At 47.8% G+C, this 63,103-nt stretch overlaps 2 protein-coding genes, 1 long non-coding RNA gene and 1 pseudogene across 6 annotated transcripts; 2 read left to right on the forward strand and 2 right to left on the reverse strand.

The window, feature by feature from the left end:
- Positions 1–32,122: 32,122 nt before the first annotated feature.
- On the forward strand, positions 32,123–36,560 carry SPN (sialophorin). Of its 4 annotated transcripts, none has more exons than XM_086692408.1 (3): positions 32,123–32,310; positions 32,687–33,178; positions 33,212–36,560. In XM_086692408.1, exons 1-3 carry the CDS (start codon positions 32,138–32,140, stop codon positions 34,248–34,250), a joined length of 1,704 nt encoding a protein of 567 aa, XP_086548534.1. In that variant the 5' UTR covers positions 32,123–32,137; the 3' UTR covers positions 34,251–36,560. The 4 variants fall into 4 exon arrangements, with proteins under 4 accessions (XP_086548534.1, XP_086548535.1, XP_086548532.1 ...); XM_086692409.1 differs by having other exon boundaries at positions 33,266–36,560; XM_086692406.1 differs by having other exon boundaries at positions 32,687–36,560.
- A 2,434-nt stretch (positions 36,561–38,994) lies between these two features.
- On the forward strand, positions 38,995–54,686 carry QPRT (quinolinate phosphoribosyltransferase). Its single transcript, XM_086692410.1, has 4 exons — positions 38,995–39,151; positions 53,233–53,768; positions 54,078–54,209; positions 54,291–54,686. Exons 1-4 carry the CDS (start codon positions 39,019–39,021, stop codon positions 54,507–54,509), a joined length of 1,020 nt encoding a protein of 339 aa, XP_086548536.1. The 5' UTR covers positions 38,995–39,018; the 3' UTR covers positions 54,510–54,686.
- On the reverse strand, positions 41,754–42,121 carry LOC112856314 (small ribosomal subunit protein eS27 pseudogene; annotated as a pseudogene).
- On the reverse strand, positions 42,995–51,715 carry LOC147573010 (uncharacterized). The gene is made up of 3 exons (XR_015245542.1): positions 51,284–51,715; positions 48,106–48,264; positions 42,995–45,301 (listed from the first exon to the last, which is right to left on the reverse strand). It is a non-coding gene; the product is annotated as an uncharacterized LOC147573010 (long non-coding RNA).
- Positions 54,687–63,103: the final 8,417 nt, after the last annotated feature.

Raw genomic sequence — 63,103 nt, forward strand, 5'->3', positions numbered from 1 at the left:
GGCCGGGGAATTAGATCCCCCCGAGCCTTATAATGGAACAAAATACCCCAGTTCCACTACCGGGGTTTGGCTCCTCAAAACCTCAATCATTGGGAAGAACTGTCTTGCCCGATGGGGGAAAAAGTTCACCATCCCTGTTGGAAGCTTAACATGCCTAGGCCAAAGGTTTTATAATTCAACCACTTGGGAAACCCAACAGTGGGAGTCCCCCGGTCACATTGAGCCAGACCCTCACCCTTTGTTTAACTTGTCTCATCTCCGAGAGGCTTGGGACAACATTGATGCAGCCATCGAATGGCAGGCCCCAGGTGGGCTATATGGGGTATGTGGGAAAAGAGCCTCTATGGTACTTCCTTCAGGCTGGTCAGGGTCATGTGTGCTGGGGACTATCTGTCCATCTTTCTTCCTACTTCCATTGCAGGAGGAGAACATCTGAGAGTTCAAATGTATGGAGATAGGCTTGAAGAAAGCGAAGTACCTTGCAAATTGGCAAATGGAAAGATGATGAGTGGCCTCCTGAGCATATAATCCAATATTATGGCCCTGCCACCGGGGCAGAGGATGGGTCCGGGGGCTACCACACTCCCATTTACATGCTAAACCGCATAATTAGACTGCAAGCAGTTGTAGAAATTATAACCAATGACGGGGCGCCTGGGGGGCTCAGTCAGATAAATGTCCAACTTCGGCTCCGGTCATGATCTCGCGGTTCATGGGTTCGAGGCCCGCGTCTGGCTCTGTGCTGACAGCTTAGAGCCTGGAGCCTGCTTTGCATTCTGTGTCTCCCTCTCTCTGCCTCCTCCTCCCCTCATACTCTGTGTCTCTCTCAACAACTGGTGCCCACAGACAGATGATGAGGAAAAAGTCATGAAGGAGATCACAGATCGAATGAGAAAGGTTGCTCATGTCCCCCGTCCAGACCTGGAAAGGTGAAAACCCCAGGGAAAGGTGAAAATGAACTCTCGGAGGATGCAAAACCTTCATGGGAATGATCCTCCTAATTTTGGGAGGGTGCTGGATCTTACCCTGCTTCGTCCCCTTGGTTGTATGGTCCGTCTCCAGTCTCATTGAGGCCATGGTTGAAAGAAAGATGGCCACTCATGTAATGATGTTCTGGAAATACAAACCTCTAAACCAAGATGATGCTCTTTGACCCGAAATGGAGGGGTCCGAGCATCAAAGCGGGGAATGTGGTAGGGTCCCCTCCTCAAGGGAGAGAAAGCTTCAGGGTAACCTGGCTATGCACCTATGTGACGCCATCACTCATGACCTTGTAAACTGAGACTACTTGATGAGACTGCATGTTTGTGTGTGTCATACCATAGATGGGAGACAAAGAAATAGAAAATGTATAAAAAACTATGCCACGTGGCATTTGGTGCTCAGTTCTTTCGTGTACGAACCCAACTGAGCGGTGCCGGCAGGAATAAAATTGCTTCCTGGAAATTAAAAAGCCTCAGTGTCACAGCTCTCTGTGCGAGAATCCTGCTACAAACCAACTGAGCCACCCAGGCACTCCTCAAGAGTCAGACACTGAACCCACGAAGCCACCCACGCACCCCTAACGATTTTTAAGTGTATAATCCAGCAGCATTAAGTACGTGGACAGTGTTGTATATCTGCTATTATCCATTTCCAGATGTTCTTTATGATACATTGTCTCAACAGAAACTCTGTACCTATTAAACAACAACGTACCATTCCTCCCTTCCCCCAGCTCCTGATAGCCTCTGCTTTTTCTGTCTCTATGAATTTGTATATTCTAGGTGCCTCATATAAATGGAGTCATACAATATTTTTCCTTTTGTGCCTAGCTTCTTTCACTTAGCATAATGTTTTGAAGGTTCATCCATGCATATTGTAGTAGGTATCAGAACTTCATTCCCCACCCCCTTTTTTTGGAGGGGGGTGGGAAGAGAGAGAGAGAGAGAGAGAGAATCTTAAGCAGACCCCACTCCCAGTGTGGAGCCCATGAGGGGCTTGATCTCATGAACCATGAGATCATGACCTGAGCCAAAATCAAGAGTTGGGTGCTTAGCCAACTGAACCACCCAGTGCCCCAGAACTTCATTCCTTTAAAAAACATAATTTCTGGGGCACCTAGGTGACTCGATCAGTTAAGCATCCGAATTTAGCTAAGGTCACGACCTCACGGGTCATGGGTTCGAGCCCCACGTCGGGCTCTGCACTGATTTGCAGAGCCTGCTTGCGATTCTCTCTCCCTCTGTGGCCATCCCTGACTCGCACTTTCTCTCACTCTCAAATAAAATAAATAAACTTAAAACATGAAAATAAATTTAAAAACATAATTTCGGTGCACGTGGGCGGCTCACTTGGTTAAGGACAGACTCTTGATTTCAGCCCAGGTCATGAGCTCATGGTTCATGTGTTCGAGCCCCATGTCGGGCTCTGCGCTGACAGCATGGAGCCTGCTTGGGATTCTCTCTCTCTGCTCCTCCTCTGCTCACTGCCTTCTTCTTTCTCTCTGTCAAAATAAATGAACATTAAAAAAATAATAAAATAAATAATTTCTATCCTCTTACCAAGATGATCTATTTTGTCACAATTTCCTTTGAGTTTTTTTTAAATTTTAGTTCTTTGACCATATTTATCATATTTATAATAGCTGCTTTCAAAGTCTTTGCTAAATGCTAAATGGCTTTATCTTCAAAGATGCTGAATGCATCTGGGGACACTCAGAGGCGGGGGGTGGGGGGGGTGGGGGGGGTGTCTACTTGTTTTCCCAGAGTTTAGACTGCATTCTGATGCCCCCTACAGGTCGGTGTTGTCATTGGTTTTTGTTTGTTTTTCTTTGTTTAATAATTTGCTTCTGCTTGATCTGTGAAATCTGCCTCACCCATGGTGGATATCCACTGATGTCTCTGCCCCATTTAAAATAATTCTTGCTTTGGGGTGCCTGGGTGGTTCAGTCAGTTAAGCGTCCGACTTAGGCTCAGGTCACAATCTCGTGGTCGGTGAGTTCCAGCCCCACTTCAGGCTCTCTGAGGACAGCTTGGAGCCTGGAGCCTGCTTCGGATTCTGTGTCTCCCTCTCTCCCTGCCCCTCCCCCACTCACGCTCTCTCTCTCTCTCTCTCTCTCTCTCTCTCTCTCTCAAAAATAAATAAACATTGAAAATTGTTAAAATAATTCTTGCTTTTATTTTTAAGCCTGGATTCCCAGAAATACCCCTGTCTGTGTAGCTTAATGGTCAGCTAATTATTGGACAGCGGTTGTAGTCAGTCACACTGAGCCAGTGAGAATTCTGTCCTCTGCCAGTGGATCTATGGGTGGGTAGGAGAGTACAAAGTTCAGGCTGTTTTCAAGTTGACCATAGCTTTGCTTTCCCCTGGGCCCTTCTGGGCCTTCTCTGTGCATACAGCCCCAGGGTTTTAGCCAAGAATGTACGGGTAACGGGTAATGTGGGCTCTCCCTCCTGCAAATGCACACAGCTTTAGCTGGGAAGAGGCTCCCTTCAACCACAACCACAACATCAGGCTAATAGATGTTAGCTTGTCACCGAGCTGGCCGCTTCCTCTGGCGATATCCCTGGACATGAACATCATCCATGTGTCCCAATCAAATAAACCCCCTTCAGCAGTGGAACTGCCAGTCCTCAAGGCCCACCCCCGGCAGAACTTCTGCACCTCCCGAGCTGCCAATGGAGAAAGAGAGAGAGAGAGAGAGCAGCCCCAGTCGAGAACACCACCGACTCCCGGTGTTCTAACTCAAAGTTGAGCGGGGTTCTCAGATTGTGGTATGCCTTTGGCGGATCTCAGGGAAGCGACTGTTTTGTTTACCTTGTGTGGCTTTATAGGTGAGTTGGGGGAGAGGACTTGCTGACCTCCTCACTCAACCATAGGTGGAAATCTCCTCTTTTAAATACTTTGAACTTTGTCCTGGGAAAGAGTTCTATTACTTGGCCAAGAAGTTTGGAGGGTTTGAATGCCTTGGAAACACTTGGAGCTTTCCAAGGCTTGCCTTTACGTGTTAAGTGGGACCAGAATAGCCTTCGGCCTGGGGTTAACGTGGCCCCACTGCTGAGGCTATGCCCTTCTGAGTTCTCTACTAGATGTCTGTGCGTTTGGTGATCTTTTCACGATGGCTGGTGGGACCATGAGCCACTTCCACCGTGCGCGAGCCCCGGGGATTGTTTGCTCAGTACTCAGATGAAGCCTTGTGGCAACCGAGCTCTGCTGGTATCTAGAATTCTCTCCTCTCATCTCTCCGGCCTGTGGATCCTCCCTATAGAACTCTGTCTCCTCACTTCAGGGAGACTGCTGGAGTCTATTTGGGTCCCCTCTTCTTGCGCTGCCAGCTGTCCAGTGACCGAAAGTTCTTTCTTCTTGTTTAAGGTAGGCAGGTGTACCTGGCACTTTTTACTTCATTCTGGTCAGAAGCCCCGGTCAGGCTTTTTGATTACACGATGCTGTGCCCCAACCCCATCCCATCTTGTGCCCCAATATCAGTGGCAGTAGAGACAGTGAGCAGACTCCGGTTTTCCACAAATGTACCCGAAATCCTCCAGGGAGGTCAGCAGAGGGCACTATTCTCTGTCTTCAAGAGCAGTGTGGGCGAGAGGCAGGCTAGGGAGAGCAGGGTGGCAGAAAGAGCCTGGCTGTCAATGTCCCAGGGCTTCCTGTGAACCTATTGCCACCAGCTAATCTGGGATCCATGAGGAGGCTGGACACGTGACATCTACCTGGAGCCCACTAGAGATGTCCAAACTTCCAAATTTATTAAACACTAATGATGTGCACTTAGACTCGAGGCTAAGTTTTATTTACTTATTTTTAAAGGTTTATTTATTTATTTTGAGAGAGAGCTTGAGTGGGGAAGGACAGAGATCAAGGGAGAGAATGAGAAGCCCAAGCAGGCTCCATAGAGCCTGACATGGGACTTGAACTCACGAACCGTGAAATCATGACCTGAGCTAAAATCAGGAGTTGGACGCTTAACCAACTGAGCCACCCAGGTGACCCTAGGCTAAGTTTTATATACACGATGCCTACATGATATACATGCTATTTACATGATATCACCTGGAAAGTGAGGCCATCCGGAGTTTCCTAAAGGAGAAGCCAGAGTGACTGGCATGGGGAATACTGGAGGGATGTCTTGGACCGGCGGCTCTTTACAGAACTATTTCATATCGGGGTGCCTGGGTGGCTCAGTCGGTTAAGCGGCCGACTTTGGCTTGGATCACGATCTCGCGGTGCGTGAGTTCGAGCCCCGCATCGGGCTCTGTGCTGACAGCTCGGAGCCCGGAGCCTGTTTCAGATTCTGTGTCTCCCTCTCTCTCTGACCTTCCTCTGTTCATGCTCTATCTCTCTCTGTCTCAAAAATAAATAAACGTTAAAAAAATTAAAAAATAAAAAGAACTATTTCATATCTTAACAACACCAGTGTGTGCCAAACGAACTTGACTCCTGTGGGGATGTCAGGAAGATTGTGGACTATGCAAGTTCTAGCACGGGCAGTATGCGGGAAGGCACCAGCATGATCCTGCATGGGGTGTCATTACTGACAAGACTGCGTGTGGGGGCACCTGGGTGGGTCAGTCGGTTAAGTGTCTGACTTCGGCTCGGGTCATGATCTCAGGTTTGTGAGTTTGAGCCCCGCATTGGGCTCTGTGCTGACAGCTCGGAGCCTGGAGCCCCCTTCGGATTCTGTGTGGGTCTCTCTCTCTCTCTCTCTGCCCCTCCTCCACTTGTGCTCGGTCTCTGTCTCTCAAAAATAAATGTAAAAGAAAAAAAAAAAAAAAAAGACTGCGTGTGGACCCCGGGCCTATAATAGAACAGGACGCCTGGCCGGTTTGCTCTCACCTTTCCCAGCAAGGGTCTCCAGGCCTGTGTTTGCTTTTCTCACCACTTCCCAAGCCCCCACACTCTGGCCACATTGAGCTCCTTCCAGCAATTTCCACATCCGAGGCTCTTTGTTGCCTCCAGGCCTTTACTAAAGCTTTTCCCACTTTCTTGACATCTCTTCCCTCTTCTCTCTGCCTGGACAACTTCTACTATTTAATCTTTAGGCAACACATAGGCAACTCTTCCTCTAGGAAGCCTTTCTTTCTCCCTTCCTTTTTTTTTCTTTTTCATTTTATTTTATTATTATTATTATTATTTTTTTTTTTTTTTTAAGTAATCTCTACACTCAAGGTGGGGCTCAAGCTCACAACTCCGAGATCAGGAGTCTCACGCTCCACCGACTTGAGACAGCCAGGTACCCCCAGGAAGACTTTCTTGACCTCCAGATTTGAGTAGAGGCTCCTGTCATGTGGCCCATGGGTCCTTGTGTTCCTCCCTCATAACCCTTATCGATGGCTGCAGTAGGTTCCTTGAGAACTGGGGGCCCGTGTGTCCCCAGCACTGACTGCCATGCCTGGAACACATAGTAGGTGCTCAATAAGTATTCTTTGAGGGCGCCTGGGTGGCTCAGTTGGTTAAGCGTCTGACTTCAGCTCAGGTTATGATCTCACAGTTTGTGGGTTCAAGCCCTGCATCGGGCTGTCTGCTGTCAGCGCAGAGCCCTCTTCGGACTCTCTGTCCCTCTCCTCTGCTCACGTTCTCTCTCTCAAAAATAAGTAAACATTTAAAAAAAAAGTATTCTTTGAAAAGGGCTTGGAAGGGTGGTTTGAGGTGGAGACCACACTTACATAGAGCCCCACAGTCTCAACAGCCCCAAGGAGGGAATTGAAGACTGGGGTCCAAGGGATCATGCCAAACTGAGATTTGGGATACAAGGGGTCTTGACAAGCCTCTTCCTGGCCCAAATGCCATGAGCTCTGAGCCCAGCCTGTTTCCAAACTGTTTTTCTTTATACCCCTTTATCCCATACTCCAGCCTAGCCAGCCCTGGCCCCTTTCTGCCTCTGCTGTGTTCAAGCTTCTTTCCCACTCTGGAACACCCACTCCGGCTCTCCCATGGAGCCCTCCCACATCCTGTTCTTCTACCCTGTCCCGTGAGGACTTATTTGACCTTTTCTTAGGCTCATGGAGCATGGTTTTGCCCCTCAGTGGAAACAAGGCAGCCTACTGACTCACACTAGGTTATTTATGTGAAAACCACTGTCCTGGGTAACATACGTCTCTAAACACGGTGTGTGTGTGCGCGTGTGTGTGTATGTGATATGAACTAAGCTCTTCTTTTTTTTATTCAAGTATAATGAACATACAGTGTTATATTAGTCTCAGGTGCACAACACAGTGCTTCCACAATTCTGTACATGACTTGGTGCTCATGGCAGTAAGTGCACTCTTAATCCCCTCCACCTGTTTCACCCATCCCCCACCCACCTCCCCTCTAGTAAACCATCTGTTTGTTCCCTGTAGTTAAGAGTCTGTTTTTCTGTTTGTCTCTTTTTCCTTGGTTCATTTGTTTTGTTTCTTAAATTCCACATATGAGTGAAAGAAATCATGGTATTTGTCTTTCTCGGACTTATTTCTCTTAGCATAATACCCTCCAGATCCATCCATGTTGCCACCAGTGGCAAGATTTCATTCTTTTTTATGGCTGAGTATAAAAAAAATGAAACCTTGCCATTGGCAGCAAGGTAAATATACATATCTTCTTTATCCACTCATCTATCTATAGACATTTGGGCTACTTACATATCTTGACTATTATCAATCATACTGCGGTAAACATAGGGGCACATATGTCTTTTTGAATTAGTGTTTTCATTTTCTTTGGGTAAATACCCAAGAGTGGAATTACTGGATCATATGGTAATTCTATTTTTAATTTCTTGAGTAACCTCCATACTATTTTCTGAACTAACTCCTTAAAGGAGCTGTTTTAGACAGCAAACTCCTCTTTTTTTTTTAAGCCTTGTTTTATTTTAAAATTATGGTTTTTGAGGCACCTGGGTGGCTCAGTTGGTTGAGCATCTGACTCTTGATTTCGGCTCAGGTCACGATCCCAGGGTTGTGGGATTGAGCCCCGTGTCAGGCTCCGCACTGAGTATGGAGCCTGCTTGAGTTTCCTCTCTCCTCCCTCTGCCCCTCACCCTGCTCAAGTGCTCGCTCGCTCTCTAAAAATAAAATAAAATAAAATAAAATAAAATAAAATAAAATAAAATAAAATAAAATAAAATAGAGTTAAATTAAATTAAATTAAAAAATGGTTTGTTTTTCTATCAAAATAGTAATACATATAATTTTAAGAATTCAAATAGCCTTCCAAGGCTTGAAAAGCAATTCCTTGCACTCTCCCCCGCAAATCTCCCTCCTGTACAACTACTCTAGACTCTCTTGAGCTATTTCTACTGGTATTTACCTCCATCTTTCTTTCTTTCTTTCTTTCTTTCTTTCTTTCTTTCTTTCTTTCTTTCTTTTTTTTAAGATTTTATTTTTTCAGTAATCTCTACACCCCATGTGGAGCTTGAACTCATAACCTTGAGATCAAGAGTTGCCCGCTCCACAGACTGAATTAGCCAGGGGCCCCATACCTCCATGTTTTCTAATAAGATACTGGCTTTTATTTCATTGCTTTTAGACCTTGTGTCTTTTTCTTATAATTACTTTATGGAGCTAAAGTCACATACCATATAATTCACACATTTAAGGTGTATCCTCGATGATTATTTCCCACATTCACGGAGTTGTTCAGCCATTGCCATGATAATTTTAGAGCATTTCCATCCCTGCAAAAAAGAAACCCTGTACCCCATTTCTCTCCTACTTCTCCAGCCCCTGGCAACCACCAGTCTACTCTTGTTTTTATGGATTTGCCTTTTCAGGACATTTCAAATGAATGAATTATACAATATGTGGTCGTTTGTGCCTGGCTTCTTTCACTTGCCATGATGTTTTCGTGGTTTATACATGCTGTAGCAGGTATCAGCATTTCATTCCTTTCATAGTTTTATTTATTTATTTATTTATTTATTTATTTATTTATTTATTATAAGTGGGCTTCACACCCATTGCGGAGCCCAATGCAGGGTTTGAACTCACAACCCTGAGATCAAGACCTGAGCAGAGATCAGGAGTGGAACACTTAACTGACTGAGCTACCCAGGTACCCCTTATCCCTTCTAAAGCTGAATAATGTCCCATTGCATGGCAACGCTACATTTTGTTTATTCATTCATAAGTTGATGGCCACGTAGATTGTTTCCACTTTTTTGCAGTGATGAATAATGCTGCTTTGTGAACAAGTTTTCATATGTGTATAGGTTTTTATGTTTTCAGTTCTCATGGGCACATGGCTAGGAGTGGAATTTTGGGGTCATATATGGTTATGACCACATGGTTAAGCATGTTTTACCATTTTGAGGCGCTGCACCATTATAGGTTCCTCTCTGCAGTGTATGAGGGTTAAATATTATGCCTTGAATATCTATTAGAATGGTTGAGGGTCAATGACAGTTAAAAGTGGATTCGCAAATATGTAAACCGGATAAAAATGCTTTAGTTTTGACAGATGTGGGGCATGTACCAGTCAGTCCCAGCAGGGGACAGAATCCAATTCCAATGATTTTAGAGCAGTGCCATCCAATGGAACCTTCTGTAATGACTGCAATGTCTCTATCTGCGCTCAGCAAAATGGTGGCCACTAACCACATTCACTATTGAACCTTGGAATGTAGGAGGCACATTCTAAATTGTATTTAATTTTAAGTCATTCGAATTCAGAATTTTTTTACATTTATTTATTTTTGAGAGAGACAGAGCACAAGTCGGGGGCAGGCAGAGAGAGAAGGAGACATAGAATCCAAAGCAGGCTCCAGGCTCTGAGCCGTCAGCACAGAGCCCGATGCAGGGCTCGAACTCACAGACTGTGAGATCATGACCTGAGCCAAAGTTGGACGCTTAACCGGCTGAGCCACCCAGGCGCCCCTTAAGTCATTTGAATTCAAATACCTACATGTGTCTAGTGGCTATCATATTGGACAACACAGTTCTAGAGGCTTTAATATTAGGACTCTATGTAGAGGTGGGGATAGTTAGAAGAACCTACAAGGAATGTGGAAACACTCGGGGCTTAGCCACAATGGAGAGCTGCTACTATGATCAGGGCTCTCTGGGAAGGGGAGGAAATCATGAAAGTTGGAGATACAGAGGAGGAGGTAAAATTCTGATCACCAATTGCAGCGTGTGCGTGCGTGCGTGTGTGTGTGTGTGCGTGTGTGTGTGTGGTTTGGGAAGCTCTGTGCCAGAAATGGGGACAGAGACCAAATATATATTCCTTATAATAAGTCCCAATATCACAGGGGTCCACCTGACAGATGCTAGACATGGGTTGGTGATGAAGCCAGTGTTAGAGATGTGACTCAGGTTAGGAAGGAAGCTGGGAAGAAACATCCTGCCTTCTCTCTGCCTCTCCCTCTGATCTCCAGCCCATCCTACCTTTAGCCAAACCCAAGTGGAACCAGAGAGCAAAAGGACCTCCGAGGCATGGAGTAGAGCAGAGGCTGGATCTGGGGGTGGAAGGCACATGACAACCAGCCTAGGGTAACAAGCCCCAAAGCTTCCACCCCTTATAAGCTGCGTGTCCTTAGGCAAATTGCTTGAGCTCTCTGAGCTCCTATGATCCTCTCTGTGATTGGAGCAGTACCCATCTCACATGTCAATGCTGGGCCTTCGTCTCTTAATCAACACTCACTTTTAAGGTGAACTCGTCCAGACTCATGGCTTTAAACGCCATGCAAATGCTGATGTTCATCAAATTTACATCTTCAGGGTAGGCCTTTTCTATGAGGTTTGGAACTTTCTACCCCCCCTTGGGTGTCTAATGGGCTTCTCAAACTTAACCTGTTCCCAGATAAACTCTTTATCTTCTCCTCCAAACCTGCTCCACCCTAGGCTTCCCATATCAGAAGATGCAATTCCATGCCTACAGTTTGTCGGGCCAAAAAACCCTGGTGTTGTCCTTGATCTTCTCTCGTGCACCCGCATATCCATTATGTTAAAAATGACCCTGTTGCTTGTACCTCAAAAGACATTCGGCAACTGACCACTTATCTCCACACCCCCCCCCATCATCCTGGTTTGGATCTGGTGGTCTCTCTCCTGGCCAGTGCAGGAGCCTCCTCACTGGCCCCCTGCTCCCATGGTGCCCCCCTCCACACCCTGTGGCAGCCAGAGGGGGCCTTTTCAAAGATGGAGCCCATCAACAGGTCTCCTTTGACTCAGAGCAAAAGTCCTTAAGATCACCTCACGGGGCGGGCGGGGTGGGGGGTGGCTTGTTGGCTCAGTCTGTTAAGTGGCTGGCTCTTGGTTTCATCTCATGTTTCATGAGTTTGAGCCTGGCATTGGTGCGCAGCCTACCTGGGATTCTCTCTGCTTCTCCCCTGCTCATGCCCGCGTGCTCTCTCTCTCTCTTCTCAAAACAAGTAAACAAACTTAAAAGAAAAAGAGATCACCTCACAGGATATGGCCCTGTTTCCTCTCTGACCTCCCCCTCCTACCCTTGATCTGTGGTATGCCCTGCTCAAGCCACACTGGCCTCCCCTGGGTCCTCAGAGGACACCAAGCATGACCCAGTTTTGAAAAAGGCCTCCGACTTGGTATTGTCCTTTCCTGGAATTCCCTTCCCCAGGGATCACATGGTTGGGGCCCCCACTGCCCACAGGTCTCTGCCCCAATGTCACCCTGACACCTCTCTATCTGAGAAAGAGGCTTTCCTATAGAATAGCACCCCTTTACTGCTTTATGTTCCTCCATAATACCTAACAGTATGGATTTTTCTAGAGTCTGACTCACCTCAGGAGAAGGTCACCTCCAGGAAGACACATGAGTGGCACTTCATTTGGTTCATTACTATATCCTATGCCCGACACATGGTTAGTATTCAACAAATATTTGTGAAATAAATGAACAAATATTGTGACGTAGATCCTTTATTTCCATTTTAAAGGGCAGGAAGACTGAGGCCTGGGAAGGTGCCTGGTTCACAGTTTTGACTGGTGGAGTCGCCTGCGAGCTAGTTTGTCTGACTTTAAGACCCGGGCCCTTACTACTGATGCGTTGTCCATCGGCCATTACAACCATGACATCAACTGGCAATTGAAGTATGTTCTCACATGAAAACTATTTTTATTTTTTTAAATTTAATTAATTAATTTGAGAAAGAGAGAGAGAGAGTGCGAGTGGGAGAGGGGCAGAAGAAAGGGAGAAAATCCCAAGCAGGCTCCATGCTGTCAGCGCAGAGCCTGATGTGGGGCTCAAACCCACAAACCGTGAGATCGTGACCTGAGACAAAGTCAAGAGTCCGACACTCAACCAGCTGAGCCACCCAGGCAGCCCGAAAACTAATTTTAAAAGTGAGTACTAGGAAAACACTGGACTCCTCTGAGGAACTAACTACTGCATTTCCTCCTTTTTGATTAAGTCCTCTCATCATGTAAATTGTCCCTTCCTGGGTTAGTCCCAGGAAGCTCCCAGTCAAATGTGAAGTTGGTCCCTCTATGAGCCTTTTACTAGGCTTGGGTTTTTTTTTCTCATTAACCTCATCGTGTATATTCTTTTTTTTTTAATTAAAGCAAATGTGACATACAATTTTATATTAGTTTGAGGTATACAGCATAATTTGTATCAATATGATATGTCAATCAATATTTGTATATATTGTGAAACCACCACAATATGTCCACTTAAGATCTATTGTGACACATAGCTACAAACATTTTTTCTTATGATGAGAACTTCCAGTATCTACTCTCTAACCAACTTTTTTTTTTTTTTTTAATTTTTTTTTCAACGTTTATTTATTTTTGGGACAGAGAGAGACAGAGCATGAATGGGGGAGGAGCAGAGAGAGAGGGAGACACAGAATCGGAAACAGGCTCCAGGCTCTGAGCCATCAGCCCAGAGCCTGATGCGGGGCTCAAACTCACGGACCGCGAGATCGTGACCTGGCTGAAGTCGGACGCTTAACCAACTGCGCCACCCAGGCGCCCCGACCAACTTTTTTTTTTAAATGTTTTAATTTTATTTTTGAGAGAGACAGAGACAGAGTGCTAGTGGGAGAGGGGCAGAGAGAGAAACACACACAGAATCCGAAGTAGGCTCCAGGCTCTGAGCTGTCAGCACAGAGCCCGATGTGGGGCTTGAACCCACAAACCTTGAGATCATGACCTGAGCTGAAGTCAGACACTTAACCGACTGAGCCACTCAGGCGCCCCTCTAACCAACTTTCAAATAAACAATACAGCATTATGAACTATATCATCAAGCTGTACATTACATCCTAGGACTTACTTATTTTATAACTGGAAGGCTGTACCTTTTGACCCCCTGCGCCCATTTTGCCTGCTCCCTCCTGTTCCCACCTCTGGCAACCACCCATCTGTTCTCTGTATCAATGAATTCATTGTTTTGTTTTGTTTTAGAGTCCACCTATAAGTGAGACCGTATAGTATTTGTCTTTCTCTGCCTGACTTATTTCGCTTAGCATAATGCCCTCAAGGTCCAACCATGTGGCCACAAATGGTAAGATTTCCTTCTTTTTTATGGCTAAATAATATTCCTGTGTGTGTGTGTGTGTGTGTGTGTGTGTGTGTGTGTGTGTTACACATATAGCACTTTTTCCCCCATTCATCCATTGATGGACAGACACTTAGGTTGGTTCCATGTCTTGCCTATTGTAAATAATGCTCCAATAAACATGGCAGTGAAGATATCTTTTAAAATTAGTGTCTTCATTTCCTTCAGCTAAATACCCAGAAGTAGACTTGGTGAATCACATGGTAACTCATCAGTTTTTAGGTTTTTGAGAAATCTCTGTACTGTTTTTCATAGTGGCTTCACCAATTTACATTTCTACCAATGGCACACAAGTGTTCTCTTTTCTTCACATCCTTACAAACATTTGTTAATTCTTGTTTTTGTTTTTGTTTTTTATTGTAGCCATTCTAACAGGTGCAAGGTGATATCTCATTGTGGTTTTGACTTGTATTGTATTTCCTTGATGATTAGTGATGTTGAACACTTTTTTATGAATCTGTTGGCCATCTGTATGTGTTCTTTGGGAAAATGTCCATTCAGATCCTCTGTCCATTTTTTTAAGTAGGCTCCACACCCAATGTGGGGCTCAAACTCATGACCCTGAGATCAAGAGTTGCTTGCTCTACAGACTGAGCCACTGAGAAGTGGTCCTCCTCTGCTCATTTTTAATTGAATTGTTTTTGTTATTGAGTTGTATGAGTTCTTTATTTTTTTAAATTTAAAAAATTTTAAAAATGTTTATTTTTGAGAGCAAGAGAGAGAAGGAGGGACAGAGAGAGGCCAGGTCAGAGAGAGAGGGGTCAGCAGATCCGAAGCAGGCTCCGTGCTGACAACAGACAGCCTGATGCAGGGCTTGAACCCATGAACCATGAGATCATGATCTGAGCCGAAGTCAGACGCTTAACTGACTGAGCCACCCAGTTCTGCTTTTTGATGTGGTTCCACTTGTTTATGTTTGCTTTTGTTCTCAAATCCAAAATATCTTCATCAAGACCCACATCAAGGAGCTTACCCTCTATATTTTCTTCTAACAATTTTACGATTTTGGGTCTTATGTTCAAATCTTTCATCCATTTGGATTGATTTTATTATTTTTTTAATTAAAAAATTTTTAAATGTTTATTTTTGAGAGACAGAGACAGAGAGACACACACAGAGTGCAAGCAGGGGAGGGGCAGAAAGAAAGGGAGACACAGAATCCAAAGCAGGCTCCAGGCTCTGAGCTGTCAACACAGAGCCTGATGTGGGGCTCAAACCCATGAGCCATTAGATCATGACCTGAGCCAAAGTCGGATGTTTAACCGACTGAGCCACCCAGGTGCCCCTGTTTTTCATTTATTTGTGTCATCTTCAATTTCCTTCATCAATGTCTTATAGTTTTCAGTGTAGAGGTCTTTCACCTGCTCCGTTAAATTTATTCCTATGCATTTAATTCTTTTTGATGCAATTGTAAATGGGATTGTTTTCTTAATTTCTCATTCTGATAATTCATTGTTAGTGTATAGAAGTACAACTGATTTAGGGTGTCTGGGTGGTTCAGTCCGTGAGCATCAGACTCTTGATTTCAGCTCAGGTCATGATCTTGCAGTTTGTGGGATTGAGCCCCATGTCCGGTTCTGAGCTGACAGTGTGGAACCTGCTTGGGATTCTTTCTCTCGCTCTCGCTCTCTCTCTCTCTCTTCTCTCTGCCCGCCCCCCCCCCCCACTCATGCACATGCTCTCTTTCTCTCAAAATAAATAAATACTTTTTTTTTTATTAAAAAAAATTTTTTTTTTCAACGTTTATTTATTTTTGGGACAGAGAGAGACAGAGCATGAACGGGGGAGGGGCAGAGAGAGAGGGAGACACAGAATCGGAAACAGGCTCCAGGCTCTGAGCCATCAGCCCAGAGCCTGATGTGGGGCTCAAACTCACGGACCGCGAGATCGTGACCTGGCTGAAGTCGGACGCTTAACCGACTGCGCCACCCAGGCGCCCCCAAAATAAATAAATACTTAAAAAAAGAAACACAACTGAGTTTTGTTATTGATTTTGTATCCTGCAGCTTTACTGAATTCATTTATGAGTTCTAACAGCTTTTTGGTGGTCTTTAGTATTTTCTTTTTTAAAATTTAAAAATTTTATTTATTTTGAGAGAGAGAGAGAGTGAGTGGGGAAAGGGAAGAGAGAGATGGGTAGAGAGAGAATCCCAAGTAAGCTCCACACCTGACATGGAGCCCAATGCAGGGCTTGATCTCATGACCATGAGATCATAACCTGAGACAAAATCAATAGCCAGATGCCCAAACGACTGAACCACCCAGGTGCCTGTGGTATTTTCTACATATAATATCATGTCATCTGCAAATAGAGGGTTTTAGGAATAAATCCCACTTGAGGATGGTGTATGATCCTTTTATTGTATTATTGAATTCAGTTTGCTAATATTTTGCTGTGAATTTTTTTGTCTATGTTCATCAGGGATATTGGCCTCTAATTTTCTTTTCTTGTAGTGTCCTTGTCTGATTTGGGTATTGGGGTAATTCTGGCCTTGTAAAATGAGTTTGGAAGTATTCTTTCCACTTCTATTTTTCAGAAGAGCTTGAGAATGATTGGTATTAATTCTTCTTTAAATGCTTGGTTGAATTCAGGAGTGAAGGCATCTGATCCTGGACTTTGGTTTGTTGGGAGGGTTTTGATTACTGATTCAATCTCCTTCTGGTGATCAGTCTGTTCAGGTTTTTTATTTCTTCACCATTCAATCTTGGTAGTTTTTATATTTCTAGGAATTTATCCCTTTTCTCTAGGTTGTCCAATTTGTTGGCATGTAATTGTTCATAGTAGTCTCTCAAGAGCTTTTGTACTTCTGTAGTATCAGTTGTAATGTCTCCTTTTTCATTTCTGATTTCATCTATGTGCTTTGGACTCAACTGCCTCCTATTCCTTAGGAGAGATGTAAGTCATATGTGGCATCTTTGGGATTGTGAAATGTCTGGGCATGAGTCTTCTTTTATTGGGCAGGCATTTCAGTCTGTAGCAAAAAGAATAAATTGTGGGGCACCTGGGTGGCTCAGTCAGTTAAGGATCTGACTCTTGATCTCAGCTCAGGTCATAATCTCACACTTGTGAGATCAAGCCCTGTGTCAGGCTCCGTGCTGAGGGCGGAGCCTGCTTAAGATTTTCTCTCCCTCTGCCCTTCTCCCTCGCTTGTTCTCCCCCACTCCCCCCCCCCCAAAAAAAAGAATAAATGGAGTCAAAAGGAATAAAATACATAGGAGTAAATTTAACCAAATAGTCTTTTATTGGAATGGGCATTTCAGTCTGAAGATGCATTTTTTCAGCTAAATGAGTATCTTATGTTATTTCTCAAATAATTACCCCTTTCCTTTTTTTTTTTTTTTTTCTTTTGGTTCTCTCTTCCTGGTGTGGTTGGCTTGAACCTCTTGGATTGATCAACTGTGTCTCTGTGGCGAGCACTACTCATTGTCTACCAAAATCCAGTCATCCCCTCTCCCATTGGGAACCTGGCTGAACTACATTTCCCAGCCTTCCTTGCAGTTACATATGATCATCCAACTGAGTTTTCACCAACGGAATATTTTGAAATTGATGTTTAAGACTTCTAGGCATAAGTCTAAGAAGGTGGGCAAAGCATGCCTCCTCCATACTCTCTTTTCATCAAGACAGGAGATTTATCTCTGCAACAGTGGACGGCAGAAAAATGCTAGGAAGGAGTCTGGTCCCTGAATGATGCGAGGTACAGAGCTGTGTCACCAACCACCACCACTTAACTTGGACTTGTTTCATTAAAGATAATCTACTTTGTTCTTTTGGCTACCTTACTGGATCTCTTTGTTAGAGCACATAGATTTACCTGAAATAATGTGGCCTTACATGTTGTCTCTCATATTTTCTCCTCCACCTTCTACTTTTGGGGAGGGTTATTTTCTAGGGTAGTTTCTTTTTTTTATTCTTTTTTTTATTTTAGAGAGAGAGAGTGAGAGTGTGAGGGAGAGGGGCAGAGGGAGAGAGAGAGAGAGAGAGAGAGAGAGAGAATCTTAAGCAGGGTCCATATTCAGCATGGAGCCTGATGCAGGGCTTGATCCCACAACCCTGGGATCACAACCTGAGCTGAAATCAAGAGTCGATGCTCAGGGCACCTGGGTGGCTCAGTCGGTTGAGCGTCCGGCTTCCGCTCAGGTCATGATCTCGCAGTTTGAGTTCGAGCCCTGTGTCGGGCTCTGTGCTGACAGCTTGGGGCCTAGAGCCTGCTTCCGATTCTGTGTCTTTCTCTCTGTTCCTACCCTGCTCACACTCGGTCTCTCTCCCAAAAATAAATAAAGATGAAAAAAATAAAAATAAAAAGAGTCGGATGCTCAACAGACCAAACCACCCAGGCACCCCTGGGATAGTTTCTTGATTGTATTGTATGTATGTATGTATGTATGTATGTATGTATTAAAAGCAAGAAGGGACTTACTGGCACAGGCCAGAAGAATACGGGACATAACACCAAGGAGTTTTTATTTTTAAGTAATCTCTACACTCAATATGGAGCTTGAACTCACAACCAAAATCAAGAGTCACATACTCTACTGACTGAGTCAGTCAGGTGCCCTTCTTGATCTTATATTCTAGCACTTTTATAATTCAGTATCACATTTTTAATTTCTTTTTTTAAAAAAATTTATGTTTCTTTATTTTTGAGAGAGACAGTGAGAATGCAAGTTGGGGAGAGGCAGAGAGAGAGGGAGACACAGAAGCCGAAGCAGGCTCCAGGCTCCAAGCTGTTAGCGCAGAGCCCGATGTGGGGTTGAACTCACAGACTATGAGATCATGACCTGAGCCAAAATTGGACACTTATCTGACTGAGCCACCCAGGCGCCCCTCACAGTTTTAATTTCTAAGAATTCAGTCTTGTACTCTATTTCTTTTTCATAGCATCCTGTTCTTATTTTAAGGAAGCAATATCTTCTCAAAATTCTCCAAGAATATCAGATCTCTCTTTCTTTCTTCTTTCTTTCTTTCTTTCTTTCTTTCTTTCTTTCTTTCTTTCTTTCTTCTTTTTTTCTTCTTTCTTTCTTTCTACTTCTGTTTCCTCAAAGGTTATTTTTCATTTTGTTTATATACTTATGATGCTCTTAACTACAAAAAACTGAAGATCCAAATCCTAGGAAGACCACAGAAGGGGACAGATGGTATTCAGGGGCCACTGACCCACCTATTACAATGCCTCAGGGATCCCATGCTCTTTGTCTCCCTGCCCTGCCACTCACAACACTGTCATCATCCTAGGGTTGGTTCCCTTCAGAGTTGTTGCATGTGTCCTTAATCATGTCTAGAGGGAGAGAGAAGTCAGTGACCTGGTTTTCCTTTAAAAGTAAGGAGGAGCTTTCTGGAGCACGTGGATGGCTCAATCTGTTGAGCATCTGACTCTTGGTTTCAGCTCAGGTCATGATCTCACCATTTGTGGGATCAAGCCCCGTGTTGGGCTCTGTGCGCTGACAGCATGGAGCCTACCTGGGATCCCCTCTCTCTTTCTCTCTTTCTCTGTCTCTGTCTCTCTCTCAAAATAAATACATAAACATTTAAACAAAAGTTTCAAAAAAAAAAAAAAAAAAGGAAGGAAGAACTTCCCAAGAAGCTTCCCTTCTTTCAGTTTAGTGGGCTAGAATCGGGTCACATTTCCCTTTCCAATCATGGGCAAAGGTGAGGGTAGTTCCTGTAGATTAATCAGACTTTCTTTTTTTAGATATTAATTAGGGGCACCTAGGCGGCTCAGTCAGTTAAGTGTCTGACTTCAGCTCAAGCCATGATCTCATTACGGTTTATGAGATCGAGCCCTGTGTCGGCTCTGTGCTAACAGCTCAGGGCCTGGAGTCTGCTTCGGATTCTGTGCCTCCCTCTCTCTCTGCCCCTCTCCCACTCGTGCTCTGTCTCTCTCTCTCAAAAAAAAAATAAACATTAAAAAATTTAAAATCTTAATTTATTTCTTTTTAAGTAATCTCTACACCCAACATGGGGCTCAAACTTGTAACCTTGAGATCAAGAGTTGCACAGTCTACCAACTGAGCCATTCAGGAGCCTCTAATCAGACTTTCTTCGGGAGCTGAAGGAGGGGTCAGTACCCCTGATGTGCATGTAGAGTGGGCTTCTGAACAGATTGGGGTTCTGTTAGGAAGGAGGGAGGCAGAATGGTTGCTGAGGCTGTTTCATTTTGGTGCTTTCTTTTCACCTTGCAGCACTTCTCTGAATATCTGGTATTTCTTTAAAGTCCTTTCAGCATTCAGAGTAAGCTAATAAAACACTAATTGGGGCCTTGCTTACTGGAGTAGGGCTTTCTAACACAGAGGCTGAATTTTCAAATCCTCCCCCCCCCTTTTTTTTTTTGAGAAAAACTCTTGGATTAGCATCAAACTATTCATCAGCAAAATCAAGTATCCAGATCCTAGAAGAAAAGAAGATAATCCTTCTAGGTTCTAAGGAAATAATTTTTAGCCTGGCATTCTTAACTGACTGAGCCACCCAGGTGCCCCTAGCCTAGCATTCTATATCAAGCAGGTGTAAGAATGAAATAAAGACCTATGAAGGTGAAAGATTAATCAGAAAGTTTACCTTCTTCTTAAGAAGTCCCCTTTATTAGAAAATGACTTGAGGATATGCTCCAGCAAAAATGAGGGGATAAACCTAGAAAGAGGAGGATGTGGGGTGCAGGAAATAGGGGACCCCACCTGGGAGCACAATACCACTGGTTCTAGGATAAAGCTGTGTAGCAATAGGGAGGGGCAGAGGGGCAAGGAAGCCTCTTGGAACAAGGAATTATGAGAAGCAATTAGAAACTCTGGGAAAAATTAAAAGATGTATGAGTTAGGGGAGATAATCATAGTAAAGTGTTGGTTGTGCACTGAACAAAATTATGTAATCTTTACAAGGAAAGACAACTGATCATTTTTCACTGTTAGACTCAAATTCTGGACAAGTCAGTGAGCTGAGGCAAATATTCTACTGAGACGATGCAAATATTCTGAGACGATGCATATATTCTGCTGAGGTGCTATCCAGTAAGGTAACCATGAGCTACATGTGGTTTTTGAATATGTGAAATGTAGCTGGCTAGTTGCAATGGAGGACATGAATTTTAAATCTTATTTAATTTTAATTGATCGACATGCAGATAGCCCCATGTGGCTAGTGACTGCTATATGGGACAGTATGGCAAAGAAGAGAATGCAAGTATAATCTACCCAGATCTTTATAGTTTTTTTTTTTTTTTTTAAATTTCAGAGAGGGAGGAAGAGGGGCAAAGGGAGAGAGAGACTCTGAAGCAGGCTCCACCGTGGAGCCCACCGTGGGGCTCAATCCCACGACCTTGGGATGACGACCTGAGCCAAAATCAAGAGTCGGAAGCTCAAACGACTGAGCCACCCCGGCGCCCCTACCCAGAATGTCATCAAAGTAAATGTACGCATAACAGAAACTGGGCAGAAGAGAGCTAAAGGCAGGGAAGCCACAAAGTGACAACGGAGGATTTGTTACAGCCAACGTGGACACCGCGTACATGGAGGTTAGAGGCGCTGGCAGTGTTCTGAGCCCCGTCCGCGCTCATTTAATCCTCAGGACAAGGCCGTCTGCCAGATGCTGTTGTTAGCCTCTTCTCGTGGCTGAGCAGCCTCAGACACGGGAAGGCCACATCTGTTGCCCAGAGTCTCACACTCTCAGTCAGGGGCTGAGCCCGGATCTGACTCAGGACATCTGGTCCCGGAGTCTACTCCCTGAACCACTGTGCCTCTGAGCTTAACTGATACCCCCAATGACCATGGCCAGCTGTTATTTAAAATAAAAAACAGGGGCAGCTGGGTGGCTCAGTCAGTTGAGCGTCCGACTTCGGCTCAGGTCATGATCTCACAGTCTGTGGGTTTGAGCCCTGCATCAGGCTCCGTGCTGACAGCTCGGAGCCTGGAGCCTGCTTCGGGTTCTGTGTCTCCCTCTCTCTCTCTCTGCCCCTCTTCTGCTCATGCTCTGTCTCTCTGTGTCTCAAAAAAAAACAAAAACAAAAAAAACCCAAAAAACATTTTTTAAAAATTAAAAAAAAAATAAAGTAACAAAAAACAACTTTAGTTACAGTTCCAAAGGACCTAAAGAGAAGGATGTAGGAAACCTGGGAAGTAAGACAGGGCCAGTGGGTCAAATGTTCATCTATTGAGCTGGAAGCCCGTAGATTCAGACAAAATGGATACATTAAGAAATAGTTGAATTAGCATGCTGTTTAGGGATATGGACCCATCAGAAGAACTGAGACCAGAATAAGTTAAAAGCATTAAAAAAAAAATTTTTTTTTCCAGGACCATGACTTGGGAAGGAAAGGGGAGGAGGATTGCCATTCGTGATAAATCCTCTGTACTTATAATATCATTACTTGGATAAAAATTAAAAAAAATTTTTTTAATGTTTATTTGTTTTGAGAGAGAGAATGTGAGCAGGGGAGGGGCAGAGCGAGAGGGAGACACAGAATCTGAAGCAGGCTCCAGGCTCTGAGCTGTCAGCACAAGCCTGATGCGGGGCTCAAACCCATGAACCTTGAGATCATGACCTGAGCCAAAGTCAGATGCTTAAAGAACTGAGCCACCCAAGTGCCCCTTGTATAAAAATTTAAAAAGCAGTTGTGTTCAGTGAATAAATTAGTACGTAAACCTCTCTCTGGCTAAATGGAAATTCCTCGGAGGACAGGGATGTCTGCCTGTCCCGTTCCTGGACAGGGTGATAGATGGGAAGAAAGGGCCCCAGGCCCCAAAGCAAGGCCAAATCCTGTAGCCCTGGAGTCTGATCCAGAAGATCAGAATGGCACTTAACTCGTTTCCTATTACATCAGCTATTAGGCATTAGGTTCTGACGAAGGGCCCCACACGATCTAATTTAATCCCCCCAAGAACTTTGAAAAATAGTATTATTTTCCCTATTGTATTGTATTTATTTTTTAAAATTTATTTACTTACTTATTTGTTCATTTTTTATTGACATTCAAGTTAGTTAGAATGTAGTGCAATTATGACTTCAGGAATAGATTCCGGTGATTCATCATCCCCTGTGGATAACACCCAGTGCTCATCCCAACAAGCGTCTCCTTAATGCCCCTTACCCACTTAGCCCATCCCCCCACCCCAACCCCTCCAGCAACCCTCAGTTTGTTCTCTATATTTAAGGGTCTCTTATGTTTTGTCCTGCTCCTTGTTTTTATATTATTTTTGCTTCCCTTCCCTTATGTTCATCTGTTTTGTCTCTTAAATTCCACATATGAGTGAAGTCATATGACATTGGTCTTTCTCTGACTGGCTAATTTCGCTCAGCATAATACCCTCCAGTTCCATCCACATAGTTGCAAATGGCAAGATTTCATTCTTTTTTGATTGCCGACTAATACTCCATTGTATATAGATTCCACATCTTCTTTATCCATTCATCTGTCGATGACATTTGGGCTCTTTCCATACTTTGGCTGTTGTCGATAGCACTTCTATGGACATTGGGGTACATGTGCCCCTTCAAAACAGCACACCCGTATCCCTAGCAGTACAATTGCTGGGTCTTAGGGTGGTTCTATTTTTAGTTTTTTGAGGAACCTTCACACTGTTTGCCCAGCTTGCATTCCCACCAACAGTGCAAAAGAGATCCTCTTTCTCCGCATCCTCGTCAACATCTGTTGTTGCCTGAGTTGTTAATGTTTGCCATTCTGACAGGGGTGAGGTGGTATCTCATTGTGGTTTCAATTTGTGTTTCCCTGATGAAGAGTGATGTTGGGCATTTCTTCACGTGTCGGTTGGCCATCTGCATGTCTTCTTTGGAGAAGTGTCTATCCGTGTCTTTTGCCCATTTCTTCACTGGATTATTTGTTTTTTGGGCGTTGAGTTTGGGAAGTTCTTTATAGATTTTGGATACTAACTCTTTATCTGATACGTCATTTGCAAATATCTTCTCCCATTCCGTCGGTTGCCTTTTAGTTTTGCTGATTGGCTGTGCAGAAGGTTTCTATTTTGATGAGGTCCAAATAGTTCATTTCTGCTTTTGTTTCCCATGCCTCCAGACACGTGTTGAGTGAGAAGTTGCTGCGGGAAAGATCAAAGAGGTTTTTGCCTGCTTTCTCCTCGAGGATTTTGATGGCTTCCTGTCTTACATTGAGGTCTTTCATCCATTTTGAGTTGACTTTTGTGTCTGGTGTAAGAAAGTGGTCCAGGTTCATTTTTCCGTGTGTCGCTGTCCAGTTTTCCCAGCCCCACTTGCTGAAGAGACTGTGTTTATTCCATTGGATATTCTTTCCTGCTTGGTCAAAGATTAGTTGGCCGTATGTTTCTGGGTCCATTTCTGGGTTCTCTATTCTGTGCCATTGATCTCAGTATCTGTTTTTTTGCCAGCACCATACTGCCTTGATGATTACAGATTTGTAATACAGCTTGAAGTCCAGGATTCTGGTGCCTCCAGCTTTGGTTTTCTTTTTCAGGATTGCTTTGGCCATTGAGGGTCTTTTCTGGTTCCATACAAGTTTTATTATTTTTTAATGTTTATTTATTTTTGAAAGAGACAGAGAGAGCGAGCACAAGCGGAAGCGGGGCAGAGAGACAGAATCCAAAGCAGGCTCCAGGCTCTGAGCTACCAGCACAGAGCCCGATGAGGGGCTTGAACTCACAGACCACAAGATCTGAGCTGAAGTCGGACACTTAGCCGACTGAGCCACCCAGGTGCCCCTGGTTCCATATAAATTTTAGGATTGTTTGTTCTAGCTCTGTGAAGAATGCTTGTGCTATTTTCATAGGGATCGTATTGAATATGTAGATTGTTTTGGGTAGTATCGACATTTTAACAATATTTGTTTTCCAGTCCAGGAGCATGGAACCTTTTTCCATTTTTTCATGTCTTCTTCAATTTCTTTCATAGGCTTTCTGTGTAGTTTTCAATGTGTAGCTTTTTCACCTCTTTGGTTAGGTTTATTCCTAGGTATTTTATGGGTGTTGGTGCAATTGTAAATGGTTATTAGCCCTATTTTACAGATGAAGAAACTGTATGGAACCTTTTTCCATTGTTTTGTGTCTTCTTCAATTTCTTTCATAAGCTTTCTGTATAGTTTTCAATGTGTAGCTTTTCACCTCTTTGGTTGGGTTTATTCCTAGGTATTTAATGGGTCTCGGTGCAATTGTAGAATGTTATCCCTATTTTACAGATGAAGAAACTGAGGCAGAGGGGATGAAATCACTGACCCTAGGCCACACACAGAGGAGGCAATGCAGCTCGGTGCCAGTGTCCCGTCCGCTCTTCTGTGGCTCCCCTGGCGCCTGGCTTAGGAGCAGGGAGGGGCAGGCTCTCTGGTGCCAGCTCCTATCTGCTGTGGTGTCTGGCTGCAAACGGCCCCTCACAGCCCTGCAGAAGGTCGGAACTGCAAGCCCAAACACTGGTGAGGAAGGGGCTGGGAGGGAAGAGCTTATCTTCATAGAACACAAGTTGCTCGAGTCACTTGGAAGCCTGAAACCCTCTGATGACCCGGGATGACCTCCTGGATATCTGCGGGCTGGGCGGGGGTGGTCGCAGATCCAGACCCTTTGAATGCCAGCAGCCCCCACCCCTACCTCACCCTGTTCTGCCCTGCAGGACACCCTCTCTTTCTCTGGGCTGGAGAACTTTGCATCACCCTAGCGCCTACCGTGTACGAGGCACCTTCCAGGGTCTGCCGGGACAGCAGACAGAAACACCTTGCACCGTCACAGAGCTCACATGCTGGTAGGGCCAGCCAGCCAGAAACAAGATAGGGAAGTAGAAGATACAGCATTCAAGAAGGTGAGAAGTGCTGTGGAGAGAAACGTGTGGGTGCAGAAATGGAGGGGTGCAGACCAGGGGGGTGGGCACAATTTGACTAGGGTGGCCAGACAGAGCCAGAAGCTATTATTTGAGCAAAAACTTGCGAGGAAAAAAAAAAAAAAACAACAACGACCAAACAACCATAGCAACAAAATAAACAAACAAAACAAAAACCCCAATCTATGAAAAAAAGAGCCATCTAGATATCTGGGTGAAGAGCCTTCCAGGTGGGGCCATGACAGCACCAAGGCCCCAAGGCTCACATTTTTCAGATACAAATGGAAGCCTTGGTGGTAGGAGCAGGGAGGGAGGGAGGGAGGGAGGGAGGGAGGGAGGGAGGGGCAGATCACGTATGGCCTCCTTGGCCATTGTGAGGACTTGAGGCGGGTGGGCACGGTCTTCAGGTGTAGAGCAGCTGAAGGGTAGGATCAGATGTGTGATCTGGGGCCCTCTGGCTGTTCTGTTGGAAAGAGAGCATCCAAAGGAGGATGAGGTCACAGGGAAGGAGACTGGTGCATGTACCGGGTGAGAGTAGGAGAGGTTTGGACCAGGGGGTAGTGGTGATGGGGAGAGTAGTCAGACTCTGGATCTTTCTGTGTTGTTTTATTTTCAAAATTTTGGGGGCACCTAGCCGGCCTAGTTGCTGGAGTGTGCAACTCTTGATATGGGGGTCATAGGTTTGATCTCCACATTGGGTGAAGAGATTACTTAAAAATAAAAAAAATTTTAGGGGCGCCTGGGTGGCTCAGTGGGTTAAGTGTCTTTTTTTTTTTTAAGCTTATTTATTTTGAGAAAGAGAGAGAGAGCATGAGTAGGGGAGGGGCAGAGAGAGAGGGAGAGAGAGAACCTCAAGCAGGCTTGAACTCATGAAATGTGAGATCATGACCTGAGCTGAAATCAAAAGTCAGATACTTAACTGAACCACCCAGGCATCTGACTCTTGATTTTGGCTCAGGTCATGAGCTCACTGTACCTGAGATCAAGCCCCAAGCATTCTCTCTCTCTCTCTCTCTCTCTCTCTCTCTCTCAAAACAAATAAACGAACTTCAAAAACAAAAAAAAAAAAAAACATGTCCCTCTGCTGTATGCCTAAGCAAATAATAGACGGGTGGTAGAATTACATTTTCAGTACGGCATCTGGATACATCATAAAAACTTCGTAGTTCTCAGAAGCCTCCTCTGGGATTTTTGTTCTTGCCCTTGGGGAAGTGTGATGACCCCATCCAGCGTTTTTGTTAATGACCACTAATTAAAAGACTTCTTCAGGGGCCTGGGTGGCTCAGTTGGTTAAGCATCTGACTTCAGCTCAGGTCAAGATCTCGCGGTCTGTGGGTTCAAGTCCTGCATTGGGCTCTGTGTTGACAGCTCAGAGCCTGGAGCCTGCTTCGGATTCTGTGTCTCCCTCTTCCCCCTTCCCCTCCCCCTCCCCCATTTGCACTCTGTGTGTGTGTGTGTGTGTGTGTGTGTGTGTGTGTGAAAAATAAACATTAAAAAAAAAAAAAGACTTCTTTCTCTTCTTTTATGAGTAACTGAGTAGAGAATTAAGATTTGGAAGACATTCTTTCTCGCTTTTTTATTCCATAGTTGTCTTCTCAAATCTCAGGGCAGGTGCTAAACAAATGAGGGAAATGATGGCCTAGGAAAATGTTAAAATATACGAGAATATAGGAACAGCCCCATGGAAGAGGTGCACAGGGCATCAATGAGGGAAGGGGGTGGAGCTTCTGTGCCTTCTGGGAGCGCACGGCTCTCCTCGAATCCCCATAGCTCACCAACCCAGGAGCTTCTCCACTATCTGTGAACATTTTGACACATACGCTTCATTTTTATCTCCTCCATTATTACTTTTATTGTTATTACTGTCATTTGTGTGGAATCGTTTTTTAAATTTTTTTATTAAAATTTTTTGTTTTATTTTTATTTTTTACATTTACTTATTTTTTTGAGAGACATAGAGTGCAAATTGGGGAGCGGCAGAGAGAGAGGGAAACACAGAATCTGAAGCAGGCTCCAGGCTCCGAGCTGTCAGCACAGAGTCCAACGCGGGGCTCAAACTCACAAACTGTGAGATCATGACCTGAGCCGAAGTTGGATGCTTAACCAACTAAGCCACCCAGGCGCCCCAATGTGTGTAATCGTTTAAGAGGAAGTTGCTGCATTGTGCACCTTCACTCCTATGTGCTTCAACGATGTATTTTCTGCAAACTAGAACATTCTCTGTTGTAACCAGCATGTACTTATCAAGTTCAGGAAAGTGAATGTGAATTCAATATTACTGTCTACTCTACAGTCTGCATTCAGATTTGCCAACTATTCCCATGGTGTCTTTGATAGCAACTTTTCCCCCTGATTCCGGGGTCCAATCCATAATGCATTTTGTTGTCACATCTCTTCACTCCTTCAAGATCTGGAAGAATGTCTCGGGCTTTCTTTGTCCTTCCCAATGCTGACATTTTTGAAGAGTACAGGCCTGTTATTTTATAAAATGTCCCTCAATTTGCCATATATATATATATATATATATATATATATATATATATATATATGTAATTTGAGAGAGAGAGAGAGAGAGAACATGAGCAGGGGAGAGGGGCAGAGGGAGGGAGATTGAGGATTCCAATCAGACTCTATGCTCAGAGCGGAGCTGGATGTGGGGCTCATGACCTTGGGCTCATGACCTGAACTGAAATCAAGAGTTGAACACTCAACTGACCAAGCCAGCCAGGCACCCCTTGCCTGATGTCTCTTAACAATCAGGTTCTGCATTGTTGCTGGGACTACCACAGATGTGATTTTGTGTCCTTCTCAGTGCACCATATCTGGAGCCTCCCAATGTTGGTTTGCCCCATGACTGGTGATGTTAAGTTTGATCACTTGGTTGGAGCACCTAGCTAGCTCAGTCAGTGAAGCAGTGACTTTTGATCTTGGGGTTGTGAGTTTCAGCCCCGCGTTGGGTGTAGAGATTACTTGAAAATAAAATCTTAAAAAAAAAAGTGCGATCATTCAGTTAAGATGATGTCTGCTTGATCTCTCCACCGTGAAGTTGCTAATTTTCCTTCATAATGTGTATATATCTGGTGGGGAGATATTTTAAGCCTGTAAAAATATCATATATGCACCCTGCCCCTGCTGCCCCAATTTTACTCCACAGTTCATTCTTACTTGAATCAGTTATATGGTGGCTGTAGATTGGTCATTTTAAAACTCTACATTCCTTCTACAATGATCCAGTAGCTTTTCCTACTGGAAAAGCTTTCCTACCACTCTCCCTCCTCTCTCCCATCTTCCTCCCTTCCCCCTTCACTCTGTCTTTCTGGTAGTTTCAGGAGCCATATGAACTCATGGGTTCTTTCTTTATTCAGTGCATTAATCGATCACTACACTTATTCATTTTGATGCTCGAGGTGTCTCTGCTTTGGCCCCAGGGAAACTCCTTCAAGCTAGTTCCTTGTCCCTTTAACCCGTTCCTATCATTCTTTGAGCATGTCCTTACTTCCTGATGCAACAAGATATTCCAGGCTTACCTTGTGCTTTTCCTGCCCCGGCTTTGGAATCAGCCATTTTCTTAGGAGCCCTGGTTCCTTTCTAAGGAGAGAGGTATTTAGGAGCCAAGATCTGGGTTTCAGGTGCTGGCCCCATTTTGAAGGTAGAGATCGCAGGATGTACAGACACATTAGATGTAGGGTATAAAGGAAGGAGCGGAGTCTCCATTCCTTTCCGCTTTTGAAGACATTGCTTCTCTGAAGTTTTCCTAGGTGCTTCCCAAGGCTGACTCTAGCCCTTATTTTAGCAGGTCTTCTATTATTTGAATCATTTATACACAAACGTGTTTCTGCATGTAGCCCAGTAATTAAATTTCTGACCCTGGTACTACCTGGGAGATCCTTATCCTTGGCCTTGGGTCCTTAGACCAACCTGGTTTTGAAGCTCATCTCTAGCCCTTGCTGGTTGCCTGAGCCTTGACAAGTCTCTGAACTGTTCTGTTTCTTAGTTTCTCCACCTGCAGAATTAGGGGTGATGATCAGTATCTCACAGGGTTGTTGTGAAGAGTAAATACTATGTAAATGTGAAGTGCTTGGCACTGAGCCTGGCCTGTTCTAGGACAGGTCACTTAATCTCTCTGTACTTGGCCTTCTCACCTGTAAAATGGGCTTGCTGTGAGGAGCAGCTGGGACCATGCACAGAGAACCTTTGGTTCTGTACCTGGAAGAGTGCTGCTACCAGAATTTTCGAAGTAATGCCCTTCTGTGATGTCTTTTTCACATTTTCATGATCTCTCCCTCCACCCCAGGGTCTACAGTCTGTGCAGATAGGTCCCTGTTTCTTGAGCGCTTCAGGCTAGAGCCCGGGCCCAGCCTGGTTCTCTCTTCTCTCCCCGGAACTGGGGCCCCGCATAGAGCCTGGGGAACATCCAACTTTGTCAGCAGCAATTTGGTTGAAATGACATTTTGTCAAAAATGCATCGTGCTTCAGTAATTGTTTTAAAGATTGGGAAACTGGGAATGTCTGTGGAGTCTTACAAATATTTTGGTTGACTTTTTAGAATTAAAAAAAAAAAAAAGAAAGAAAGAAAGAAAGAAATTTTAACCTGGGCTCCTGGGTGGCTCTGTAGGTTAAGCGACAAACTCTTGGTTTCGGCTCAGGTCATGGTCTCACGGTTCGTGAGTTTGAGCCCCCCGTGTCAGGCTCTGCGCTGACCGTGCAGAGTCTGCTTGGGATTCATTCTGTCTCCCTCTCTCCCTGCCCCTCCCTTCTCGTGCTCTGTAAGATAAATAAATCGACTTAAAAAAATTTAACCTCCAATTACTTCTCAGCCAATTGTTTTTACCTTTCTATTTGCCGTAGTAAAATGTTAAAATAACCTAAATGTCTGACAATGGAATGGCTTTTTTCTTCTTTTTTTTTTCCTCTTCTTTCCTTCCTTCCTTCTTCTGTTAAGCGCAGAAGAGTATGTAGAATAAGATGTAATATAATGAAATACATGCATATATGCTTGCGTAAGCACAGATGTAACACACAACTTTGCTCTGAACGTTTATCTGGTGGCAGGGTTTGGAGCTTTTCCTCCTTACACTCTCCTGACTGTCAGGAGAGGCAATCCGCCAGGGCTCTGAGCATCCCCGCACACTCCTGCTCGCATGCCAAGAACACAGGTCCCAGCTGCTCTACATCCGGGCCATTTCTTGGGGCTGTTCTTTGGGCTGAGTGACTGAGGGACACAGTAATGTTGCCCTGAAGAGCAGGCTTGCTTACCACCTGCTCAAACAGGGGGAAAGGTCCCAAGCTCAGAGTTCCTTAGCGGCAGGGCAAGCCCCTGTGTGTCACCCTTGTGGGACGTGGGGGCGAGGGGAACTGATGCAAACATTATCTCCTGCCTGCTCTGCTGTGAGTGATGGATTCCCCTGTCTGGGACCCAGGTGTCTCATGTATCTGTGTCAGGTGAACTCCTTAGCTTGTGTGTGGCGTATAACCCCAGGACTTCACACGGACCTGTTCAATCACTTATCACGTACATATACTTTTACATACACAAAAGTATACATATACTTTTACAACACAAAAATCAGTTTGGGGTCACCTGGGTGGCTTAGTCAGCTGAGCGTCTGACTCTTGATTTTGGGTCAGGTCCCAGGGTCATCGAATTGAGTGCCATGTAGGGCTCCGTGCTGAAAAGTGGAGTCGGCTTGGGATTCTCTCTTTCTCTGCCTGTCTATCCTGCTCATGCATGCTCTCTCTCAAAAAATAAATAAATAAATAAATAAATAAATAAATAAATAAATAAAAACGTGGTTTGATTTTTTAAAATATTTATTTTTGAGAGAGAGAGAGAGAGAGAGCACGAGTGGGAGAGGGGCAGAAGGTGAGAGAGACGCAGAATCTAAAGCAGGCTCCAGGTTCTGAGCTGTCAGTACAAAGCCCGACGCGGGGTTCCAACTCGTGAACTGGGAGATCACGACCTGAGCCGGTAGGATGTTTAACCGACTGAGCCACCCAGGCACCTCTGGTTTTGATTTTTTTTTTTCTTTTAAAGAAAGGCAAAAAGCCAAAATCACACTCATGCAGAAAGTCAAAGCTTACAAATTAGAAGAGAGAAACAGAAATAAACAAATAAATAAATAAATAAAAGAAGTGAAAAAATATGTGTATACACACACAAAAAGAAGGAGGAGTAGGAAAAAGAAAACAATTAGAGGAAATTCAGAAAACAGCAACTATCAAAAGAAGAAAATAAAGGACCCCCTACTCATACCTATCCAAAGAAACTTGGTTAATGCCTCGGTAGATGTTTTTCCAGACTGTTTTCCATATAGCTTCCCACATCTTTATTAGTTTTCCCCCCAAATAAAATCATGACGAATGAGTGCTTCGTAACCACCTTGGTCTAGTTAAGCACCCCACAACTGGGACCCCGCGTGGTGGCCCCCCAAGCCACCAGTCTTGAGATGTCATCCAGAGCCCATCGGGACTGCATGCGGCCTGCAAAGGCTTTCGCGGCCCCCCCAGCCAGAGCCGAGGCTTCTTACCCTGGTAGTTCCGGGGAGCTCTCGGGGCAGGAAAGGGTGCTACCCTGCTCTCGGGGGCAGGAAAGGGTGCTACCCTGGGTTTGGGCCTAACAACTTGGGAACCACAAATGCAAAGGAAGCCACCCTCCCCTCTCATGTCCTCCTCCGCACCCCCTGTTCTAGAGCACGGCTTCGCATCACACCGGCTCTGACCCTTATGCCTCTGCCAGCCTCACCCCTCGCCGTCCCGGCTCCCAGCGAGGTCCCCGTTCCAGACCTCCCCCCGGCACCCGCCACGACCCCACTTGCCTCAGCCAAGACCCCAGAGCCCCTGGCATCATCTCAGACCCCAGCAAGAGCGAGTGATGGAGCTGTCATCACACAGCAGCTGTGGGAGCAGGGCGGGTGGGGCAGGATGCCGGGGTGGGGTGGGTGGAGCCAGGGCCACTTCCTTTCCCCCTGGGGCCCATCTGCCCAGTCCTGCCCCAGCCTCAGGAGGAGTTGGAGTGGTCTGGTCCCAGCCCTGTGCCCTCATCAAGTGAGCTGGTATGGGGCGCGGCCTGGCGGGGCGGGAGACTTCGCGGCCGCGGGAGATGTGCTGTGGCTTGAAAAGGGCCTGGTAGATGACAGGAAAAGATCAGGAGCCACCGGGGCTGAATGGGGTCAGGGAGGGCCAGGGGGCTGGCCATCGCTGGAGCACGAGCAGCCAGGGCTCAGGGAGCCCGCGGATCAGGGCTGACGGCAGAGCGGCCAGCATCTGTGCCCTTGTTCTTTCTGATAATAGTAAAAGCAAGGGTGGAAAAAGCCGTTAAGCCACAAGTTAGGCCTGGCAGTTAGCAGGGAAGTGGGCAGACGGGGAGGAGGGCCCGGTCAGGTTCTCCCCCTCAGCGCTTTGTGTGTTGGTATTTCTCCAGCTTCCCCTCCCTCAGGTCTCCGCTCCTGCTCACGCCTGTGGCCATGGGAATGATGGGAATGATCCTGCTTCTCTTCCTCTTTGGGGGCGTCTGGACCCAAGAGACGAACCCAGAGCTTGTGGACATCGCGACCACTTTGGGGATGTCTGCACCCACAAGACCCTCTGCTTCTTTGACCCCAACTTTCTCTGAGCCCCCAAACCTCAGCGTAGTGACCCCTAGTCCTGCAACAGCCAGAGTCCACGAGGAGAGCAACGGCACCGGGCCCCAGATCTCCCCACCTTCTTCAGCTTCCTATACAGCCAATGAGGTGTTCTTTCTCGGGGCTTCCACTACTGCCGGTGGTGACCTCCATGTACCTGAGCCATCGGTCTCTGGGGAAGTTGCCACCAAGAAGTCATCAAACCTGGAAACTAATGCTCAATCACTAGAAGACTTTCTGGAACTTCACATTATGACTGATGGAACCACGGTAACCGGCTCTCTGGAGACCTCCGCCACGATGGCGACTGGCTCTCCAGAGACCTCTGATGTCACCTGGGGACCCTCCGTCACCATGGCGACTGGCCCTCCGGAGACCTCTGATGTCACCTGGGGACCCTCCGTCACCATGGCGACTGGCCCTCCGGAGACCTCTGATGTCACCTGGGGACCCTCCGTCACCATGGCGACTGGCCCTCCGGAGACCTCTGATGTCACCTGGGGACCCTCCGCCACCATGGCCACTGGCCCTCCGGAGACCTCTGATGTCGCCAGGGGACCCTCCGCCACCATGGCCACTGGCCCTCCGGAGACCTCTGATGTCGCCAGGGGACCCTCCGCCACCATGGCCACTGGCCCTCCGGAGACCTCTGATGTCGCCAGGGGACCCTCCGCCACCATGGCCACTGGCCCTCCGGAGACCTCTGATGTCGCCAGGGGACCCTCTGCCACCATGGCGACTGGCTCTCTGAAGACCTCTGATGTAGCCAGTGTAACCCCTCTCACCATGTCAACTGGCTTTCTGGCGAGCCCTAAGGGGCCCAGTGGCTTCCCCACCCCCTCGGCAAAAACAACCCCCATTTCTACAGGCACAGGCAGTAGGCATCCCTCATTAGTTCCCAAGAAAAATGGCACCCTGCTGGTGGCTGTGGTTGTGGCCCTGGTGGCGTTCACGATCCTTGTAACCCTACTCCTGCTGTGGCGCCAGCGGCAGAAGAGGAGGACAGGGGCCCTGATACTAAGCAGGGGAGGAAAGCGCAACGGGGTAGTAGATGCCTGGGCTGGGCCAGCCCAGGTGTCTGACGAGGAGGCCCTGACAGCAGCAGCAGGCGGGTCTGGGGGCGGGAAGAGCGCCGGGGTCTCCGAGGGAGAAGCGTCTGGCCGGCAGCCCACACTCACCACTTTCTTCGATAGACGCAAGTCGCAACCGGGCTCCTTGGAGCTGGAGGAGCTGAAGGCCAGGCCGCCCCCCGTCCTAAACGGGGAGGAGGAGCCGCTGATGGGCAGCGAGGATGAGGCTGTGGAGGCCCCTGCTTCCCAGGGGCCAGAGGCCGGAGATGTGGAGGCCCCTCAGTGCTTGTGAAAAACAGGAGCGCAGGTCAGAATGGCTCCCGGCCTTCACCACCTTCCCTCCTATCATCGCCTCCAGCTTCCTTGTCACGCAGCACCGTCTGGGTCCTCACCCTGTATGTTCATCCCGAGCCCTCATCCGGCTTCTCAACCCCAGGTCTCCCAGGCGGCACCCACACCCCCGGAACCAACAGACTTTCCTCATCAATCCCAACTGGTCCTCATCACCCTCTTCTCCACGTTTTTGTCCTTGAAATCAGCTGCTGAGTCTCCACAATGCCAAACTTCCTTGGCCAATGCCGTCTCAGAGGACTCCCCAGGGACACGGGAGTCTAGGAAGGAAGATGGGGACAACCCAGCAAACTCTCGCCGAGGATTACTCTGGAAAGTGCTTTTGGCCCCATAGATAAGGACAGACCTACCGGCTCAGCCCACGAACCTGCTTTGACACTGCGCAGTGCTCCGTGCCCGGCCACTGGCCACCAGAGCAGGGACTGGGGGGCGTCACCTAGATGTGCTCTCGGATCCTAGGCTGGTGCCTGGCCCACACTCCCCACCCCCTACCTGTGTATTGAGGCGGCAGCTCCTTCTCCTCCCGGGGGCAGAGGTGAGAAAAGTTTCCTGGCGGGTGTAGTCCTCCAGAAACCCTGGCACCCGCGTGTGTCCTGTCATGGGCGCAGCTTGCGTGCAAGAGGCCAGGCCTTGGCCACGTTTGTGCAGGTGGCGGTGAGTAGGGCCGGCGTGTGGAGGGGACGGGAGCTGCCAATCCGAGGAGCCCCTGAGAACATCTGTGTCCTCATCTTGGTTCAGGTGGGGTGGAGGCGGCAGAAGATTTAGCCATGTCTGTAGCCCAATAAAGAGTGTGGGGCTTGATAGACTGCATGTGTGACCTGAGTGTGGTTCTTCAGCTCAGCCGCTGTTTCCTGTGCCCAGAGCCTCCCCCTACTCCAGCTGGCTTGCTCCCAAGGCAGGGGAGAGGAGGGCTGAGGTGGGGGGGGGGGAGGGTGTTGCTGTTACCTGTTTAATGTGGATTTTAAAATTTTAGTTATTTGAGAGAGAGAGAGAGAGAGAGAGAGTGCAGGAGGCAGTGACGGAGGGAGAGGGGGAGAATCCCAAGCAGGCCCTGCACTAGCCCAGTGCAGGCCTCAAACGCGGGGAGGGTGAGATCGTGAGATCTCGTGACCTGAGCCGAAATCAAGAGTCGAGAACACTCAACTGACTGAGCCAGCCAGGCGGCCCTCGTTTAATGTGTTTGTATCTCCTCTTCCACTGGGGGCGGGCTCCTTCCCTTCTCCGAGAAAAGTCCGTGAGACTGACAGGCCCATAGACATGGGAGCTTCCCCTGCGGTTCTGGGATGGGATGGTTGGGAGCGGGGAGAAGACCCCACCCCAGGCCAGAGCCCAAGGGGCCACAGGGCGCCAGAGATAGTTGGTATTTCCCCAGGACAAAGAGGAAATTTGCAAAGAGGAAGTTGTTGAGTCAGAGGGTGCAGTGGCTGAGAGGCGACAGGTTGACCCACAGAAAGGCCCTTGGGAAGTTGAGTGTGTGACTGCCCGTGGCCTGACCTGGAGGGGAGAGGAACAGCTCAGGGGTGCATCTGTTCCTGTGGTTCGGGGAGGGGAGGGGAGAGAAGGGACAGAAAGTGGCCACGGAAGATGGGGGTAGAAAGTGACCATGGGTCCACTTGGCCACCGTGGCTTGTGCCACCTGTGCTTGGACTGGGGACAGGCTGAGCTGGGACGAATGCAGCCCTCGCCAGTCATGCCGCCATGGCTGGGTGGAAGGTGTTTGTCAGGCTGAAAAGGGGGGAAAGGCCCCCTCAGCAGAGGGGGCAGTAAATTCAAAGTTGCCATAAGGGCCGTGTGACTACTTTCATGGCGCACGTTGGAATGGGTGCAGCAGATACTATAAGACCAAAAGGGGGCCGGGGTGGGATGGGGAGAGAAACAAAAGAGAGAATTATCTATCAAGTGTGGTAATGAAAGGGCCAAACATATCGAGTACGAAAATGTTTGTAAATGGCTTATTACACCATGTGCTCCAAAACTATGCAATAAAACGTCTATAATATAATGTCACCGGGGAACAAAGAGCTAGTTACTAATCTGTAAATACGTATGAATCTAGGTTTGTAATGAAAATGCAAAAACATGGACGTTTGTGGGAAAAAAAAAAAAAGAACTTGAAGGAAATATACCAAATGTTCGTTGTGGTTATCTGTCAGGTGAGAGGTTTACGAATGATTGTTACTTTGTTTCTACTTTTCTGTATTTTCCCAGTTTTATGTAATAAATACCTATCACTTTTACGATTAGAAAAAAATAGTACCAAGAAAGTATTTGCTGGGGGGATGGGGTGTCTGGTTCAAGGACATGAGGTGGGAAGGGCGGGTTGGAGCCCCACTGTGAAGGACTAGGGAGTTTGGATTCAGTTCTGAAAGCAGTGGGGAGGTCGCCAAACCTAAGTCTGTTCTAGACTCTTCCAGGGCCTCTCAGACCCATCATCAAACCCCACTTCTTCCTGTCTTTGCCTCTTGGGTACCAAGTCCCCCTGACTCTGCGTCCATGGTCCCTTAGAGCCTTTCCTTCCCCCAGGCCCCAACACACCTTGCCTGGGTCCTGCCCAGACTTCTCTTTGGGTTTCTTGACCATAACCTCTTCTACCCTCTGCCCATGATGCTCCCAATGACTCTTCTACAAGGGTTCAGATTCCCTCCTAATGAGGTCAAGACAGAGCCTTAGCTTGAAGATAAGACTCCTTCGAGATCTGGCCCTGACTGGTCAGCCCTTGGTGCAAACACTCTATGCCCTCCAGCCACATCACATTCCTTGTAGGTCCCTGAATAGGCCATGTGTTTTTCTTGATGTGTGCTTGAGGGTGTAGTTCAAAATGTTAAAAATATTTATTTTGTCCAGACAGTAACAAGTTAATTACCAGCACATTCCAGTTTCTTAATAACAGGATTCACACACACACACACACACACACACACACACACACACACACACGTACACATGATGTACTATACTTCATCTTATATTTTCTTTTTTCTTTAAATTTTTAAAGTTTTTTTATTTGGAGAGAGAGTGTGTGCATGAGCATGAGCAGGAGAGCTGCAGAGAGCAAGGGAGAGAGAGAGAATCCCAAGCAGGCTCCATGCTGTCAGAGCCAACAGCCCGCTGTGGGGGCTCGATCCCACGAACCATGAGATCATGACCTGAGCCGAGATCAAGAGTCGGACGCCTAACTGAAAGATTATGGTTATAAATAAAGCTGTGTCATACAAAATGACATTTCCAGGTGGTAAAAGGATTTAGACAAAGTCTTGAGAAATCTATTAATGCAATTCATTTTTGCAGACAGGAGAAAGGGCCCCCATGCATGCTTCTGAGGACATTTCATTTCTGAAAAAGGATATTTACACCTAAATGTCCTCTGCATCCCTATTTCTGACCCTGGACCATGTTCAATTCAGCAGGCGGAACCTGTGATGGGTGGGATACAAGTAGAGGTGACACCTGTCGGTTCTGAGTCCTCTAAGCCCTTGGGCTAAGGGAATGAGAAAGACCCCAGCTCTGAGCCCCAAGCTCAGTGACTGTGCCAGGAAGCAGATTAAGCCTGGATTGTTAGCAAGACCAGAGAGGAATATAACCAGAAGATTCTAAGATTCCCAAAGTATTTGCAGGAGCAGACTCCAGCCAAACGTAGAGAGAAAACTTTCAAACTCTACGAGGGTATCCTACACAATCGGTGGCTGTTGTGCTCTAGGGAGGTTCGGGGTAGAGCCTTTAGACAAAGGAAACCCAGGGTACTTTGAAGACAATCTCCTTGCCGGGGACAATGAGCTGCAAATGGGTGCCTGTGTGCCTCAGTTTCCCAGGGTGCTCAGTCCCTGCCTGGCCAGCTTGTGGCCTCTGGATAGCCTAGCTGGACTATGGGCCAGATCCACCCCAGGAGGGCTGGTCCTGAAGAGAGGCACCTACTCAAGACTGCACGAAGCCAGCCCACCCCCGGCCTGCCCCATGACGCACACATCTTGATTTCGCGCCAAACTCCTCAACCGTCAAGATTCAGCTCAAATGTCACCGCCTGTGTGAAGCCGCCCTTGCCGCTTCCATCCCCAACAGACGTGGTATTTCTTCCACGGCACCTCGTGTGACCGCACGACACCCGGGCTGTAACTGTGTGACGGTGTCCCTCACTCATTAGAGCGTAGCCCCTCCAAGTCCACGCGTCATCTTTGTGATTCCGGGGTCCAGGGCCCCGCACAGCAGCTACCTGATATGTGTTTACTGAATGGAGGGATAAATGAACTCGTGAATGAAAAAATGACGATTTCAAGTACACCTGTGGCAAGCTTGGGTCTGTCTTTTGGGTAAACCGGGCATCCAGGAGGATGGCCTGAAGGGAGATCAGCCCAAGGTGAGAGCGTTATTCTAGTTCAAGTTGGATATAGTGGGGGGTCTGGCCTCAGGGGGGAAAAATAGGTCAAGTGAGAAATACACTTATTCAGAAAATCAGATTTTAGAACTAATGGGGAATTGGGATCTGAACCTAGGACCCAAGCCCGCGATTTTTCCAGGGCACCCATCAAAGAAGCTTTCCAGCTGTCACCAGCGGCCTCACGGCCTGGGGAAGGCTGGGTGTGTGGACGGAACGGGGTGAGGACTTGAGTTAGGCGAGAGCGCTTCCAGTCCAGCAGAAAGTGGAAGGAGAAGGCGTGTACCGCCCCAGGGGTCCTGGCAGAGGGGAGGAGGGAGGGAGCCCCAGAGAATCTGGGATGGGCTGGCTGGACCAGCCCCTTCCTTCTTCCTCCGGCAGTCCCACCCCCTCCGGCCTCCGAGGAGAAGGGGGGCTGAGCAGTGCACGCCGCCCGCCGGTCCTGCAGCTTCAAGCGGTCATGGACCCTGAAGGTAGACGAGGCTCCCAGGCCTGGCTTCCCCGTCCCTGTCTCCCCGTGTCCCCTATCCTGCCTCCCTCCCCATCCCAACACATCTCAGTCTCTTACCCCCTTCAACTGCGCCTGCCCCCCATTCTCCTCCCTCCCCACTACTCTCTGCCCCCAACCTCTCTGAACCCCAAGCTCTTCTTCTGTCTCCCGGAGTCCACTTCTTACCCTCATTTCTCTTTCTATGGTTCCCCAACGAGTTCTGGGGAAGAAAGGGGCAGAAAGGGGCCGGAGCCCCCGGAAAGGAAAGGTCAGGGTGGTCTGGAGGAGGCCGCTTTCGCGAGCAGCTCTGGACTTTGCCCCTACATAGCTGGCGGGGGAGGAGGGGAGCAAAGTCCGGTCCTTTGTGCAGCCGGGTGGGGGAGGGGGCTGGAGCCCAGTGACTCTGCCTGGGGTGGGGGTGCCGTCGCCAAGGAGGCCGTGTGCACAAGGGTACGGGCCAGGCTCTGGAGTCCAAAGGCTCCTGTTTGAATCTGGGCTTCACCAGGAACAGGCTGTGTGACGTTGGGCAGGTCACCTGACTCCTCAGATCCTCATTTCCTTGCATCTGTAAAATGACAATGAGAGCTCCTCCCAGCTCACAAACGACAGACTCCTGGAAGGTATCTGGCCAGTGCCTGGAAGACAGGAGGGCCCTTCCTGAGCTCCCCGCATTTTCTCTTTCCCCACCCTGGGCTGTTTCTCCCCGGCTCTGACCTGCCTCCCCTGGTCTGAGGTATCCGCTGGCCCCACACACCTGGCACCTCTGGGTTGGCTGTGGAGCCAGCTTTTGGGGTCCAAGCCAGCTTTTGGCTTAGAAATGACCTCAGAGTCAGAGCCTGGGTTCAAGTCCTATCCCTGCCACATGCTAACTGTGTGACCTCGGACAGAACCGGGATGCTTCCACTCACTGTGCCTCAGTTTCCTCATTGATGAAGTGAAAACACTGCCTTCGCTTGGGTTGTGGTTCGGATTAAATGAGATAATACTCATGGTGCCAGCTACACAGAAATCACTTGATGTCGTTATGCCGGTGATGGTGTTGATTCCCCATGTGTGTCTGTCCAGCTCTGAGCCCTCCCAGATCCTGGTCCCATCTTTGGAAGCCTTGTGGGTCCATTCGCACCTGGACATCTCCCTGGCGTGTCAGACTCAAAGACCTCCCCCGACATCAGCTCCATTTCTTTCTTTTTTTAATTTTTTAAAATGTTTTTATTTATTTTGGGGAGAGAGAGAGAGACAGAGAGAGACAGACAGACAGAGAGAGAGAGAGAGACAGACAGAGCATGAGCAGGGGAGGGGCAGAGAGAGAGGGAGACACAGAATCCGAAGCAGGCCCCAGACTCTGAGCTGTCAGCACAGCACCCAATGCGGGGCTCAAACTCACAAACCGCGAGATCGTGACCCGAGCCAAAGTTGGACGCTTAACCGACTGAGCCACCCGGGCGCCCATGTCGGCTCCATTTCTGTCCTTACCTCACCATCCTCCTACTTGACCTCAGGGTCATCTCTGCCCATCCTCCCTCGCACCCCAATATCCAGGCAGCTGCCGCGTCCTATGACTTGCCTTCACCAGAGTGTCACCTGAACCTCTTCCTTTTCTGTTCCCACCCCCCTCTGGGGGAGGAGCCTGGTGGAGGCTTCCTTTGTTTCAGTGCCTTCACTCTGGTGATGTTAGTGGACCTCTGGGCCAAGTCAGAAGGGTTGGCGGGGATCAATGCCCCGTGGAAATTAAGCCAGGAGGGAGCAGGCAAATTAAAAGGGTGAATCAAAAGCTGGGGACACGGGGGAGAGGGAGGGCAAGGACAGAGTTGGGGCAGAAGCAGGTGGCAGGCTGGTGGGCAAAGATGGAGAAGTCAGACTCGGCCAAAGTGTGAGCAGGGTGGGCCAGAGCGGGCCAGTCTGGGCGTAGGGTGCTGGTGCTGTGTTCTTTCCTTACAGCCTTGGAGTAGACACTTCTCACATACACATCCCGGCTCAATGTTCCTTGCCCAGGCTGTGGCAACAGCCTCCCATCTTGCATCTTTCGAGAACTCTAGGCACAATGTAAATATTTAAACATCAAAGTGACTTCCGATCGAAAGTTTTAAGTGCTTTTCCCATTGCCCGTTGAACAAAACCCGAACTCTTTTCTGTCATTCAAGGCCTGCTCGGTCTGGCCCCTTCCTGCGGTTCAGCTCTCTACTCTTGGGTCACTCTGAAATTCTGTAGATCGGTTTCCCACTTGTGCGGTGGGCAGTCCCATGTGGCCCTATTTGGAGGTAATTTCTCTTTCTAGGGAGAGAAGGAGATAAGAAAAGAACTTTATCTAGAAACTGCTATGCTCACCAGCCTCTGTCTCCATCTGGCGTTGGACAAATGGATCAACAAATAAATAGATGGAAGAACGAAGCTGCCAGGGTCACACACATGGGTTCAGAGCCATCTGGCCAGGCATCGGCTCAGGCACTCTTTGTCAGTTGCTTCACCCCCTCCTCCCTGCAGCCCTGTGATTTCTTCTCTTTTTCTTTTTTTCTTTCTTTTTTTCTTTCTTTCTTTCTTTCTTTCTTTCTTTCTTTCTTTCTTTCTTTCCCTTTTTTTTTTTTTTTTAATCCTAAAGCTGTTTGTTGGGATAGTTCCCCACTCATGTTGACTCAGGGCTTTTAGTGCTGCTTCCATCTGAAGGAGCATCCTTCTGTGAGCCTTGCTTGTCCTTCTGTCGGCTGGCACAGGACGGTGGAGCAGCCCCCAGACAGCACCACGGTCTGCACGTGGCTGAACACGGTGGTGATTTTTTGTAGCGTCCTGGGCACTTCACGCCCGTGAAGTAGGAGTTGGGGCTCTGCGCCAGGCGCTGCTTCTTGGGCTTCCTCTCCTCCTCTTCCGGGAACGGGGGCAGGAGGTCCTTCGAGGGGCATGTTCTTGTGGGCGGATCTTCGCCTCCGGAAAACCTGTGATTTCTGCATGAAACTGACCCTCAGAGAAGTTAGTAGATTGCCTCAGGTCGCTCAGCGTGTAGGTGGCGGAGTAAGATTCCAACCCAGGTGTTTCTTTTTTGTTATTTTATTTTGAGAGACAGAGAGAGAGAGAGAGAGAGCACACTCACGTGCACGCACGCACGCATGCACGCGCGCGTGAATTGGGGATGGGGAGAGAGAGAGAAGGAAAGAGAGAATCCCAAGCAGGCGCCACACTGTCAGCCTGGAATCCAACTCGAGACTTGATCTCAGGAACCATGAGATCATGACCTAAACCGAAACCAAGAGTTGATACTTAACGGACTGAGCCACCCAGGCGCCCCCCCCCCCCGCCCCCACCCTGGTGTTTCTGACGCCCTGATCTAGGGTGTTCTGAGGTCAGTAGGGAAGAGCCCTGGAACCGTGGGCGTGGGTTGCAGAGCTCTGAATGTTGACGTGATAAACATATGGCAATTTCAAAATATAATTTTGTGCTAGATAATGGCAGTGTGTGGTGAGGTGGGGTAAGTGAGGGGACTCTGGAGCCATCCTGCCTGAGTTTATGATCCTGACTCCCCATTCCCAGCTGTGTGAAATCTGTGAACTTTGGGTGCTACTTGCCCCTTCAGTGCCTCAGTTTCCACAACTGTAAAATGGAGGAAATAATGGGACCTATCTCAAAGGGTCGTTGTGAGGATTGAATATGTCTATATATACATGTAAGATGCTTGGCACAGTGCTTCAGAAGGACTGTGAAAGTGTTAGCTGTTGTTTTATTTTATTTAAGTAATTTTTACCCCCAACATGGGGCTCAAACTCACAACCTCGAGATCAAGAGTTGTGTGCTTCACCGACTGAGCCAGCTAGGCACCCCCATCCTTTTTTTTTTTTTTTTGTAGTATTTATTTATTTTGAGAGAGACAGAGCAGGGGAGGGGCAGAGAGAGGAGAGACAGAGAATGTCAAGCAGGCTCCGTGCTGTCATCACAGAGCCCAACCCAGGGCTTGAACCCACGAACCGTGAGATCATGACCTGAGCCGAAATCAAGAGTTGGGAGCTTAACCGACTGAGCCACCCAGGAGTCCCCTGACTTGGGTTTAGGTGGAACACATACCACCCCCATAGCTGCCGACACAGTCCACATCGTCACACACAAAAATAAGAACACACTTGTTACACTCATCTTGGGTGTGTTCACAGGAGCAAGTTAAACGACCGAAGAAAAGAGGAAGGTGTGGAAGTTCTCATTTTGGCCTCGTCCCTCACGGCCAGGAGCCACCATCCAGTTAGGGCCACACAGAAGCACAGTAAGAATCAGTCCACCGTCCAGACAAGAACAGCAAAAGTGCCCATGGGGCAAAATCTTCATATATTCTGCCAGGGTCATCACTTTATCTGTATCTTTTTACATGATTTGTAAAGAAAAAAGGTGCAAGAGGGATGCCTGGCTGGCTCAGTCGGAAGAGTACACGACTCTTGTCATGAGTTCGAGCCCCATGTTGGGTGTAGAGATCACTTAGATAAATAAAACTTAAGGAAGGAAGGAAGGGAGGGAAAAAGGAAGGAAGGAAGTGGGAAGGGAGGGAGGGAGGAAGGAAGTGCAGGCAAGAAATATGCCATGATGCTTTGCATCCCCTCAGGAACAGGGATGCCAATTTTTTTTAATTTTATGTATTTATGTACTTATGTATTTATTTTTAATTTTAAATTTACACCCAGATTAGCTAGCATATAGTGCAACAATGGTTTCAGGAGTAGATTCCTTAGTGCCCCTTCCCCATTTAGCCCATCCCCCCTCCCACAACCCCTCCAGTAACCCTCAGTTTGTTCTCCATATTTATGAGTCTCTTCTGTCCGCCTCCCTGTTTTTATATTATTTTTGTTTCCCTTCCCTTATGTTCATCTGTTTTGTCTCTTAAAGTCCTCCTATGAGTGAAGTCATATGATGTTTGTCTTTCTCTGACTAATTTCACTTAGCATAATACCCTCCAGTTCCATCCACTGAGATCATGTGAGATCAGTTGCAAATGGCAAGATTTCATTCTTTTTGATTGCCGAGTAATACTCCGTTGTATATATATACCACATCGTCTTTATCCATTCATCCATCGATGGCCATTTGGGCTCTTTCCATCCTTGGCTGTTGTCGATGGTGCTGCTATAAACATGGGGGTGCATGTGCCCCTTTGAAACAGCATACCTGTATCCCTTGGATAAATGCCTAGTAGTGCCATTGCTGGGTCGTAGGGTAGTTCTATTTTTAGTTTTTTGAGGAACCTCCATACTGTTTTCCAGAGTGGCTGCACCAGCTTGCATTCCCATTAATTTTTTAATGTTTACTTATTTTTGAGAGAGAGAGAGAGCCCATGCTTGAGCGGGGGAAGGGCAGAGCGAAGGAGACAGGATCCTAGGCAGCCTCCAAGTTGACAGCAGAGAGCCCGATGTGGGACTTGGAGTCATGGAACCACGAGATCATGACCTGAGCCAAAGTCAGAAGCTTAACCTACTGAGCCACCCAGGTGCCCCGAGATGCCAATTTTAATGAAATTCTGGACAGCCAATGAAGAGATCTAAGTTACATCCCACAGGATAAAACTATGATCTCTGAAGTCTGGGTACCTTGAGAGAACTTTTACATATGACAACCGCAAGGATAGAAGGCGGGACAGGGCGTGACAGCCGCCCTCTGGGTGGCAGTTTCTAGGCAAGGTCTCCTCTGGCAGTTGCCAAAACAGCTCTCCCTTCTCTGAAGTTCCTTTCAGTAATAGCTGCTTCCCTCAGGAATCCCTTTTGTTGGAAATGCATGGGGTGGGGAGGCTGAAGCAAACCAGAGGTATTTGTTTATTTTTCACAAACGGAACACGGAGCCTGTAACATTCTCACTCAGCGATTCGCACGCCGAACGATGGATCTCAAAGGCTCCGAGAGAGTAACCCCTGCTGGTGGAGGTTTCGTGGGGGTCCCAAAGCACCCGGCCTGGAGAGGGGAGACCTGGGTCCACCCTGGTCATTGTCCTGCTTTATCACTTCCTGGCTCTGCTCTGTAGGTAGTTTCCTCTACATTTCTGGGTCTCAGATCTCCACCTGTAAATATGAGTGAGCTCGAGCTTGAGGAACTGGGGGTAGGATTTGTGACAACGTGCCAGGCCTGTAGGCACTGACCCATGGTAGAGATGATTCTTTTCCTGCACTTCTGAAGCTCTCAGCTCTATGACAAATTGAAATTATGTTACCACATTGCAGTTAGAATCTTGGGGTGGGGGGAGGGCAGCCAAGGCATCAGCATTTTGCAGAGCTCCCCAGATGATTCCATTGTGCAACCAAGGTTGAGCAGGACTGCCTTACCCATCCTAAAAAAACTTTCCTTGGGGCGCCTGGGTGGCTCCGTTGGTTAAGCATCCAGCTCTCGATCAAGCTCAAGTCCTGATCTCATGTTTGTGAGTTCGATCAAGTCGGACATTGGGGTCTGTGCTGGGCATGAAGCCCACTTCAAAACAAAACAAAACAAAACAACCCACAACTTTCCTTGACCCTATGTCAAATGACGGTCCTCTCTTCCCCTTTCTCTCTCTTTCTTTTTTCCTTCCTTCTTACCTTCCTTCCTTCCTACCTTCCTTCCTAACTTTTTTCATTATAAGGATTTTTCAAACAAAAATAAACAGAAAAAGATGATGAACCCTCATGTACCCATCATGCAAGCCTCAACAACCACCAACTTTTGGCCAGCCCAGCTCTAGCCACACCATTTCTACTTTCTACCTTTCAGGATTACCTTAAAGTAAAGCCGGCTCTCCAGTCTTTTCATACATGAACATCTCGCTGTGTATTTCCTAAGAAAACATAAGGATGTTTCTTTTTATTGCAACCACAATACAATTATCACAACTAACTTTTCTTTACAACAAAGTTAAAAAAAAAAAGATCCTTAATGTGGGGTGCCTGGGTGGCTCAGTTGGTTCAGCATCAGACTCTTGATTTCAGCTCAGGCCATGATCTCATGGTTTGTGGGGTCGAGTCCCGCTTGGGATTCTCTGTCCCTCTCTCCCTGCCCCTCTCCCCAGCTTGTGCTCTCTGTCTCTTTGAAAACAAATAAACTTTAAAAAAAAAAGTCCTTAATGTTTTCAAACATCCAGTTGGTGTCCAAATTTTCAGTTGTCTCATTAATGCTCTAATTTGGTTTCACTTTGTTTGAATTAGGATCCAAATAAGATCCGTATGTTGCAATTGATTGGCATGTGTTTTAAGATTCTTTAAAAAACTTTTTTTACGTTTTATTTTAGTTTTTAAAAATGTTTATTTTTTTAAATTTTTTTTAATGTTTATTTATTTTTGAGAGAGAGACAGAATGTGAGTGGGTTAGGGGCAGAGAGAGAGGGAGACACAGAATCCGAAGCAGACTCCAGGCTCTGAGCTGTCAGCACAGAGCCCGACGTGGGGCTCGAACTCACAAGCTGTGAGATCATGACCTGAGCTAAAGTCAGACGCTCAACTGACTGAACCACCCAGGCACCCCTAAAAATGTTTATTTTGAGAGAGAATTTTGTTTGCCAGCACGTGAGCAGGGGGAGGGGCAGAGAGAGAGAGAGGAAAGAGAGAATCCCAAGCAGGCTCCACGCTGTCAAGGGGCTCGATTCCACAAATCATGAGATCATGACCTGAGCCCAAACCAAGAGTCAGACACTTAACCGACTGAGCCACACAGGTGCCCTTACAGATTTTAGTTTTAAGTAATCTCTACACCCAACATAAGACTCAAACTCACGACCCCGAGATCAATGCTCTACTGACTGAGCCGGCCAGGCACCCCTGTTTTAAGATTCTTTTAACCTTTTCTTTTTCTTGCACTGTATTTGTTGGAAAAATTAGACTGTCCTCTGGTAGAGTTTCCTATGGTCTGAATTTTGCTGGCTGTATTCCCATGGTAGAGTTTAACATGTTCCTTTGTCCTCTGGTTTTCTTGTAAATTGGTGGTTGCATCTAGAAGTCTGATCTTACTCTGGGTTGGCTATTTGGGCAAGAGTATTGCTGGGTGGTGATGTGCTCTCCTGTCAGGAACGCCCAGTATCTAGTTGTCTTTCTTCCTGATTTTCAGTGCCCAGAGTTCACTGGGGTGCAAGGTGGTGCCTGCCTTTTTTTTTTTTTTAAAGTAGGCTCCCCAGCCAGCACGGAGCCCAATGTGGGGCTTGAACTCACGACCCTGAGATCAAGTCAGATGCTTAAGAGTCAGATGCCTCACTGACTGAGCCACCCAGGCACCCGTGCCCACAGGTCATTGCCATCCTTCCAACCCTATGCCATTTAGAGTTCATTCCCAACCCCCGACAACCACTATTCTGATGTCTGTCTCTTTGATTTGCATTTTCTGGACATTTCATATAAATGAAGGCAGGAGGTGTGGACTTGTGTGAGCACAAGTGAGCATAGGTTCTTTTTTTTTCCTCTTCTTCTTCTTTTTTTTTTTTTTAAATAATCTCTACACCCAACATGGGGCTCGAACTCATGACCCCAAGATCCAGACTCACTTGTTCTACTGACCAATCCAGCCAGGTGCCTTGGAGCATGGGTTCTTAGCCCTTATGTGCATCTGAGTCACAGGGGAAGCTCTTCCAAAACTTGGATGCCTGGAACCCACCCGGAAAGATTCTGATTCGGTTGGTCTGGGCTGGGGCTGAGCAGCAGACTGTCTGAAAAGCTCCCTGGGGAGCAGGGCCCCCTGCTCTCTCAGCTTCTGCCAAGTAGAGTGGTCACACCCACCGCCACCACTTCCTCTCCTCCCATGTACTCCTTGACCATGACCATGTGGCTTCTGCCCCCACTACCCAGTGCTAAGACTGCTCTGGCAATGGCCTCCCAGCTGCTAAGTCTTATGCCCATTTGCAGCCTTCCTTCTATTTGCTTCTGCTCACATCCTACTTCTTGAAACCCTCGGCTCCAGACGCCCACTCCCTCCTGGTGCCACTTCTCTTTTTAAATACTGGTGCTTCCCAGAGCCCTCCTCTTCTTACCTGACCTGATGATCTTACGCGTTGCTATGCTTAGTCATCACCCATGTCTGCTGGTGGCTCCAAAATCCCCGTTCCTCACCCAGTGTCTCTCCGAACTCCAGGTCCCACCATCAGGACACGGCCACGCACGTTTTCTTGCTGGCAGCGCAACCTTAACATCTGCAAAGCCGAAGCCACTCTTTCCCCCCAGCTCTGCTGCTTATTTATACGCTGTGGCACCAGGGCACGACGCAGGACGCTCCTTGACATCCAGTGTCTGTACTTGTAAAATGGCAATAATTCCCTGTGGTGGGTTTCCGAGGAGAGAGCCTGAGAGAAGTGCGGTGCCCACGGCGGGCACGCGGGCTGCTGGTTTCTGCTGTCCCCATCCTCCACCCTGAACTTCTCCTTATGTCAGTTTTCAGCTACTCACGGCAGAAACCCAAGGCTTCTGCATCTCATGAACTGCTAATTCCGGTGGCTCCTACAGCTTTCACGTTTGCCCCTGTTTGCTATTCCTATGGTTCCTGCCCAAGTTCAGGGCTTCGTCTCTTTTTTTTGTCTGGCCAATCGCCTCAGCCTCCTTTTGCCTCCCAACCGGTCTCCAGTTGGTGGATGAAGTTATTCTTCTAGAACAAAATCATAATTCTATAATTTTCTTGCTTGGGGCACCTGTCTGGCTCAGTTGCTAGAGCATGCGACTCTCTAATTAAAAAAAAAAATTTTTTTTTTTAATTTTTTTTTCAACGTTTATTTATTTTTGGGACAGAGAGAGACACAGCATGAACGGGGGAGGGGCAGAGAGAGAGGGAGACACAGAATCGGAAACAGGCTCCAGGCTCTGAGCCATCAGCCCAGAGCCCGACGCGGGGCTCGAACCCACGGACCGCAAGATCGTGACCTGGCTGAAGTCAGACGCTTAACCGACTGCGCCACCCAGGCGCCCCAAAAAAAAAAATTTTTTTTTAATGTTTATATTTATTTTTGAGACAGAGACAGAGCATGAGCGGGGAGGGGCAGAGAGAGAGGGAGACATCGAATCCAAAGCAGGCTCCAGGTTCTGAACTGTCAGCACAGAGCCCGATGTGGGGCTTGAACTCGTCAACCGCGAGATCATGACCTGAGCTGCTCAGACGCTCAACTGACTGAGCCACCTAGCCCGTCCTTAATTTTTTTTTAATGTTTATTCATTTTTTGAGAGACAGAGTGTGAGTGGGGGAGGGGCAGAGAGTGAGGGGCTCGAACTCACGGACAGTGAGATCATGACATGAGCTGAAGTCAGACACTTAACCCACTGAGCCACCCAGGTGCCCCTTCGAGCATGTGACTCTTGATCTCAGGGTTGTGAGTTCGGGCCCCATGATGGGTGTAGAGATTACTTAAAAATGAAACCTTAAAAAAAATAGTAATTCTCTTGCTTAAAATTCCGTGATGGCCCCTAAGTTCTGTCCAAATTGCTGAGCTAAATAATTCAGTCCTTCTTCACTCTGGCCATCCCTTTTCTTCCCCGAAGTCCTCCCTTACAAACTTTCTCTCTTTTCTTACTTTTGAGCCTTGAACACCTGCTTTTTCAGCCTGAAATGTCTCCCCACCCCCTCCCTACCTCGTAACTCTGCCTGGAAAACATTACTCATCCTTCAAGGCCACTAAAACCACCTCCCCCTTCCTCCTGGACACTTAGTCATTTCTTCGTCTTTGCTCCCACGACCCTTGGTAAATGTTCAGCCACCCTTTGGCAAACACATCTGCTATGTGCCAGACAGTGTTCCCGAGGGCTTTGCAAATACTAACCCACTTAATTTCCATACAACCCTGTGAGGCGATTATTTTTGTTATCCCTGTCACAAAGGAGGCACCTTGAGGCCCTGGAGATGTTCAGTCACTTGCCCAAGATAACTCAGCTGGAGGTGGCTGGGGCAGTATTGGAACGCAGGCCTTATGGCCCCAGTCTGGGTTCTGGTTCCTCGAACTGGGCAGCCTCTCTACTTGGATGAATATCATTGAACACCTAGTGTGAAGCTAAATAACATGAAATCGCCAATACGTGACCATCTTTGACCTGTAAAAGCGGCACATTTGTATGGTTTGGTGTGTTAGGCACTTGAGACAGAGCAGAGAACTCTCTGGATGGACGCACTTTTGTCCCTAGAGAGACAACAGTAGAGCGTGGATGAAGAACAAGGAGTCGACTGCGCATGTGGCCTGATTTAGGAGGTGTGCGAGCGCCCCTGCCGAGGAACTGATGCCCCAGAGAAGACCTGAAAGAGGTGTAGAGGTGGAGGAGGAGTTTGGGGTGAGGGGAAGAAGGGAAGGGACTTCCAGGCAGAGGCACAGGCTTGGAACAACATAGGCTGAGGCCCAAAAGCTAAGAGGAAGAGCTGCCCATTCTGTCACCCAGAAATTACTCCTTGGCGCAGAGCAGGTGTTCAATAAGGACTTGTCAAAAAAGTAAATGAAAACGGGGGTGCCTGGGTGGCTCAGTTGGTTAAGCGTCCGACTTTGGCTCAGGTCACGATCTCGCGGTCTGTGAGTTCAAGCCCCGCATTGGGCTCTGTGCTGATGGCTCGGAGCCTGGAGCCTGTTTCGGATTCTGTGTCTCCCTCTCTCTCTACCCCTCCCCTGCTCATGCTCTGTCTCTCTCTCTCTGTCAAAAATAAAAAATAAACATTAAAAAAAAAGACTCAATGAAAACAACGGAGAGAAGGGTCAGCTGGAACTGACACAATGAAAGCGGGGATCTAAGCAGGAGAGTGACGTACTTTTTTATTGTCTTCAAGTCAGGTTTAATGAGGTATCATCACAGAGAGCAAAATTCACCCTGTTTTATGCTTAGTTCTATGAGTCTTGGCAAACGCATCAGTGGTGCAGCCACCATCAGAGACAAAATATAGTTCAGTCCTATCCAACCCCCCCCCCCCGCCCTCCCTGGGGGGGGGGGCTGCTCCTTTGTGGCCCGCCCCTCCCCCACCCCGCCCCAGGAAACCACCAGTCTGTTCTCTTGCTGTGGTTTTTGCCTTTTCCAGAATGTCATGTGGATGAACTCAAATACCATGTAGCCTTTAGAATCTGACTCCTTTATTTAGAATACATTGGAAATGTGTCCCTGTTGTGTGTGTGTGTGTGTGCTCGGTTCCTTTCTTTGTTGCCCAGGAGAATTACCCTGCAGGGGAGTCTCACAGCTTGTTTACCATATACTCACCGGGTGATGGATTCAGATTCACTTTAAAAAGCAAACACCACTGCATCTGGTATGGATGGAGTGGGAGCTTCCGCGTCTCTGCCCTACATCCGCTGGCTGGACGGTGAACGGTGGAGATGGGAACCATGTCTTTGTCGGTTTTACTGTCGGCTCCCAGCACCCGCCAGGGCACAGACGGTTCTGAGGGAGGAATGGAAGCCACATGGGGCAGAGTGTGGGACAGAAGGGCCAGGTGCAATCACTGAGAGTGAGGGTAGGGGGTGGGGGGCGCGGCGTGCAGATTGGGTGCTTGGCGTTGGGGGAGAAAGGCTGGGCAAGAAGGGCCTTATTCTGAGAGTAGAGCAAACCAGAATGCCTGGTCTTCGACTTGGAGCAAAATGAGGAAGCAAAACAAAACCCTGCAACGTGCTATCCAGCCTTCTCCCCCCTCCCCCAGAGGGGCCACGAGTTCTGTCCTTGGCTGGAGCACAGGAGGCTTCAGGTCTCCTCCTGGCCGACAGATGGCGATGTCGCACCGTGTCTGAGCTCGGCCTCTGCGGTCACCCACTCATTCAACAGACACGAGGGGCCCGTTAGCGGCTACACGCTGGCGGGAACTACCACCTTGTCCGCAACTTTTTTTTACAGGGAAAGGACTCACCCACACTCTTGAAGCTGTGCCTCATAGAGCAAGGGCTCAAACGCAATTTTCCCCTGCACCTTCCTCCTTGTACCGCCCCCATCTCTAGAGAGAGGACAGTTTGTGGAAACATTAGGCGTGGGAGGAGTCTACAAGCAAGAGAGCAAAGGCAGAGGGGCCCGGTTGGTCTGACCCTGCCACCAATTTGCTGTGTGACCTCAGCAGACCTGCCTCTCTCCAGTCTCCACATCTGTAAAAAGCCGAGCTTCCAGCTGGAAAACCCTTGGTGCTGTGGAGCACACACATTCTGCTGGAGGCTTCCACTCACAACTAATCCTCCTATGCCAGGCAGACTGGAAAGGCTGCTGGTGACTTTTAGGTGCCTTCTCTTCCAGTTGATAAATAGCTGTTGATCTAGCACTAGGTTTGACACATAAAATACAGGCCACTCAGTTAAACTTGAATTTCAGATAATCGGATAAATTTCAAGTGTAAGTATGTTCTAAATATCACGTAGGATATATTTATACTAAAAAAAGGGGGGCACCTGGGTGGCTTAGTTGGTTAAGTGCTCAACTTGGGCTCAGGTTCATGATCTCATGGTTCGTGGGTTCGAGCCCTGCATGGGGTTCTCTGCTGACAGCTCAGAGCCTGGAGCCTGCTCTGGATTCCGTGACTCCCCCTCTCTCTGCCCCTCCCCTGCTCACTCTCTGTCTTTCTCTCTCAAAAATTTTTTTAAAAAGTTAAAAACAGGGGCACCTGGGTGGCTCAGTCAGTTAAGTGTCCGACTTTGGCTCAGGCCATGATCTCACGGTTCGTGGGTTCAAGCCCTGCATCGGGCTCTGTACTGACAGCTCAGAGCCTGGAGCCTGCTTTGGATTCTGTGCCTCCCCCCCCCCCCCCCCGCTCACACTCTGTCTCTCTCTCTCTCAAAAATAAATAAACATTAAAAGTAAAAAAATTTTAAAATTTAAAAACAAACTTGATGTTTGTCAGAAATTTAACTAGGTGCCCTGTATATTTATTTCCTTAATGGGACAACCTTGTCCTGCCCACAAACCCCTCTTCCAGGACCCCCACGTCTTCGTCCTGATTGGCTAGTCCCCAATGTAGCTGGTTGTTAAAAGTTCTTTCCCCCCCTAAGGTTTTATTTTTAAGAAATCTCTACACCTAGCACTGGGCTCCAACTGGAAACGGGGAGATCAAGAGCCACAGGCTCCCTGGACCGAGCCAGCCAGGCGCCCCACTGGTCCTTACATGTTTTGACAACCACCCCTGACTACCGGCGAGGGGGCCAAAGCATAACCTGTTCTCTGTCTTTCCTTCCCAGGCCTGGCGCTGCTGCTGCCCCCCGCCACTCTGGCCGCCCTGGCAGACAGCTGGCTCCGAGAGGACTGCCCAGGTCCCAACCACGCAGCCTTGGTGACGGGGGCAGCCCCCGCGCAGGCGGCGCTGTGGGCCAAGTCCGCCGGGGTACTGGCCGGGAGGCCTTTCTTCGATGCCATCTTCGCCCAAGTCAACTGCCAGGTCTCCTGGCTCCTCCCCGAGGGCTCCAAGCTGGCGCCCGTGGCCCAGGTGGCCGAGGTCCGGGGCCCCGCCCACTGCCTGCTGCTGGGGGAACGGGTGGCCTTGAACACGCTGGCCCGCTGCAGCGGGGTGGCCAGCGCCGCGGCCGCGGCAGTGGAGGCCGCGCGGGGGGCCGGCTGGGCCGGGCACGTGGCGGGCACGAGGAAGACCACGCCAGGCTTCCGGCTGGTGGAGAAGTACGGGCTCCTGGTGGGCGGGGCCGCCGCCCACCGATACGACCTGGGAGGGCTGGTGATGGTGAAGGACAACCACGTCCTGGCAGCCGGTGGTGTCGGAAAGGTGCGTGTCCGGCCGGGCCCCTGCCCGGCCCCGTTCCCACCTCCCCCGCCGCAGCCCTTCCCCTCTACCTGAGACTCCCCGACCACGCCCTGGGGGGTTGGGGGGGTCTGCTAGACCCCTCACGCGGTCCCTTCCCCCCCCACCCCCCCATGTAAAAGAAGCCATCCTGATGCCAGACGTTCTCATGAACCCAAGCTTGTTATCCCCCCGGGGCCCTTCCAACGCCAGGCCCAGCTCACTGTGCCCCGTGTCAAGTGCCCCTGTCCTCGCCCTCACCCTCCCGTCCCCTCTGCCCCCTCTGCCCGACAGGCGGTTCGAGGCGCCCGGCAGGTGGCCGACTTCGCCCTGAAGGTGGAGGTCGAGGTGGGCAGTCTGCGGGAGGCTGTGGAGGCGGCCGAGGCAGGCGCAGACCTCGTCCTGCTGGACAACTTCAGGCCCGAGGTAAGGTGGGGTCTGCTTCCCGGGAAGGGGCCGCCGTCCCGCGCTCTCACCTCCCCCCCGGCTTGTGTTTGTGTCCCGCAGGAACTGCACGCCACGGCCGCTGCGCTGAAGGCCCGCTTCCCGAGTGTGGGCGTGGAGGCCAGCGGGGGCATCACCCTGGCCAACCTGCCTCAGTTCTGCGGGCCCCACATTGACATCATCTCCCTGGGGATGCTGACCCAGGCTGCCCCGGCCCTGGATTTCTCCCTCAAGCTGTTTGCGGAAGGCGCCACTCCAGTGTGCCACGCCTACCGGACCTAAAGCCAAAGAGGGCGCCTCTGGCAGGGGAATCACAGTTTCTTGGGCCCCTCGAGTCTGCAGTACAGGACTCTCGGGGCGTTAGCCTGGGCTGACGTCTGGCTCTGCCTATGTGGGGGTGGAGGGGCTGATTTCACCTCTGCTCATCTGTAAAATGGGTCTGATAAATGATCAACCTTATGGATTTCTTTGGGTGATAATTAACACATAAGAAGTGTTCAGTAACTCTTAGAAATTCCCATAGTCCGTCGATTCTGAGATAGGCCTTTTTTCACATACTACCTTCTCCCACGTCAAAGTGCGTCTTTAACCAATGGCGTCTAGTGGTCACCATCAGCCAGGCGTCAGTAATCACATAGCCATGCATCATGGCCCTAGCATGCAGCTTGTAGATAAAACATGATAACAATCTATGTTTGAAATAAGTCCCAGACAGCTCTTTTAGCAAATACCAGAAAGAACTGCTACATGATAAGAAAACATTGGTCGAAGTGTAATTGACAAGTCTCTTTTCCAGTAATAGCGTGTGTGTTTTAAGGTCAATGGCAGTTTATATCTGAGGGTATATGGCATCAGGTCTGGTATTCAGCTAGAACATTCCACTGGGTCGATGCCCGTGTTGTACTGGGTATTCAGTGTGTTCCCTCTCTCCTCTGACTCCTGTTACCACCTCCTTGGAGGAGGTGAGAACCTGACCATTCACTTCCAGGGTTTCCAACCTAGATGTGCGTTGCCATTGGGTGCCGAGGGCCTTTTAGGTTCTGGTCCCATAGCGCTATCATCAGCTGGGAAAGGAAGGTGGGCAGCTAGGGCCAGAGCACAGGTCACCTGAGGGAGGAGGGATGGGGCAGGTGGAAGTCCATGTTCAGACATCAACTTTTCCTGCTAAGTCAAGACTCAGGGGTCTAAGCAGAGGATCTAAATCCAGCTTCCCAAACACACTCACACACCTGAGGTATCACTCACTTGTTTGGCTACTGTACCCTCACTTCAAGCCCGGGGAGCTCGCCTCTCTCTAACCCTTCGGGCAGGAAAAGACATGAGGGGTCCCTCAGGGCAAAGCGGCTCCTGAGGTGACTTTCCAGAAGGGCTCCCTTCTGGAGCCACCTCTTCCCTCCTAGAACCCACTGTCTTCTCTGTCTTTTGCCAGGAGGAGAGAAAAACAGCTTGTCCACAAATCCCCTTCCCCAGGGAAAGCCTGGGGGGTCCCAGTCTGCCTTGAGGGAGGTAACCTACCCCTTCCCCCCTGTCAGTGCTGGAGACCCCTTGCTGGGAAGGGAGCAGATCAAGAAAACAATGAGCTCATCTCAGATGTGAAAGCCCCAGACAAGCCAAGACCATCATTCACACACTAATTATGCACTGAGTGCCTGCTGTGGCCAGGCTGAGAGCACAGAGTGGAGAATAATCTAGCAAAGATGCCGGGCGGAAGTGGTAAGCTGCTGCCTTTGGTGATGCCCTGGTCTGAAGGGACCATTCTCACAGGACACAGCCCAGTCGTGCCACCTGGGGCCGCACCTGTTCTCTTTAATACACACTTCCACCCCTGGGTCCTCCTGTCCTTTCTCCAGGGAAAACAGTCATGCTCGGCTAGGCAGACTTCCCGGCTCTGGAAGAATTTAGATCTCTGAGCCTCAGATCCCCAGACCCGGAGAGGCATAACTGAACACCGATAGAACTGGGGGGATGGGGGGGGGGGCACTTCTGAGTATCAAAATAAGGAAGTCAGGATTCCTGGATGCGCTGGGAATGGGAAGGCAAAACACTTGGGGTCCAGGAGGGAATCAGTGCCTGACAGAGGCAGAAGGGAGAAATGTACCAGGAATCTCAAACTCAAAGCCTCCGGGACCTAAGCTGATAAAATACTTGGGAGAAGCTGGAATAAGACAAAGCTGAGTGGGCGGCGGCCAACGGCACCCACCAAATCCCAATTAAGACAGAAAAAAGAAATCTACCAGGCTGAGTCTCAGGCTGCCTTGAAGGCAGAAATGGGTCAGCCCTACAGGCACCTCCAGATTGGAGAGCTGGGAGAGGATTCCATTACCAGAGGAAAAGGAAATGGATCCTGAGCAGGCAAAAACAACACATGCCTTCCTTGGCAGGGAGTGGATTTCCAGGCAGAGGGGAGGGCAAGGGCAAAGGCTCAGAGGTGGGAAATGACTTGGATTGTTTGGTGGAAGATTTGAAGATGGGATCAAGAGAGGCGAGATGGCTAGGAGCTGGGCTGGGTCCAGACCACGAGATGGTAGGTCAGAGGACTTGGACTCTGTCCCGAGAACAATCAGACCGAAGCTGGAAAGTGAGATAAGCACATTTGCAGTTTAGACCGAGTCCGTGGCACAAAGATGCGTTCGAGGGGGCTGCAGTGGCTGCAGGGAGCCCAGGAGGAGGCCGATGCAGCCCCTCAGAGCTCTGAATGTGGGTTGTGGCAATGTGGGTGGAGAGAAGGGACTGCGGTCAGAGGGAACAGCATGCGCAAAGGCTCAGAGGGCAGATGGAGCCCCATGGGTTCGTGGCAGTAGGAAGAGTTGGGTGTGGCTGTGGGAGTTGGGGGGTTGGGTGGAAGGAGTGGGGGGGGGCAGGATTGGGAGAAGAGAAATCTCACACCTCACCTGATATCACCCTATCGGGTACACTTCCTTCTTGCCTGGCCAGCCTGGGATTGGGTTTGGATGATTTCTCCCAAGCTGCCCATGCCCAGTAAGACCCATGCTCATCATGGTGAGTGTGCCCATCAAATCGGGTGCTGCAGTGAGCATATAATGCACCATCAACGCTGGCTGGTGGGTGGGCGGGAACACCCATTGCCTGAGCGCCCTAGCTCAGCCCGGGTAGGTGGGTCTCTTTCCCTCAGTGCTCGTGAGGGGTGGGGGTGAGCGTCTCTATTTTACCCGTGAGGAAGCTGAGGATTTATGAAGTTAAGAGAGCTGCTCAGTGTCGTACATCAATAAAGTGGCGGAGCCGGGTTTGAAATCCGTCAGCCACTCATTCAATAAATATGTATTCAACACCTACTATGGTACCAGGCACAATTCGAGACGGTGGATATACAACAATGAGTAAACAGACAAAAATCCCTGTCCTTGTGGAGTTTATATTCTATCAGGGGGGTGCGGGGGGGACGCGGCGGGGTGGGGGGTGAGGTGGAGACTAGACAATGAAAATATTTGTACCTAAGAATACCACATGTCGAGTCCCCTCTTGACCACCAGAGGGCACTGCGATCACACCACCTTTCCTTTCTCTGCTTCCATCTTCCTTTCTGGGCTCCAAAGATACCGGCCAAGGAGGCTATGAATACACAGTGCAGCAGCTCAAGGATGGAAACGGAGGAGAGGTGTGCCACAGTTCCTTCTTCCACCCACTTCCCCAGCTTACTCCCCTGACCACATCTCCATCCAACCGCTCAAGGTCTCTCAGCGATTTTATAAGGCCCTGTGGACTCCAGAGGTTACCCAAGTGTTATTCACTCACCAACCCATCCACCCTTCCATGTCCTCGTCCCTGTTCCCAGCCCTCCACCCGCCAACTGGGGCATCGAGTCCAGCGGGGGCCGGGGCCGGGGAAGGCAAAGAGGTCACACCAGGCTGACAGAGTCAGTGAACTCAGTGGGCATGAGTTTTAGCGTGCCAAGGCCAGTTAAAAACTGAAGGCATTTAAAAACGGCAGGACATTATTAGCAAACCAAACCGTATCTGAAAGCAATTCAACTTCGGATCTTTAAAAGATCCCACTGTGGCATTACGCGGTGTGGACACGTATATTAATTTATCGCCAGCCCTTCAAGACAATATAGTAGGTAAAATTCCATAAATATTTCAGTACCTGTGGACTCTGTTCCAATCACTTCCCGAGTAATAGATCATTTTGGCAGTTACTTGGCAACATTTTAAGACCTGCTTTCTGAGGCCCTAAGTAGCTCAGCTTGTAAAACCAATCTACAAAGTACTGAAGGGAATCTGACCGTAAGGCTGTGAATAACGTCTCCATTGATCCCTGTACACCTCAGATTTATGCCAGATGATGAGGGCTTTCTTCATTTCAGGTATGTAGCGCTCTTTATTTTTTTTTATTTTTTTATTTTTTTAAATTTATTTTTTTTTCAACGTTTATTTATTTTTTGGGGGACAGAGAGAGACAGAGCATGAACGGGGGAGGGGCAGAGAGAGAGGGAGACACAGAATCGGAAACAGGCTCCAGGCTCTGAGCCATCAGCCCAGAGCCCGACGCGGGGCTCGAACTCACGGACCGCGAGATCGTGACCTGGCTGAAGTCGGACGCTTAACCGACTGCGCCACCCAGGCACCCCTGTAGCGCTGTTTAGACCACTGGAATCCAGTACAGCGCTACTGGAAAATGATCAGAAGCAGAGATCCTCAAACATATCTCTATTTGGTGGGTTGCCGGGTAACCTCTTTTCCTCTCTCCCAGCAATTCAGCTGAGGGATTCCAAAGCCTTAGACAGTACCAACGAAGAGCTACCCCGCAAGCCCCTTGCTTCTTGATATTTGGTTGCTTTTTAGCCAAAGGAGAGCAGTTTTGTTCGAATAATATACCAGTATGTGAAGGACAATGCTGATTTCCTAAAGGCTGGATAAAAATCGTTCTTCCCATATGAACAAACAACAATAAAAGCCCCTTAACGGCAATCTCACCGAGAACCCAAACTATGTCATTTTTAGTTTTTGCACGATTTGCTTTGTTTTCTCGAACGTTGCGAGCCGGAAGGGGAATTTATTGAGATTTGGCAGTTTTTTAGGTAAAGGATTGTACTTGACACAGTTTTGTATTTGTGGTAAAGTAACTACCCAAATAGACAGATGATTTCAGGGGCTAAGCCAAGACTTGAATTTTTTTTTAATTCCAATCTAATGAATTCTAATGAATGAAAAGTGTATGGGGGAAGACAGAGAAGGTGCAAGAAAACTGTTTTCCATGACCTGTCTGTGGCAACAATTCAGGGAAGCTCTGCATACAATAATTAAAGGAGAACCACCAGTTAATTTATCCTCACCTTTATTTTTCATTTGTTAATTAATTCAGTTACCATGGTATAAAATGAAGAAGTGAAAATCTCTATGCACTCCCATTCCCTGGAGAGAACCACTTTTAAGAAGTTTTTAATTCTTCTGGTGGCTCTCTTGAATTGTAAAGATGATCCTTTATAGCTTTTAAAGCTCTATGGACTCCCTGTGTGAAGGAGAAAGAATTTAGCTTATACACACTTTTCTTTATTTTTGTTAGTTTTGCTATTTTTTAAAAAAATGTTTATGTTTGTTTATTTTTGAGAGAGAGGGAGAGACAAAGTATAAGCAGGGGAGGGGCAGAGAGAGAGGGAGACACAGAATCCGAAGCAGGCTCCAGGCTGTGAGCTGTCCACACGGAGCCTGACGTGGGGCTCGAACCCTCGAACTGAGAGATCATGACCTGAGCTGAAGTTGGATGCTTAACTGACTGAGCCACCCAAGTACCCCTTTATAAAGTTTTTTTTTTTAAGTTTATTTATTTACTTTGAGAGAGAGAAGGAGCACTCATGGGAGGGACAGAGAGAGAGAGAGGGAGAGAGAGAATCCCAAGCAGGTTCCCACTGTCAGCACAGAGCCCGGTGTGGGGCTCAAACTCATGAACCATGAAATCATGACGAGCTGAAATCAAGAGTTGGTCACCCAACCGACTGAGCCACCCAGGTGCCTCTGAAGTTCACTTATTTTTAGAGAAAGAGAGAGTGTGCGCACATGAAAGCAGGGGAGGGACAGGGAAAGAGGGGGGAGGAGAGAGAGAATTTCAAGCAGGCTCCACCCTGTCAGCGCAGAGCCCAACGCGAGGCTCAAACCCACAAACCGTGAGATAATGACCTGAGCCCAAACCAAGAGTTGGACGTTCAAATGACTAAGCCACTCAGAGGCCCCATACAACTTTAAATAACAGATTTAATCCCGTCTTCTTGATGTATTAACTTTTGAAGATTGAGAATGTAATTTGATCCCATAAAATTCACCCTTTCAAAATGTTCCATCCAGTAGTGTTTAGTATATTTATGGAGTTGTGGAACCATCCCCACTGTATAATTTCCACTATATAATACCCATTCCCCATTCCCTCATCCACTGGCAACCTTTATTCTACTTTCTGTCTCTATGGATTTTCCTCTTCTGGACATTTCATGTAAATAGAATCATACAGTATATGGCCCTTTGTGTCTGACTTATTTCACCTGGCGTATTTCCAAGGTTCATGCACATTGTAGCACACATCAGTAATTCATTTCCTTTTGTGGCTGAATAGTATTTCATTTTGTGAGTAGACCACATTTTGTTTATTCATTCACCATTGATGCACATATGTCTTGCTTCCACTTTTTTGGCTACTATGAATAATGCTGCTGTGAACATTCATGGGCAGGTTTTTTTTGTGTGTGTAAACTTATGTTTTCAATTTCTCTTGGGTATATACACCCAGAGAATTTCTGGATCGTGTTTAACTTTGTTGTTGTTGCTGTTGTCGTTTTAAGTAGGCTCCATGCCCAGCATGAAGGACTGAATTCACGACCCTGACATCAAGACCCGAGCTGAGATCAAGTGTCCAACGCTTGACCAACTGAGCCACCCGGGCACCCCAATGTTTAACTTTTTCAGGCACTTGTCAAACTGCTTTCCAAAGCTGTTGGGCCATCATTTTACATACCCACTAGCAATGTACAAGAGTTCCAATTTCTCCACATCCTCAGCAACACTTCTTGTTATCTTTTTTGTTCTAGCCACCCTAGTGGGTGTAAAGTGGTGTCCTTTCCAATCTAGCCTGGACTATTTATGTTTAATGTAATCATTGATATGGTTAGAATTGAATCTATCATCTTGCTACTTGTTTTTTATTTGTTCTTTGTTCCCCTTTTCCTCTTTTGTTGCCTTTAAAACATGTTTTTAATGTTTCTTTTCAAGAAAGACAGGGACCGAGAGCAAGCAGGGGTGGGGCAGAGACAGAGGGAGACACAGAATCCAAAGCAGGCTCCAGGTTCTGAACTGTTAGCACAGAGCCCGACGCAGGGCTTGAACTCATGAACTGTGAGATCATGACCCAACCCGAAGTCAGATGCTTAACCGACTGAGCCACCCAGGTGTCCCTTCTTATGCTTTTTGTTGGAGGTATTTTTTTAAATGTTTTCCCCCTCCTTTGTTGAGCTATAACTCTTTGCTTGTGTGTGTGTGTGTGTGTGTGTGGTTGCTTTAGGGTTTATAGCATTCATCTTTAACATTCATCAGTCTGCTTTTGATGGGCATACACCACATCATATATATTATAAAAACCTTACAACTATAGACTTCCATTTCTCCCCTCTTGGCCTTTATGCTATCATTGTCATGTATTTAACTTTTATATATATTCAACCCCCCAAATATACTATTCTTTTTGTTGAGAAAATCAATTATCCTTGAAAGGCACTTAAATAATAAGAAGTCATATATGTGCGTGCGTGTGTGTGTGTGTGTGTATCCATATGTCTACTATTTACTTTTTTTAAGATTAAAAAAAAATTTTATGTAATCTCTATATCCAATGTGGGGCTTGATCTCACAACCCAGAGATCCAGAGTCTCATGGTCTACTGACTGAGCCAACCAGATGCCCCTACATCTAAGTTTATTTATTTTGAGAGACAGAGAGAGTGGAGGAGGGGCAGAGAGAGAGAGGGAGAGAGAGAATACCAGGCAGGCTTTGCGCTGTGAGCAGGGAGCCTGAGGCAGGGCTTGAACTCACAAACTGTGAGATCATGACCTGAGCTGGAACCAAGAGTTGGACGCCTAACCAACTGAGCCACTCAGGCGCCCCTACAATTTCTGATGCTTCTCATTCCTTTTGTCAATCCAGATTTCTTCTAGGATTATTTTTCTGCTGCTCAAAGGATGTCATTTTACAATTTCATTGGGTGTGGGTCTTCTGGTTCAGCTTTTGTAAATCTGAAAATGTCTCTTTTTTGCCTTCACTTTTTTTTTTTGAATTGAGATGTAATTGACATAGAACATTATATTAGTTGAAGTGTATAATGTGATGACTCGATATCTGTGTATATTGCACAATGATTACCACAAGAAGTCTAGTTAACATCCATCCCCACACCTAGTCACAGTTTTCTTTTCTTGTGATGAGAACTTTTAAGATCTACTCTCTTAGCAGCTTTCCAGCATAGATTACAGTATTGTTAACTATAGGCACCACGTGGTACATTACATCATCAGGACTTATTTATTTTGTGACTATAAGTTTGTACCTTTGACTCCCTTCACCCACTTTGCCTACCCCCCACACCCCACCTCTGCCAAAACCAATCTGTTCTCTGGATCTATGAATTTGGGCTTTGCCTTCTTCTTCTTCTTCTTCTTCTTCTTCTTCTTCTTCTTCTTTTTCTGCTTCTTCTTCTTCTTCTTCTCCTTCTTCTTCTTTTAAGTAGGCTTTATGCCCTGCACGGAGCCCAACATAAAGCTTGAACTCACAACCTCAAGCCCAGCCCCATGCTGGGCTCCACACTGAGCATGGAGCCTGCTTAAGAGTCTCCCTCTCTCCCTCTGCCCTTCTTCCCCACCAATGCGCTCTCTTTCTCTA

Source organism: Puma concolor, chromosome E3, assembly GCF_028749965.1.
Source record: "Puma concolor isolate L17-30 chromosome E3, mPumCon1.1.hap2, whole genome shotgun sequence".
Classification (NCBI taxonomy): Eukaryota; Metazoa; Chordata; class Mammalia; order Carnivora; family Felidae; genus Puma; species Puma concolor.

Coding starts and splice junctions, on each gene's coding strand:
- SPN (XM_086692406.1), top strand. CDS start 32,138: ATGGAGCTGTCATCACACAGCAGCTGTGGGAGCAGGGCGGGTGGGGCA. Junction 32,311..32,686: donor CAGCCCTGTGCCCTCATCAA/GTGAGCTGGTAT, acceptor GTATTTCTCCAG/CTTCCCCTCCCTCAGGTCTC.
- QPRT (XM_086692410.1), top strand. CDS start 39,019: ATGGGCTGGCTGGACCAGCCCCTTCCTTCTTCCTCCGGCAGTCCCACC. Junction 53,769..54,077: donor CAGCCGGTGGTGTCGGAAAG/GTGCGTGTCCGG, acceptor TCTGCCCGACAG/GCGGTTCGAGGCGCCCGGCA. Junction 54,210..54,290: donor TGGACAACTTCAGGCCCGAG/GTAAGGTGGGGT, acceptor TGTGTCCCGCAG/GAACTGCACGCCACGGCCGC.